The following is a 72,089-nucleotide window of genomic DNA, read 5'->3' as shown; positions in this document are numbered from 1 at the left end:
GTCTGGCACCTGAGGTGTGTTTCTGGCCCGTTTATTTGCTTGTAGTCGTGTTTGAAGTGAAGCTCTCGCCGCGGTCTCCGTCCCTTTTGTCTAAGCGTCCACTTCCTGTGCTGAAAATGGAAAACTGGGCGACTGGATTTTAACCGCCACGACTTCCTACACAGGTGTACGAAACCTGCCCGTGACCCTCATTTTCTTCTGCTTTGAAAACACATAAAATGTCGGGCGTTTCAACGTCGCCAGAAACAGCTTTTGGAAAAAGGTCAAAAAAAAAAAAAAAGGTATAAGAACTGCAGAGGAAAGTTTTTCCGTTGTAAATTTGAGGGGGGGGGGGGGGGGGGGGGGGTACTGAGGGGGCTGAGGTACGGCTCAGGCCAGAGCGTTTGACGACTATGAGAGCGGTGGAGAAAGTCTTCAGCTGTGTTTGGCTCAGGAACCTCAGAGACAACCGTTAAAAGATGAAAGACAATTCAGGACTCTGAACCTATGAAAGGGATTTGTTGCTGTCTGTAGCTTCAGTGTTGGGCACAATGCTAAATATTTCTGCTGATAGCTATCTCTACTAGCGAATAAATCCCAAAAAACATGAAATAAAGAACAGGACTTTACATATTTTCTTCAGCTTCTCTGTGCAGTTTTTCTTCTTCTGTGTAATGCTGCAGAATGGCTTTAAACATGTGTGAAACAGAGATGAGAGCACTACACTCTTCAAAAACAGGGGAGTTGTGTGGAACTTGTGTGATGTGTTTTAATGACACTTTCATAATGCAACATTTTTCAAGTGAATCAGGATTTTCATTAAGTAAAAAATGTAGGTCGGGACCTTATTTAATACATTGTGAATTGATTTGATTGTGAAAAATGGTAAGTAGCCAAAAGTAGCCAATGGTAATGCTGCTTTTTCAAATATAACTATTGGAATAAAATGTAAATGCTGCATCTACAACAGTAGTCTAAGGGTGTGTTCACACTTGTAGTACGGTTTGTTTGGTCCGGACCAAAAAAAAAAAAAAAAAAAACATTTAGTCCTGATCCGCTTACTGTCCACATTGCATTTTTAACACCAAACCTAAAGGCACAGGGACACGTTCACACCCTGATTAGTCGGCTTTTATTGCGTATATTTCAAGACTGGACTTCTCGAACATCCAAAACAAGGCTGTGTTCTGGGCTAAATCCGCTCGTTGTATCTACAGATGATGGTATTTTGACCGGCTGAGAACTTGTGAAGAGCTTATAGAAGAGTCCGAACAGCAGCAAATCTCCGTCACACACACAAATGAAGATCTGCTGCAGGTTCTGATTCCTGTACTGTAACTGAGATGGGCAACATCACGACTATGAGGAGGTGGTGAACGTGATTTCACCAAGTACCTGTTCCTGGATCAACATCTTTGTTGATCCTGGAACAACTTTCCAATCAACCAAGCAGATTTGAGGGACAAGTTTACAGTTTAGGTCAAGTTTAGGCTTAAAACCAGGGTGAGGTGCTTCAACATCAGTGTTATTCACCTATCATTTCCCTCTTGATTTTAGGGAAAAGTTTGGGTAGGGTTAGGTTTAGGGGTAGGGATAGGGTTAGGACTACATTTTGGGGCAGGAATGTTATTCCAGGATCAACAAAATATGTTGATCCAGGAACATGTCTTACTTGGCAAAATCACGGTGACCATGAGGAGGTAGAACAGGTGTGCTTGAGCATTCTGTTCTTTTTAGGGTCGCATCTTGTGACATCACATCCTGTTTTTGGTTCGTTTACATGTCTTTGGTCCGTGTTGCGTTCATATTTCGGTCAAACCGCACCAGAGTTCGTTAGCAGACCAAAACCCATCTTTTTAGCGTCTCAGTCTGCTTGTTTTGGTTCAGACGGCAGCGTTCACACTTATTCAAATGAGCCGCACTAATAGAGCAGTTTCTTTTAATCAAACCAAACCTGCCAAGTGTGAACACATACCCTAAAAGTAGCCTAGAATGTTCCTGGCATTATTTTGTATGATTCATCTGTGCCATGTAAAATCAAATCATAAAATAAATAAAATAAAACAAAATAAAATAATTTAAAAATAGATTTTTTTTTAAATGCTTCTCAACAAGACTCTCAATGTATGCCAATGGTAATGCTGCTTTTTCAAAATAAACTATTGGAGAATTAGTTCAGTACAGGAAAAAAAAAACATTAAGATACTGCATCACCTACACCTCCTGGTCTTATTTTGCATGATTCATTCATGCATGTCAAATAAAAATAAAATAAAATAAAAACTTTATATAAAAAAAAAAAAACAATATTATTTAAATAAATGAATAAAATCAATAAAAATAAACCAATATTTCATTAAAAAAGTAAATCCCAGGTATGATGGATAAAAACCACATCCTGCCATGACTCTGAAATGTGTCACATTGCTGAAGTAAAACGGGTTGTGAATGCAGTTTATTTTGGCTAGAGAACATTCAGATTGGAAAGGCAGCATCACTGCACTAACAGACACTGTGATTGCTGGTGTGTGTGTGTGTGTGTGTGTAGTGATAATGCGGTAGATGGATGCGTTTGGGGTTACAGGGCGAGAGACAAGATGAGAATCAGGGTGGAGGGACTCATTTAACAGAGGCACAGGGCAAAGTCTGGAGAGGCTATTACCACACACACACACACACACAGGACGGCAGACATCTGCACCTGCGGCTCTGACCCGTCTCTGAGCGTCTGCTTCTGTCATTATGGGTCCTGTGAGGTCAGGGAGTGTCTCGCTGCCAGCGTGCCAACCGTCAAATAATCACAGCCTGTGTCCATGTGCTCCGTTTCACTCGTCATGTGATATAATTATTCATAGAAAAACAACCGCAGCAGTATAAACAAGAAAAACCTGCAATATCTGAAGGGACCACAAGAATCCAGAAAATCCTGTGCAATGCCACACGCAACCACAGCTAGAGAAACACAAATATTCAACACTTACGGACACAAAATACACCCCATACTGAGCGCCACACTAACAAATCACACTTCTCAAGAAACCCATCATAACATTACATCTTTGGTTCTTTTTAAATGCATTGCAGAACAATGACAGATTTTGACAGCTAGAATGTGTTCCTCAGGCCAGCTGGGCACATGTCGAACCACTGGCACTGAACACGACTTTCACTCGAACTAACCGCCTAGTTTCAGCATGAGGTCACGACCCTGCACGGGTCAGCAGAGGAATTTATAGAACTATTACATTATCTTTATCTTCAATTTGAATCTCATTTCACAATTACATTAATTTTAGGGTTGCTATATGGTTGCTAAGGTATTCAGAGTTTTTTTCTTCTTTTTTTGTGCATGTTGCTAGGTGGTTACTTACTGGCCCGGGTCAAAGGAGTCCACCCTCAAGTCTCTGATATTCTGGTCTTGTAACTGGTGTAGTTCATTTATGTTGGTAGCACAAACAGTGCAGGGCAAAAAAACACAAAACAAAACAACCAATAAAATAGAGTAAAGTAAAGTAAAGACAAAACAAGCCAAAGATGGTTTGCTGGTCTATTTAAAGTAAAGTAAAGTAAAGTAAAGTAAAGTAAAGTAAAGTAAAGTAAAGTAAAGTAAAGTAAAGTAAAGTAAAGTAAAGTAATAAAAGACAAAACAAACCAAAGATGGTTGGCTGATCTATTTAAAGTAAAGTTAAGTAAAGTAAAGTAAAGTAAAGTAAAGTAAAGTAAAGTAAAGTAAAGTAAAGTAAAGTAAAGTAAAGTCAAAACAAGCCAAAGATGGTTTGCTGGTCTATTTAAAGTAAAGTAAAGTAAAGTAAAGTAAAGTAAAGTAAAGTAAAGTAAAGTCAAAACAAGCCAAAGCTGGTTTGCTGGTCTATTTAAAGTAAAGTAAAGTAAAGTAAAGTAAAGTAAAGTAAAGTAAAGTAAAGTAAAGTCAAAACAAGCCAAAGATGGTTTGCTGGTCTATTTAAAGTAAAGTAAAGTAAAGTAAAGTAAAGTAAAGTAAAGTAAAGTAATAAAAGACAAAACAAACCAAAGATGGTTGGCTGATCTATTTAAAGTAAAGTAAAGTCAAGTCAAGTAAAGTAAAGTAAAGTAAAGTAAAGTAAAGTAAAGTCAAAACAAGCCAAAGATGGTTTGCTGGTCTATTTAAAGTAAAGTAAAGTAAAGTAAAGTAAAGTAAAGTAAAGTAAAGTAAAGTAAAGTAATAAAAGACAAAACAAACCAAAGATGGTTGGCTGATCTATTTAAAGTAAAGTAAAGTAAAGTAAAGTAAAGTAAAGTAAAGTAAAGTAAAGTAAAGTCAAAACAAGCCAAAGATGGTTTGCTGGTCTATTTAAAGTAAAGTAAAGTAAAGTAAAGTAAAGTAAAGTAAAGTAAAGTAAAGTAAAGTCAAAACAAGCCAAAGCTGGTTTGCTGGTCTATTTAAAGTAAAGTAAAGTAAAGTAAAGTAAAGTAAAGTCAAAACAAGCCAAAGATGGTTTGCTGGTCTATTTAAAGTAAAGTAAAGTAAAGTAAAGTAAAGTAAAGTAAAGTAAAGTAAAGTAATAAAAGACAAAACAAACCAAAGATGGTTGGCTGATCTATTTAAAGTAAAGTAAAGTCAAGTAAAGTAAAGTAAAGTAAAGTAAAGTCAAAACAAGCCAAAGATGGTTTGCTGGTCTATTTAAAGTAAAGTAAAGTAAAGTAAAGTAAAGTAAAGTAAAGTAAAGTAAAGTAAAGTAATAAAAGACAAAACAAACCAAAGATGGTTGGCTGATCTATTTAAAGTAAAGTAAAGTAAAGTAAAGTAAAGTAAAGTAAAGTCAAAACAAGCCAAAGATGGTTTGCTGGTCTATTTAAAGTAAAGTAAGTAAAGTAAAGTAAAATAAAGTAAAGTCAAAACAAGCCATAGATGGTTTGCTGGTTTATTTAAAGTAAAGTAAAGTAAAGTAAAGTAAAGTAAAGTAAAGTAAAGTAAAGTAAAGTAATAAAAGACTAAACAAACCAAAGATGGTTGGCTGATCTATTTAAAGTAAAGTAAAGTAAAAAAAAAAAAAAAAAAAAACTCTTAGAAAACACTCTTAGAAAAAAAGGTACAACAGTTGTCTCTGGGGCAGAACCCTTTCAAAAGGTACACCTTTGTGCCAAAAGAGTGCCTAAGTACCTCAAAGGTATACCAAAGGTGTATATATTAGTACCTAAATCAGCTAAATGGCACATATTAGAACATTTTTAAAGGCACACTATGCAGTTTCCGTTTTTCTCAAACAGCGCCCCCTAGAGTCGCTGTGGAGTTCTTGTATTTAACGTTACTGTCGTAAACACCACTCACGCAGAGCCGTCTCTGCACTCTTCCGACCGCGCTTTCTTTGTTTTCTTCGTGGACTCTGCCATGATCCACGTCTGAAATGCGTGCTAGAGTCTTCCATAGAGGCTGCTTCATATGTTGTTAATGTGTGTGACGTCGCGCCGTAAAGCAAGTCGTGATTCTCGCGAGATTTGTCGGGGCGCCACCTCTCAAACCTGCATTGCTGGTTTTGCCAGCGGCGTTATACTACGTGAACTAACTCGAGGCCCAGAGAGAAGGAAATGAATAGTGGAATAAAGTCGTTATTTTTGTTTGTTTTTGCGCACAAAAAGTATTCTCGTCGCTTTATAAACTTACGATTGAGCCACTGTAGTCACATGGACTACTTTGATGATGTCTGTATTAGGTTTCTGGACATGGACAAATATTGCATAGTATGCCTTTAAAGGGTAGCTTCCCATGCAGTGACAGCATTTGTACCTTTTTTTCTGAGAGTGCACGATGGTTTGCTGGTCTATAAAAAAAAAAATAAGAAATAGATAAAACCAAAAATCAAACAAAAGATGGTCTAGGATTATCTGCTGGTCTGGATCTTCCAGCCTGACCATCTGAAAAGTGGCCAAAACCCTTTTAAATCCAGCCAACATAGCCTTTATTTTTCTTTCTTTCTTTTTATTTTTTTTAGCAGGATAAGTTTAATATTTCAGGTTAGGAGATTCAAATCTCTCTTTTCAACAAACAAAATGAGTTCTACGTCAAACCTGAAGGTTGGTGTTGGTAATAATCTAATGGCTGCTCTAAATCATTAGCGGAGGCTGAGCGTTTGGTTTATTGGGCACCAGCGCGGGGCCGGTTCTCCCAGGAGCCTCGTTCTCAGTGTGACGTCTCCGTCTAGGGGCCGTGGAGCAGGGCTGAGAGAGAAATGAAGAAAACAGAGGTGCGTTTGCAATGCCTGTCAACCAAACAACTGTCACACTGTGTTTATGTCATTTAACTCTCAAATGACTCAATAATGTTAAAGTTATGCATCATGGAAGTATCAACCTTTTCTCAGATGTTGCTTTTTCTAAGGTCAAATAAAAAATAAAAGAGTCATACAGTAAGAGTATAAAGCTATAAAATGATTGAGGAGAGCATCTCGGATATTATTAATGGGTATCTTGGTAAATCTGTGCACACTTTGAGGCATTGTAAAGACTACTGTCTTTTCCTCAGGAGAAACATCTGAGAAGCAGCAGACTTAAGCAAGTTTACATTTGCTCTCTAATTAATCTCATTGCAGGGAAACAAGTGATTTTTTCCCCTGTGGATTAACTGTGAATCAGTGTTTAACATCTTAACAAGAATCTACAAACTCACATTTGCATATGAATAGCATGTTACCATATGCTACACGTGAAGCCCAGTGCGCTGCTCATACACGCCGGGTAACACAGAAGGAAACTTCCCAAGTGATTTGCACTGTCACAGTAAATCATCTCTAATGAATGAAAGGTTGAAGAACGGCGTATATCTCCACGAGAGGAGTGCCGTAGATCCCAGAGCCCCAGAAAGCTGAGGAATTCATATGTTCTCCTCCAGAGATAGCAGACAGCCTTCCCGAGCAGAACGGATAAATCACACACTCTTCCAGAGCTGCTTGCGCTTTCTGTTCACCTCCAGAGAAAAACACCCACAAGATGCGGACAAGAGTGGAAAGAATGAGGGAAATGCTGTACATTCTCTAAATAGACTAATACTGTCCCATGCATATTTAAATAGGAGCAATTTTACTGCATTTTTAATGCTAAAGGCAAGCATCACTTTTATACCGTTTTGTTTGATAAGTGGTTGGTTAGTAAAAAAAAAAAATCTGCATAGCAACACCCTGGCAACCACCCTTGCATCATAGCTACCATATCACAGACACCTGAGACAACTTGAACATCTCAAGATTGATTGGAATCACTCAGAACACCTTAAGAGCAACCACATAGCAACACCCTGGCAATCACTCTAGCATCATGGCACCCATATCATGGAGACTTGACACCACTGGAACACCTCACAATTTATTGGAATCACTCAAAACACCTTAGCAACCACATAGCAACACCCTGGCAACTACTCTAGCATCATAGTAACCACATCATGGAGACTTGGCACCACTCACAATTTCTTGGAATCACTCAGAACACCTTAGCAACTGCATAGCAACACCCTGGCAACCACCCTTGCATTATAGCTACCATATCACAGACACATGGGACAACTAGAAGATATCAAGATTTCTTGGAATCACTCAAAACACCTTAGCAACCACATAGCAACACCCTGGCAACTACTCTAGCATCATAGTAACCACATCATGGAGACTTGGCACCACTCACAATTTCTTGGAATCACTCAGAACACCTTAGCAACTGCATAGCAACACCCTGGCAACCACCCTTGCATTATAGCTACCATATCACAGACACATGGGACACCTAGAAGATATCAAGATTTCTTGGAATCACTCAAAACACCTTAGCAACCACATAGCAACACCCTGGCAACTATTCTAGCATCATAGTAACCATATCATGGAGACTTGACACCACTGGAACACCTCACAATTTCTTGGAATCACTCAGAACACCTTAGCAACTGCATAGCAACACCTTGGCAACCACCCTAGCATCATAGCAACCATATCACAGACACCTGGGACAACTGGAACATCTCAAGATTAAATTGCAATCATTCAGAACACCTTTAGCAGCTGCATAGCAACACCCTGGCAACCACTCTAGAATCATAGCAACCATATTATAGAGACTTGGTAACACTGGAACACCTCAAGATTTCTTGGAATCACTTAGCAACTGCATAGCAACACCATGGTGACCACACTAGCATCATAACAACACGTTTTTCAAGGGCAAACCACTCACATTTTCTTTATAAATATGTAAAAATCTAGCTACTGCACTATGCATCAGCGCTATATAGAGCTCTTGACACAATTAAGCTTTGTCTAGACGTCTTTAAAACCATTGAATTCCTGCAGATTAGAAGGTCCAATTAATCTAGCAGAGTTGGCAGAGGTACAGGAGACCGAGACAGGCCGCTAAAACTGCGGTCGGGCTCTTTAGAGGAGAAAAAAACATGCATTAAAACTACATTGGAAAAGGAGGGAAATGTCAACAAATACAATACGGAAAAAAAAGCCACCATCTCGGCTGTTTATTTGTGTCATCACTCAAGAGTGACTGTGGTAGGTACGGCGCAGGATGATATTGCTGTAACGTTATATGCAGGATTATTTTGAAATGACACAGTGGTTTTCACACCAGTGGGACGTGTGCGAGAAGACTATGACACACACATCAGGGGTGGGCTGATGGCAGAAGAGTCAGACGCAGATATTGTCCCGCATCACTGCGGCAGAAACCCCAGGAGGCGAGAGCTGGGCAGTGTGTCATGGAAACCAAACAAAACCATGGTAAACCTGAGAATATAAGAGCAGTGACGAGATAAAAAAAGATAAGCAAATAAAATGAGCACAGCAAACTCTTTCACCATTTTCTCACTCTCATGTTGTCCCAAACTCACATGACTTTCTGCTCTGGGACACACAAGGAGATATTTTAAAGAATCTTCATGCTGCTCTTTTCTCTAGAAAAATAAAATAAAATAAAATGAATTAGTCCAATATAAGTAGTCCAATTGACTTGTGTGGAACATTTCAAGTCTGCAAAAAAAAAAAAAAAAGTATTTTCAATATGCAGAAGTATGAAATAAATAAATAAGCATACAAATAAATACATAGTTAGTTAGTCTAATAAAAATAGTCTAACTTATTCATGCAGTACCAGTTTCAATATGCAGAAGTGTGAATAAAATCAAATAATAAAATAAAAATATATTCCAATTGACTCATGCAGTATATTTTCCAAGTCTTCTTGAAACCATGACATGCCAGTTTCAATATGCATAAGTGTAAATAAAATAGAATATATTGTAAATGGTCCAATAATAATTGTCTGATCGATCCATGTCATATATTCCAAGTCTTCTAGAAAACATGACATGCCCCCCTCCCCTCCCCCTAAATCAGTCATATTTATGACATTTGCTTCTTAAAATAAAGCTTTTGTCTTGGTAACTAGGACAGAGATGATAGAATAATCTTGTGCTTTGGAAATTGAACCTGAAAGTGCTAAAGACACTCAAGAATCCAGTTTGAGGAGCAGTTTTCTCTCTGAGACCGTTCACATGTGTGTGTTACAGCACATTTACGCCCTCTTGTGAACTGCCATCAACACACACACACTTCCTTCAGCAATGCCCCAGTGAGGAACCAGATAAGATCTCCATGACTTACAGTGAGCTAAATGTCACCGTTAACTACATGGACATCTACAACTACAAGTGCTGACAGCAAACCTTTCTGAATAAAATAAGTGAGGGAAAAAACAGCTGGAAAACACAAGTTTAACGGCACACCGCTCCTTAGCAAGAAACGAACTGAGGAAATTATTCCTCATTATAGTTTACATTTTACAATATATTACATAGAAAACTGTTTTAAATGTAGCCCTGGTGAGCATGAGAGACTTCTTTCAAAAACATTATAAATCATAACTATTTTGAACGGTAGTGTAAGTGAAGGTTACCTCAGCAAACCCCACTTACAAACAGCAGTTTTGAAATTATAGCCTACATAAATGAGATGTTTGGTAAACAAAAGCATTTTGGACTCGTCTGGGGAAATCTAAGTGTCAAAGTATGCAAGTAAAAAAACAGAGGTGCCAACAGGCCAATAAATTTCCCAGAAATGCCTTTGAAAAAAGCCGTAAAAAGATTTCATGGATGTCAGTGACCCTTTGATATGATTCAATCCCACTATTTAAGCCAAGATACAGGCCCGTGTTGTGCGAGCGGGTCAGGCTGTTAGAACGCTTAACTGTTTTTTTTTTCTTCTTCTGTCTTTTACTTTTACGACTTTCCAGTGCTGGGAGCTTGGAAAGCCGGAGCAGAACTGTTTACAAATCAGTAATTAGCGCGGGAGGCATGAGGTGTGGGTCCTGGGGGCCCGTGAGGGGTGTGGACCCGCACGTCAGAACCCGCACCTCAGAACCCACCACCAGTTCCCATAAATCCCTGCTGCTTTCATGTGTGTGGTTCAAAGCCGGTCCGCCTGGAAAGTTTGACACAGGATACGTAGGGAGAGCCAGAACCAATCAGCGCGTCCATCCCCGCGGCATGGGTGCGGGACGCTCCTCTAGAACCCATCCGGGACGCCAACAACACAGCGGTCCAAACCAACAGATCCTCTCCACCATCTCAGCTCATCTCTGTCCTCTGCAGACGCACATAAATCTCAGGACACTGTCTTATGTCACTGGTGTTGGCAGCAGTCTGTCTCTGAGATCCACCAGCCATAAAACTGAAGAAACACTGAGGACAATTCTACAGATAGGATGACGTGAGGCCAAGCGTTTCGGTGATTTTACCATGCTTAAGAGGTGCTGTCACTTTAGCGCACACCCTCAAGCACATTATTGCTTGATTTGCCAACAACATGATATATAAAATGTGCAATAAATGTTTAAAATGATCATTTACAATTAAATAATAATAATAACAACAATTACAGCATCCCGATGGATGGATTCGGATTCAGATTCAGATTGTTTTATTTAGTGCCATGTCATCATTCAAAGCTATTTTCATGGCAAAAATTAAATTACAAAAATACAAATATCATATAAATACAATAAAAACCAAACGAACAAAAACAGCAAGTCATATTATACAACATATGATTAAAAATCCAAAACCTTTTCAGTCATAATCTTACTAAATAAGTCCGTAAGCGAGGTTAACTTCATAAAAGAGCATTCTACTTGTGTTAAGTCCAGGACAATCTAATAAAATATGTTCAACAGAGAGGGGAATCTTACAAAACATGCATAAAATTGGGTCTTCACCTATAAAGCTACACTGTGTACACAAGTTGATTCTTACCAAAAAACACTTTGTTCTTTCAAAAATATATGTGCTCATTAATGTGTAATTACTTGTACCAACTAATCAAGTATTCTCGTAAGCGAAGAATCTGCCATTTAGAAAACATACGAGCGAGTCGGTCGAAAGGCGGCAGCCATGTTGCGCCTCCATCTTGAAAATACATTCGCCAAAGAGGGACATACCTGGAAATTCAAGCTTCGCCTTTCGCATTTTTACACTCAGTGGCACCGTGACGAATGCGAGGGGGAGATTACTCGCGACTGCCGGAAGATTTGAAGTAATACGGCCACCGTAGGAGTTAAAACGCCCTCGGAATGGGAGGAGCTAGAAAGTAATATTCACTTGGTAGTCATAAACAATTTCACCGCTAGATGGGAGAAAATCCTACACAGTGTAGCTTTAAGCGAGGTAACTTCATAAAAGGGCATTAAAGTCCAGGACAATCTACATAAAACATGTTTAACAGAGAGAGGAATCTTACAAAACATGCATAGAGTTGGGTCTTCATCTTTAAGCAAACAAGCATGGGTCAAACTTGTGTGACTCATACGACATCTGGTGTAGTTTCCGGATGAGTTTCCCGATGGATGGATGGATGGGTGGATGGATGGATGGATAGATAGATAGATAGATGGGTGGATGGATGGATGGATGGATGGAAGTTTAGATCTACTACAGCTGACAACAAATAGCTGAAACACCCAAATCTGGCACCAGAGTGTATTATGTTAAAACAGAGAGAATATGGAAAATCCCTCAGGCTCTTCACTCATTCACACACAGCTCAAACTGTTATTATTACTGTAGTAATACTTTAAAATGTCAAACGTAAACCAGATAAACATGCTCATAGACTGGGTGGTGAGGGAGGGATTCTAATGAATATGGTTCAGTCGAAACAAACAACCAATCAGCCGCTCGCGCCACACATCAACAATCGAGCGATTTCTAACGTAACTCACTTCCTGTTCTCTCTCTGAGGACGGCCTCTATAAACCAGCATCAGACGACCCGTACGGCATCCGTGAGGCTGCTCGAGTAGACCAGGAACTCTGTAGCCTTTCACTGATTGTTTTTGTTAGCATGTCTTTGAATTAAAAACCACAGTCAAGTGGCATTAAACATGAGCCCATCCAAAACAGTGCCGTCTCCATGAGGACACAAGAGGGATGAGTGTCATCCATGGGGAATTTGGCTGGTTAAATGCTGAAACCTCAGGCGTTTGGGAAAACTCAGTGGGTTAGTTTAGTCTGAGCGCACTGCGATGAGTCAAGCCTTCCCGACAGGTACGGAATGACCTGGAGATCCTGAACGCCGGGAGTCTGATCTGGCAGACGGGAACGGGATGGGTTATTCTGGGACATTATCAGCTACACGGAGCGTTCAGGTGACGAGGGCGCACAGATTTATGACAGCTCGGCCTCGTTGCATCAATTAATTAAGAAAGCGAAGACGCAGGAAATGAGGATAGCTGCCAGGAAATTAAAAACTGGAGACGACAGAAAGTAAAGAAGAATATCATGCACGTTTTGGCTGCACTACAGAAAGAGTCTGTGGGTTTATTTATGGTGCAAATGCAATCGCTGTGAAAATAAACACAGCTTAAAAATACACTCTTAAAAATAAAGGGGGTTTTCCACAGTTACGCCATGTAAGAACCATTTCGGTTCCCCAAAGAACCTTTCAGTGATCTCTTCTTAAAAGAACTATTAGAGTGAAGAACATTTTTCAACTATAAAGAACCTTTTGTGGAATGGAATGTTTCCATTGATGTTAAAGGTTCTTTATGGAACCATCAATGCAAATAAAGAACCTTTATTTTAAGGAGTGCGTGTTTCGGTGCCAAAACCTAGTGAGCTGCCTTGCTGTCTACATAGAGAGCCTTATTTCTATAGAAGTAAACACTCTAACTGAAATGGAATCCTAATTAGTGTTAGTCACTTATTTAGTTTTCCACTCCAGTTAGAATGTTGCCTGGAACACCATAGGAAACAACCTGTGTGTCACACAAATACAGTAGCACAACACGAAGTGCGCATGAAACGATTTCAAGAGTTCTTGAATTAATATTCAGTAATTAAACCAGTTTAACTCAGAGGTGGAAAGTCCAGGTTCAGAAAGTAAAAGTCCTCCTCAGTATTTTGTTCCAATCACCTGGATTTGCTAATTAGCACAGTTTTTCAGCCAGGAGATACTAGCTAATTAGAACTAATTCGTGAAATCAGCTGGCTAAGTTCATGGGTGGACTAAACATATGGCAGGACTTTTACTTTCTGACCCCTGGACTTTCCACCTCTGGTTTAACTGCATTGGCACCATCAGACTGAACTGAGCTGAATAATGACTATAGTTTTCTATAGAGCTGCTTTATCACTGAATTGAACTCTTATCATAATTGATGAACTTTGCAACATCGACACAGTTATTGAACTGAATTAAAGCAACATTAAACTTAAAGTACCCTGTGGTGAAAATCAAGTTTTTAATGTTGTTTATATGTCTATGTGGTGTTTTTAATATGCTTTAAGACAAACCATGTGTAAATTCATAAGTCAATACCATTGAAGAGAAATTTCCGAACCAAAGACAGTCTCTGTTTCTGACATCACAAACTACCTTGTAACCAAACAGATCAACGTTTGATCGTCAATGAATGGATCTCTGAGCTGGTGTGAGTGAATGGAGGCGGGGCTCATTTGCATATTCATAGAACCCTAAATGAGGCAAGGGTGTCGAGTTACATTAAAGCTATTTTAAGGCATGAAGATTTTTTTTTCAAGGAAAAAATGCTTAAATATGTCATTTGGGTGATCAAAGATGAGTTTTAAGGGATACAATTATTGACTACAGGGGGACTTTAAGCTGAAAAATGACACTTTCAATTTTAACAAATAATGACACCCTCTGTTTTCCATTGGTAGGACAAACGCTGTATAATTTGCAAGAGTAAAGCATGTTCTTTTCTTGCTTTCAGAGACACTGAATAGAAGACTCCGAATGAGCTTTGGTTTGTCTCACACCCCGTATAACCTCAAAAAGATATAATTCACCGCATGAGCGCGAGGGCCACTTATCAGAAGTGAAGGCCTAATAAAACCGACAAAATGTCACGTTCTCACCCCCACACCGAATCGCAGCACTCCCAGCCATGGAAAAACTAAGTGAGAACAATTCGAACTATGAGCCAGTCTGGCCCTGATCTGAGCCGACACCTCCCACAGAGCTCCCTGGATCCTTCAGGATGAGGGATCCTAACTCCCCTGAAGCCGTGAAATAGACTCACTTTGTCTAGTCAAACAAAAGGGGCAAAAGAAAAGCTAAATGTATCAGTCTGGACATAATCCCAACTGACTTGAAACTGAAACGTTTCCAGGTTCAGATCTTTCCCTCACACCCAGACGTGCCGCCGGACTCTGGCGTGATAAAAGAAGGGCCGCTCTGGCTGAAGATCTCAGAAACCTTCAGCTAAGGTCTCTGATTTACTGTGCTGATGCTCATATGTTTTTCCCATGACACACACTTACTCACGGAGGAGGAGAAGTTTCCCACAAACACCTTCACGGATTGGGATTGCTGGATCGAGCAGTCCAAAACATTACAGGAATCAAGCGGGAATCAGGCGTCTGAACCAGACATTCGTCAACTGTTCAGCAATACCTGAGAATAAAAATGGGTCAAAGGGTCAGCGACAAATAAGCATTTCCGAGAAATCATCAAAACATTTTAAAAAAATGGCCATGGTTTGGAAAAAAAAAACACACCTTTGAATCATTTTCAGGAATTGGTTTGATTCAGTCATGGAAATATCAAGTGGTGTAATCAAGTTAAAAAGTCATCTATTTTCTTTGCATCATGAAGAAGCCAGTTACACATCTTGATCATTATTTTCAATACAGCTTCAAAAGCAAAACTTTGTACAGTTATATTTTGACAAAGATGAAGTTGTTTTGATATTTGACAACCTAAATTATTGTTTCCATTTCGTAAAATATTAAAGTATGTGATATGGTTAATTGTACACTATGGCCCTCTAGTGTTTAAAAAACAAAACCTCATTAATTATGCGGAAGGACATTGTTTTTGTTGTGCTTCGACTCTGTGTGACTGTGCGGATGAATATGAGCCTTCACAATAGATCATGCTTTAACTCTGTTAGAGAGCTACGTATGGGAATTTATTTGTTCAATAAAATACCTTAATCACCCGTTGAGCAATAAAAACGCCATCTTTGCATGGCTTTTACAACATTTCAAATCCCTCAGTCCTCACCATCTCCAAAAAGCCAAGTCTCTTTTTGCCAGCAGACTCTACTCTGTTCGGTGTTTGTTTAAAATGGGCGATTCCCCGAAGTGTGGAGATTTAGCTGCTCCATATCAACCTTTCTCACTCGTTATGACGACAAACCTGTGCCACTCCCCCACACACACAGACACATGAGCTGGAGCATCTTTTCCCTATTCACGGATATGACGAGACGGGAGTGGCTCAATTTCCCGCGAAAACCGTCCCCACAGGTTTGAAAATAGAAACACTTATAATAGATGGACCAAAGTGAATCAGGGTAAGACACAAACACGTTTTGGAAGAAGGATTGATGATGTATTGACTAAAAATTGTTTTGTTTTTGTTTTGTGTCATGATTTGTCACATGACAACAAAATGTCTTCCTGCATGTTTTTTTAAACAGGTATTATATCACTATTAAACACACCCACAATAATTTCAGTCAGAATACTGTACATTGAAAGAAGGAAAAAGCACAATTAATAAATATATATATATTTTTTAATTCAATTAAACAGGGTTATTCACTGATTATTGCAAATAATTTAGAGCATTTTAAGGCACTATTTTCCAGTTGCTTTAAGGCTTAATATCAAATCCAAATAATTTATAAATGTCACAGAACTTGAAGCAACTTCAACACATCTAACCTACATTTTTTAAGAATAATAGAAACCAAACCACTTTTCAAGCTTTCAATTATGTTATTATCACAGGTGCTATAAAATTTTAGGATCCTCAAAATATATAAAAATTCATTTGAATTATGTTTCAGCCATGTAGAAGAGGTGTATTCATGTCATTACACGTGTGAAATTCATTTTTAATTCAGAAAATTTGCATGTCATTGACAAGAATAAAACTCCAATTCCCGCACAGACGATCTGGGGAAGACGATCCTGACATAATTTTATGGATTTAGTTTTAGGATTAATTTTTAATATTAATACAATTTTATGAATTAAGCAGCTTTTGATCCCAATTGATCCTTTCTTTCAATTGAACCTAAGAGTGATGCTGCCCTCTTCAGGTGGAAATATAAAAATGCAAATACTCCAGAGGAAAAAGCATTTATTATATTCTGTAAATATAAATCTCACAAAGTTTTCGAGTTCATTAAATGCTCTGTGACAGAAATCACTTGTTCTTCTTCTTCATTTTAGCAGCAGGCATTAGTTCAGAGGCGTCTTCTCTCTCCGACGCTCTCTTTCTGCTGGTTTTATCGCTCAAATACCCGCTGGAGTCGCTCGCCGGGACCTCAGGGGTCGAGATCTCATCCGACTCCTGTCGCTTGTCTTTTTTCTTCTTCTTTTTCTCTTTGTGATGTCCGTTTGAATTGGAGTGCACCTCCATTGTGTCCGCAGTGGTTTCGCTGTTCTCCGACGTTTGCTGCAGGCTGCTGTCGTTCACAGACTCCTTCTCACGCTTGTCTTTCTTCTTTTTCTTCTTGGGTTTTGGACTGACGGTCGTATCTTCCGTGGGTTCTGGTTCTGTAGAGGATTCTACGGTTGATTCCTTTTGTTCGGTTTGGGCCACGAGCTCTTGTATTCTAAAAGTCAACAACAAATTGTTAGTAAATGAAACGAGCTGAATTCATCTATTAGCATAAAGTCTGGTCAAAATGTCACATATTTTCAAGAAAAAACTGGACATTAGAAACAGACATATCATCTGACTGACATTTTATGTAGTCATACACTGATTTTTTTATTTTTATTTTTTGGTTTCCTTTGTGTCCTGTGTTCCTAAACTACAAAAGTTAAAGGGATACTTCACCTCTGGGAAGATGAATGTGTATTTAAAATAGGTCATTTAAGTAGAAGAAATTTTTTAATTTGGAGCTTTCTAGACTGAGAAAAGCCAGAAAATGTATTTTTGGCTTATGTGGATGAAAGACAACAACTCCCAGAATGCACTTGCTTCGCTGTCTTAGGAGGCCACGCCTACCGGTAAGAGTGCGCAGTTTAAAACAACAAAGCTAGCCTACGTGATGAGTTTGCGAGGGATTTAGAGATAGCCCAAAATGTCCGGGATTCGGCTTTTGCGTTCTACAGTCGCCATTCATCATGTTTACTGTGGCGAGCAGGACGAGGCTGACGGCCGCGGGAGAACAGCGCGAGGCCGGTGGCGTGATTACTGAGACGCGCTGGGTCTCCCATCTCTCACGGAGGAGCGGGAATTTTTCTTAGCAATGGTAAAACGCACATCAACCGATCACTTGTTTAGCGTTCATGTAAACACTACATTCAAATTCACCAATCGGAATGAATTCAGTTAGATTGAAACAAAAGGTGTGCATGTAAACAAGGAATAGCGACCGCAGAAAGCAAAAGCTGAATCCTGTAAGTTACATTTTGAACGATCTCGCCCGCCGGACAAGTCCGGGAAAAGGAGGATGGTTACTTACTCAGCTTTCTCCTACTATTCAGCTTTCTCCACAGAACAAGAGCCTGCTAGCTTAGCTTCCAAAGAAAGACGGCTGACACTGTGTACATTCTGTGAGTGAGATCCCTCCCTCTATGGGCGGGCTGAAAACATGCGGAACAACGCCATCTACTGGCTGTAGTCTTTAGCCTCTGGCCAGAAAATCCTCCGATGACGCAAAATGCCGATTTTTGCGTCATCGGAGGATTTTTTCCAGACAAAAAATACATAAATCTCTTGTCTCAGGGGGATATGAGGGTGGAAAGCATGGTAATTCGAAAATACTACAGGTTTTCTACTAATACAAAGCTTAATGCTAAATCCTGAAGTAACCCTTTAAACAGCTATGTTGACAATACCAATTTCTCAATTTTAATTAAAGGGATAGTTAACCCAAAAATGAAAATTCTGTCATCATTTACTCACCCTCAAGTTATGGGTAACCAAACAGTTGATTGACCCCACTGACTTCCATTGCATGAAAAAAACAAACAAACTATGTAGTCAATGGGGTCCAAAAACTGTTTGATTACCAACATTCTTCAAAATATCTTGTGTTCAGCAGAAGAAACTCATACAGGTTTGGAACAACTTATGGGCGAGTAAATTATGACAGAATTTTCATTTTTGGGTGAACTATCCCATTAAAAGATAATTCCGGTTTTTAACACCTTGAGTCTATTTTGTAGTTTGTTTTGGATGAACTAGAGTGGTGGACACAGAAATTGACGATGGGTCCTGTCTCGACTTTTTGACTCGTATAGAATCGCCGTATAGTGGCTGGCTACGGGCATGCACGAACATATCCTTAAAACAACCCTTAACGTTCGTTTTCAAAACTGTGCAACTCACCGAGTGGTTAGTGGTGTTCGTTGATGATTAAAAACAAGTAGTGTAGCGAAATACATTTTCTGTCGTGTTTTATTTGTCATTTTGTAAAATCCCATTGATTTCTGTTGGAGGACTCATTGCTCGTTGATATTACTGCGCTACCGGAAACGGAAAAGGGGGGATGTTTACATTTGGTTGTAGTCTTTTTGCTCAGTTCTCCATCTCTCAGAAGGCTAGCGTGAGCAGAGCAACTGTGCTCTATCAGAGCCCGTCTACGGAGAGCCTGCCCACTCCCTATTAAGCCCTATTGTACCGAATTTTGGTTGTAGTTCCTCAAGAGTTCCACTGGGGGCGATCGCCATGAGTGCAAAATGAATGGGAGTCTATGGGGCTAGACGGCTAAATGTGTCTCTTTCACCCGATTGCCGTTGAGAAATCTCAGATTCGATAGTAGGTTTTGCAAGTTCAACATGGGTTATAGGTCGAAAGTTGAATGAACGATTACTTATGTCCTTTCGATTTCTTACAGGTTGAGTTGTTGTTGCCCATAACGCGCTAGCACTCTGCTAATGAACGCTGATTGGTCAGTGAAGGACTGATTACGACCAGAGATACCGCTTGATGGCATCGTGGCATCCGAAGCGGGACCAGAAACAAACAAAACAAAAACTCGTCTAGCACGTGAATTTACCTGTGTCAGCTGTGTTGTCGATGCCTCGAGAGAAAAGAAAGTGCAGAGCGTGAAAGCACCAAAGTGACTGAAGGATTGCCGTAAAGCAGTATCTCTGTTCGTACTCTGCTTCAGACTCAAATATCGAGCGGAAGTTTATACGCGGTTGTGAGGTATCTGAAAAAATAGTTCCACTATAGCAAACAACACGGATTGAAATCATACATTGCGCCATTTTTGTTTTTAATCATCAACGAACACCACTAACCACTCGGTGAGTTGCACAGTTTTGAAAACGAACGTTAAGGATTGTTTTAAGGACATGTTCGTGCATGCCGGTAGCCAGCCACTCTGAAGCGGTCAAAGGCGATTCTATACGACTCAAAAAGTCGAGACAGGACCCATCGTCAACATTTCTGTGTCCACCACTCTAGTTCATCCAAAACAAACTACAAAATAGACTCAAGGTGTTAAATACCGGAATTATCCTTTAAGCTAATTTTTTTATGAACCGAGATCTTTTAGTCGATGATGTCTCCCATCCAATAAATCGCAATAAGCTTTGTGCTTTTATACTTTAGATATCAAACAAAGTCTCAGCTTCCAAATTCTGTAAATCTTACCATGAAAATCACTCAATAAATGCTGTTTTGGCGCTAGGGGTGTGCGATATACATCGTCTACGATAATATCGTAATTGTCGTTTTAATGATATGCGATCTTACATTGAGTTTATCCCTCACTTTACAAAAACACACCCAGAGAGCACAAGCATACTCTACATGTAGTCTACTAGGTTATACTAGGCATTTATAGTGCATGCTTTCACTGCGTGATTTAGTCTATTAAAATGCATTTATAATGCCCTAAATATTCAAGATAAGGGGCAAAAACACCCCAGTATATCCTTTGTATTTATATCATTTAATATAGTTAATATCACACGAAGAGTGACATTTTTCACGCTTCAGCGTTTAAGTTTTTCGATAGCTACTACATTAAAAACGACTAGCCTAACTGATAAAGTTCACACATTATTTAAAACAAGTGAACAGTCAGTAATAAAATAAGAACAAATACACAAATTATAAGCAGAGATGAATACTAAATAAAGTTTACAAAGTCTAACAGTATATTCAGGTACAGAAATTAATAATTAAGCCTAAATGTAAAATAACACTATTTGTCACTGTATAAATTAAATATAGTTTTAATCTTTGTTAAAGCTGTATTTTATTGTTTTATTTATATCAATGACACAGAAAACAGTATATATATATATATATAATATTAAGTGTGTGCTGTCACTTTAAGACCGACTGCACAACTGACAAATATCCGTTTCTTTCTCAGCGGTTCACATATGACATAAACGAGAGAATACTTGTCGAGATGGTCATTTAGGCCGGTATTTTGACAATTTTGTGTTTGTGTGTCCGTTCAAGGGCAAGGAAACGCGAAAGAGGAATCAATTCTGCATTCGAGCGCTGTCTGAAACGCGCCTCTCTCTCTCTCTCTCTTTGCACTTCGAGTATGTGTGGCTGAGTCAGTTTTCGGCTCTTCTTCCACGATTAAAATTGTTTGAATTGATTGATTGTTCGTATCTTTTCATGTTTAAATTCAGTTAAAATATCAATATTCAATATTTTATGTTTAAAACATCAGAACATTATTTATGCATTTGTAACTGCAGGTGAAATGCAGTCAAAAATGTTGGCAGTTTGGCTGTAACACACTAATGTTAACTAAATATTGTATAATTATCGTCATTGATAAAATCCCAGAAAATATCGAGATATAATTTGTCAACATCGCTGCTCTTTAATGCTGCGTGACAGATCACTGTGGCGTCTCAGTTCAAGTGGCACGTGAATCGATCATCTCTTCTTCTTTACTACTAGCAAAGACTTTAGATACAAAGAAAGTGCACTCATATTACTATGAATGGGAGAAAGTGCAACGTGCAATATGGCAGAATTAGTCCCGCCTTCTGAATAAGTGCCTATCGGTAAAGTCATTGCATCACCGCAGCCGCCTTAAACGGCCTTGATCGGCGTACCTGGTTTTGTCCAGCCGTCCTCTGATCAGAAGAACACCAGCAGCTTCAGCGTCCAGCTTGAAGACCTCGAACTCCAGGCTCTGTCCAACACTCAGGCCAGAGTCCCTCCACTGCTCTGGGCTCAGCAGATTGGGCTTCACCACTGACGCGTTAAAGCAGCCGTGGACCAGACAGCCCACGTGACCCACTCCCATTTTATTAATCACACCCTGAGGGACATCAAACACACACCATTAAACATCTTCAGCCAGAGCAAATACAAGAACGCATTCACATACATGCCCAGAACACCATCTCTAGCTCATGAAGATCTTGGGAAACATACCACGAGCGTCGACCCGATCTGCGGTTTGAAGATCACGAACGACGCCTCGATGTTGAAGTGAATGAATCCTTGATCGTCATAAATGTCTCCATGCTGTCCTACGATTTTAATGTTGTCATACGCCATAGGAACCCCGTTCAAACTGCAAAGCCAGAGAACAAACGCCTGGTAAATTCCTTAGTCTGATCCTGTATTAATAAATGTTGTTCATATAGACATTTTGGAGAGTTTTTACCATGATTTCAGACTGAGGAGTGCTACTAAAACTAAGCTAAATAAATAAAAATATTAAAAATAAATTTGATTAAAATAATAAATACAAATAATAATACATCTTACAGTACAGTACTACAGGGAGTAGAACAAATATATGTATAGCTAACTTGCTATTGCTAGCCGCTCGGAAATTGCCTACCCTCCCTTTAATTGACAACTTTACAACAAAACAAAACCGTACCATGTTTGTTATTATATCTATCAAAGTGTCAATACTTGGTATTGGAGTAGCATATGAATGTGATACACTTCCATCAAGCAGCAGCAATGACACACTTACAAAAGAGTACTAGAGTATTTTTAAAGGTATCTCGACAATACCATGGTTTTACTGACAGTGAACGCACTACAATCTTAAAGCACAACAATGATAATGTATAAATAGTGCTGTCACTGTATCAAAATACCGCGGCATTACCACCATTTTCTATGATATTTTCTTTCAAGCCTTTAGTTTTACCTGCCGGAGTACTTGAGCAGTTCTGCGTTGAGTTCCTCCTGAATGCCGAGCCTCTTCTTTCGCAGGTAAACGGGCGGCAGCGCGATGTGTCTGCGGTGCGTGTCGAGCACCAGGCACGAGTAATGCGCGTCCAGCAGCTTCACCGCGCCCGCGAACGACGGAATGAGGCACGGAACCACCGCAGAATTTCCCCCGGGTCTGGCCGTGACATCTCCGCTAGATATCTGCGCTATTGTTGACACATGCGAGGGGTTTGTGACGGGTTTCGTGGCGCCGTCCTCCTGAGTCCAGTTCGCCATGCTGAATACATGTGGAGGAGCACGTGGTGCGTTTGCTCGTGTGTTTACTGTTTAGCGGCGAATTGCTCGGAGTGATGTGTGACCACCAGCGGAGAGGAGGAGAACTACACACACAAATAAAGTAATAAATAAATAAATAAATAAATAAACAAACTTTTTTTTGTCGCTAATAGTAGCCTTACTGTTTAAAAGTTAAAATAAAAGATAATTTGAATTAAATATAAAATACAAATAATTAATTGAAAAAAGAACAATGTAAAAATGGATTCAAATGAAAAATTAATGAAGAATATTCCAGCACTTATGAAAATTGTTGTAGGGTTAGTCTGCAATAAAACACACACACACGCACGCACGCACACACACACACACACACACACACACACACACACACACACACACACACACACACACACACATACATATATATACATACATATATTATATAAACAAACTTTTATGTAATTATATATATATATATATATATATATATATATATATATATATATATATATATATATATATATATGTACAGTAGTCAACATTTGAAGTGGATCAAAAAAAGTTAATCAAAGTTGTCCTAAGACAAGAACGGGTATTGTTCAAAATTCATATATAACTTTGATGAAAGGTTTTGATCCACTTCAAATGTTGACTACTGTATATTAAAGATTTCTTTAAAACAACAGAGATTGTGGTGTGTAAATTAAAAGTGTTTTTGTGTGTTAATGGTTTAATCATCAGTCATTGTACCACCAATTACATTTGACCTCTTTATTTCATTTTCATATGAAGCCCCTATATAAAAATACTGTAAATTAATAAATATCTTTACAGGCATTTTACAGTGTACATTTGATACGGTCAGGATAAAAGCATTCGGTTTACCATACAATATCAGGATTACAATTTCAGATTCGACATTCCCTTTATCTAGATACAGGAAGAGAGAAAGAGATACAGAAAGAGAGAGAAGATCGTTTGCATGCTTGTTTCGTACTCAAATATCTGTTTTCTGTACGCTCAAGGTCTCCTGAGGTCATCAGGTAACTGGACACTGATTGGCTGTCTGTCTGCTCAATACTGTTATCCGACGCTGCGTCGACAGTCTCTGCTTCTCCTGTCAGCTCGACTCAGCCAATCAGAGTGAAGAGCTGTCAGCCTGACTCAGCCAATCAGAGTGAAGAACTGTCAGCCTGACTCAGCCAATCAGAGTGAAGAACTGTGCAGTCAAGAGTGTGTGGGCAGCGAGCCGTCATGGAGAAGCGCTCCGCCCGTTGTAGGAGATTTGAGAGATGGCATTGCTGGTGTTATCCAAAACCTCCTGCGAACAGACAAACACACGGCCGAGTGTCAGTGCGAGATGCGCACTCAAACTGACGACTGACATTTTTATCTACTGTATGTTTTTACCAGTCCTGTGTGCCTGTGGAACAAACGGTGCAGGATAAGAAACACTTATAGTGTTTGTTCAGATAACTAACCCTAAATACGAGCAATAGTAATTTAATGCAAGTGTGACATATACGTACAGAGAATCATAAGACACTTGACACATACTAAAGTTCCATAAAGAACTACTATAAAATAAATAAATTATAAATTATGTACTTGCGCTTTAAGGCAAACTGCTGTTTTTTTCATGCACTGGGTCAATTTTGAGATTTTGCTTCCATAATATGTCTTCTTTCTATATAGACTATATAGCTGAAAGAAAACTCCCATACTCCCATACTCTGTAGCGGCCATGTTATGTCCTTTTGCAGTCTTGTTTTTGTTTTTAGGCTGTATGAGAATGGGTTTTCATGCTTGAATCTTCAAAAACACCTTATTTTCCCCATATTCTCCATTGTTGCAGCTCCTCTCTTCCCAGTCTGTCAGTAACGCTCTGTTTAGTTCCTGTCTCTATGAAGCCCCTCCTTCTGAAAAGCACAATGTGCTCTGATTGGTCGGCTGGAGAAGTGTGTAGTGATTGGTCAACCACTGGTCAACGCCCCGCCCCTTTATTTTGCTTACACCTTGGACGGGAATTATTTAAATGAGGAATATTGTGACGTGTTCGTTCCTGAAAGAAAACTCAAGACTACAATGGAGGCGTTTCAGGGAGTTCAGAAACACTGACACTGATATAGAGAATAACTCCCGCTGGAGGAACTTTGCAGACTTTTTCATGCTCAAACAGCAACATTACACAGAAAGATGAACATGTAAAAAGCATAATAGGTCCTCTTTAAAGTTTATTAATACACTGTAAAAAGTGAACAGTTGGATCAACTTAAAAAAATTACTTCAATTGGTAACACCTAAAGAAATTAAGTTTTCTCAACTTAAATGATCACGTTTTATCGTGAAAAAACGTGATAATTTAAGTTGAGAAAACTTAATTTTTTTAAGTTGATCCAACTGTTCACTTTTTACAGTGTATCTTCTTGAGGTTTTTACAGACCTTTTTGTACCTGACTTTATCCAATGTTGAGATTTCTGTTCTGGAAATGTATGCAAATTAGTGCTTATTTAATTAGATTAAATATGTGTTGTCTGCATCTTTAAACATAACATTTCAGAAACCTTGTAATACAAATGTACTCTGATTAATCAACCTGGGTACGTATGGTGATGTCTATTAATTCAATGTTACCCTTTTCACCTGATCTGAAGCATCTTGACCCATCAAGGCCCTTTTAGTCTCCAAAAAGTCATATAGGAACTCAAAACCACGATAAAAAAGTAGTATTTTACTGACGTTTTTAATTTCTTTGGAATCATAAGACCAGGAACATTTAGAAAGCGATTTGAATTGAATGTTGCCTGTGAGCCGGTCCACACAGACTGCACAAACATACCAGCTCCTGTCGTACCTTCTCTGCCATTTCGTGCGAGTGATGCAGTGAATGTTCTCTCTCCAGAAACATGCGCTGCTGTTCGCTGCTGGCCAGTCTGCAGGTCAACCACGTGGACAGCGTGCAGCTGCTGATGCCCAGACACGCTAGAGACATGACAGCCAGATGAAGAGAGCGCATGGTGTCCGGACGCTTGACCAGTGCGCGGACAAACTGGAAGTTCAGGATTCCACCAATTAACCCACAAATGCAGCAGGAGGAAAATAGGATCATCTGAGAGAGAAACAGAAACATGCATAATGTTAGCCGTTTGTGTCTATTGCATGCGTACGTCATTAAAATAACGCATATCGCATCTATACATTATTCAAATAATAACATATTGCATGCTCACAATATTAAAATAATAATTCACAATATTAGAGTAATGCATACAATATATAAAAAAATATATATATTTCATGCATACATCATTAAAACGCATATTGCATGCTCACAATATTTAAATAATAACACATATTGCATGCATACATCATTAAAATAATAATGGATATTGCATTCATACAATAGTAAAATAATAACACATAGCATATTCACAATTTTAAAATAATAATGCATATTGCATGCTCACAATGTAAGAATAACACATGCACACATAATTAAAATAACGCATATTGCATGCATTCAATAGTAAAATAATAACACATATTGCATGCATACAAATTTAAATAATAACACATATTTCATGCTCACAATGTTAAAATAATAAGGCAGATTGCATGCTCACAATATTAGAATAATAATGCATATTGCATGCATAAAATATTCAAATAAAAACGCATATTTCAGACATAAAATATTCAAATGATAACGCATATTGCATGCTCACAATATTAAAATAAATACACATATTGCATGCATACATCATTATGAATATTGCATGATTACAATAGTAAAATAATAACACATAGCATACTCACAATTTTAAAATAATAATGCATATTGCAAGCTCACAATATAATATCACATATTGCATGCACACATAATTAAAATAATATTGCATATTACATGCATAAAATAATAATGCATATGGCATACATACATTATACATAGGCTATATATATTTTTTTTTACAAAGCGTTTCTCCTTGACACAAATTAAAATATCAATTTAATTTAATATTCCATTTAATTACTTTTGTAGTACTTAATTTAAGTATACTTTTAAGTACTTTTGTGGTGTTTGCCCATGCAAAAGTAACAACCATAATGCTAGGTTCCCGGGGTGTTGCTATGCAGTGGCTAAGGTGTTGTTCAGAGTGATTTCCAAGCTCATAAAGGTCAAAGTACATTAACCTGAAGAGTATAGCACAGCAGAAATACTGTAAACGGAGGGTGAAGACGAAACCCTTGTGTACAGGGAGAATGGATTGTGCTGCTCTGTGTTTTTGGAATCGCTCAGACCACGTTCAGACAGAGACATTATCTGCCAGCTCAACACTTCAGGACAGATTTGACCTCAAATTACACAAGAAACTTCTGACTACAGCACATGAACACGTTGGATAACACACTCCCTTTTAGTGTGCTAGAAATCTCTTATAGCTTGGTATTGTATACTCCTATCATAAATTGCTTACGATAAAAGGCTTTCCAAATGATGGTTTTGTTGCGAGACAACATGATTAAACTGCGCATACTTGAACTATTTGTTATATGCAGTGCACTGAGTATGTCTAAAAAAAAGCTATTTATCAGCATTTCCATTCATTTTAAAGGTTGCTCAGCTCATTCATGCCACCCTGGACGTTTGCAACCTGCATACTACTGCTATCTCTGCTCATAAGACAATGGAGCTGAAAGAATACACAACTATTTTTAAATTGCCATCAGTGAAAAAGCGTGTATGTTTAATGCATCTATCAGCAGGCGACATTTTTTTTTAATGAAAAATGCACTGTAACTATACTTCTAACTTTCACTGATTTAAACATGCAATGTTTTGAGGTCATGTGACAGCATAGCATCCTACTATTTGAAACATTTCTATCACGCATACAATTTCAAATAAGCATTTGATTTCAAAATCAGCCATTCTGTCATTTCCCTAAATTGTTGCATTATTGATTCTGCTAAAACTGCGAACCGTCTCTAATATTATTTTACTGTAACAAAAATAGCACGCAAAACATACTCATCAGCAGCATACTACTATACTAGTCTTCCATTCATACTGAAGCGCAGCCTATATCACATTACACACTGAAGAGAAACAGCCAAAACACTTTGTTTCTCGCAGTATGTTCTGTTTAAGTGTTTAAACCCTGCTGACTAAAAGTCTATATGATTTAGAGACACAATGCTTAAGTGTTCTTGAGTAGCTCCTGACGTTACTGTCAGGAATTCAGAATCATTACAGGCAGACGGGGAGGGTTTGCGTTTGGCCGTACAGTAACGTTACAGTCAGGGGCATAAAGACCCAGAGAAACTAAATCAATCAGGAGAGGAGAGAGATAAAATGAGAAAGAAGCGTGTTTGAGGACAAACCTGAAAGCGTGTACACAAGACATCAGAGGAAAACAAGTAATGCTATGAAAAGAGACGTGTGGAGAGTTGGATCAGAGATACATGGAAGCTCTCAGACTGAGGTTTCTCTTCAGTATTGATTTGTGATTAACACTCTCCTCTGGGGCGGCTCACTCCACTCCAAGGTGGCTAACTGAATCTCGTCTCTCCAGTGAAGTATCCTGGGATATTCACACACACACACACACACACACACACACACACACACACACACACACACACACACACACACACACACACACACACACACACACACACACACACACACACACACACTCATTGAGAGTGTGAGCTGGAGCTGGTCTCTGATGTGCATGTTTATATTGACGTCCACAACAAACTATTTCTATTCTAGATTTAGTTAGCATTTCTAAATTAAGAACACACCAATAATAGGAATGTGTGTGGTGAGACACGGTCTGTGTTGCGCTGTTTGGGATATTATAAGGCCAACCTTTCATGTTTGTGAATGTAAAGGTCTGCAAAGTTTCCAAGATCATGACAAATAAAGAAAAAAGAACCGATTCTTTGATTTGAGTTGTCTCACGTCTTAGCAAATTTGCATAATGGCCGTCTGTAGTTTTCATTGGCTGCTGGCGAACAACGTCTGCTTTGCTCCGCCCTCAAACACAGTAGTTGTATCTGAGACTGGAAAACGCTGTTTTCTGCTGCCAAAGCAAATCCACTTTGCTGCACTTCCAAAGGATGAGATTGATAAAAAGGAAAAACCGACGCCATTGTTCGTGTCACTGTGTATAAAGTACTGAGGAAGAGCTGAAACTCAGATATAGTAATGAGCGTTTGGTTTCTGACATGCACCGTAAGCGGTCGACCAATCACAGCAGACTGGGCCATCTGACCAATCAGAGCAGAGCAGGCTCTCGGAAAGGCGGGGCTTAGAGAGACCGAATCCCTGATTGAACGGTTTCAGACACTGTGAGAAAAGAGCTGATGCTTTATTATGAGAAAATAATGTGTTTTTTGCTTGGATGCATGTAAACCTACTTTAAGAGACCTCAAAACTAAATTAGGAACCTTTAAAAAATCAATTTAATACAGCAGAAATTGTGTTCTACTTAAAATGGTTCCAATTAGAACCCAAAACCATTTAAAGTTTAATTTAGAACCTTTTATTCTCTACAGCAACAATATATACTGGTGCTTTAAATAACCCAGAAACTGATCTGAAGAACCTATAATAAAACTCAATCAACAGTGCAATAAAGCAGTGTTTAACACTGAAGTATAAAAAAAAGTGTATGTGTTCTTGTATATGCTGGAAAGAAATGGTGTAGGATTTACTTTGAAACTATTTTCACTAAGGAATTTCACAAATAATTACTAAGAAATGGCAAGCAACACAGTGAATTTACCATGAAAAGTATAAAGACTGAAATAGTATTTTGCATGGAAAATATATTCCAATAATCTTTGAAAAGCACGATCTGGGAGACTATAAAATGTGAACTGGCTTGTTTACAGTGTGTGTTCAACAGTAGTGTACAGTACAGTTGGATGTGTGCAGGAGAATACTAAAGTGCGTACTCACAATCAGTCCAGTCCTCTTCCGTGCACACAGCATGCCACACAGTCCGCAGATCAGAAACTATGAGAGACGAAACAGGACCGGTCATATTTGATCAACTTGAATGAACCAAATGAAAGTCCAAAATAACATGAATGGAATTGTGACCAAATGTTATTACTGGATTCAGATGACAGTAGAGTCAGTGCATATAAGAACTGAACTGGACACAAATGAAGTTACACGAGTTAATGATGGAAAGATCTCACAACCTCACAAAACAGTCTTATCTGACATTTCTAGAGCAAATAGAAACAGTATTTATCTGTGAGTAAACAACTACCTAAGACAACTTTATGATGAATCATTAAGTTATGACATTAGAAATTGTGCCATTCTACTTTATAGGTCAGATTACCGTACTGTACAATATAGATATCAGTTACATCACTCTAGTCTACACCATGATGTTGCCTATAAATGGTATTTTCATGGTACATTAAGGTTCTTACAAAAATACCATGGTACTATGGATGCCCAAAACATGTTACCTTTTGACTGACAACAAATCATTTTTAATCAGATACTGCACAAGCATTCAGTGGCTGAGAGTTTTGCCAGAACAGCTCATTCATTGAAGCTGAATAGAACTAAAAAAAGTGAGACGTACACACACTCCGCTCCATACCGGAGAAGCGTCGCCCTGCTGGGTCTTGTGCTCGGCTTTCGCCCGGATGATGCCCACCACGCCCAGGGCGATGCTGGACACCCCGAGCCCTATCTCCAGCGTCGACAGAACCAACAAACTCCAGATGATCTTCCGGCTGCTGCACATCTTCGCTCGGGCATCCTTCCTGGCCGGTGCGCAAAACGCTTCACTCCATGTCTTCACAGATAAACACACATTAAATCCAGAAAAGTCTGCAGATGACATCAACTTAAGTGATTTCTCCCAAACAGATCAGTGCGCAAAGGCGCTCTCCATGGTGCGTAACCGCCACCAGTTTAACTTTACCCTCCTCCTCACTCTGTTTACCATGCTTCTGGTCCTGCCCCATGTGATTTCCCTCAGTTTAGACAGAGTAAATGCTCCGCCCTCAATCACCCCCGAAATTATTTCACACTGCTGCAGTGGAGCGCTTCTAAAATAGTTTTATAATCGCTATTTAATTGAATGTGTAACGTAATTCGTTAGAAGAATAATTGTTAATGACGTTCTAAATCGATTCTGGCGGGAGAAGTTGCGAAGAGCGCAACACTGTCAAACAGCGAAGCAGGTGTCCTGACGTGCGCGCGCACAAACACACGCTTATGCGCAATGGTGCGTAAAAGCGCTGATTGTGGTCAATGTGCATTTTATTGCATAAAACACCCGAGTTGAACACATAACGACACATGTCAGCACAGCATATTAAGACATTCAATCACATTTCATTAGAAAGGTTTTGAGTGGAGCGAATCCATATAGTCCTCTTGGAGAGCTTTATATAGGAGACTAAAACAATAAGCATGCTGTTTATGGGCACTTTTGAAGCCTTTTGATGCTCTGTGATTATATTTGTGGAAGTTCCCACACATTACCAACGCGCAATTGATGCCTAAAACATTTTAAGGGACTTTAAAGAGGAAAAAAAGAAAGAAGCAAAATGGACATTGAAATTGTTCTTATTGGCCAGGCAGGCAGTGATATGGATTCCTATAAAGCAGATTTATGCTCATTGTGCAAAGCATTATAGAGTTATCTGCTGAGCGTTACTGTGTATTACCACAAGCATTTTGTTATCTCAGGTCACAACAAATGTTTGATCATTTTTGCATTATCCCTTACTCACTGGTTGGCCAGAAAGGAAAATTGCAGTCTTGAAACAAAATAATTAAATTTATCCAACTAAATGGCCTCTAAATAATTCATAACCAGGTTTCATATAAAGAATTGAACAAAACACTGCAAACAGTTGCTCTGTGAATGTCAGTAACAGACTGTAGCACTTCATCCGCTCATTAAAATAACATCATAACAACACAGATGTAGAAGCCTGTCCTCGTCTACTGCAGTGTGTTCAGTGTTTCTGCAACAAGACAGTTCATCCCAAACCTAACAGCAACTTTCTGTTCGCGTTACCGTAACAACAGCAGCTCTAAAACAAACAGTGCAGGTATTGAACAGTTTCACTGCAGTCATATTTCAGGTAGCCTATTTATTTATTTATTTATTTATTTTTTATATATGTTCTTCACCAGTAAGTATTTCAACAAAGCAAACCAAGTCAGCAGAAAAAACCCTAAAAAACAATTAAACCAACAATGGAAAGGTTTGCCCATCTGATTTCCAATAAACAATCAATCTGAATTTTTTTTTTTAAACATCCATCAATTTTGGAAAATAGTGGTTAATTGGGGGTTTTCTTTACTAACAGAATAATCAATGTTCTTGAATTTATAAATACATTTGAAGATGAAAGAACTTCTGCCAATTGTGAACATTATGTACAAAATTCTGACAAAAATAAAATATAAAGGCAAAAATAAGTTAATTTGTCTTTTATATTAATGCAGGTGCACACGCGCACAGACACACACACACACACACACACACACACACACACACACACACACACACACACATATAAATACACTGTAAAAATGATATGACCAATAAGTTGACAACATACATTTTTACATTGCTTTAACTCATCAAATTGAGTTAAGCAATTTTCAACTTTTTATAAAAGTTATACAAGATTCAACACATTTTTAAGTCAGTTTAATGTAATTTATAAACATCCAAGTTTATTGTACTTGGATGTTTTGTAAATGTATAAGGCAGAAACTTTTTTTTTACAGTGATATCAAAATTGTTCACATTTGTTCACAATATATATGCTGCATATATATACATATAACAAGCAAAACATGTTGTTTATGCCGTCAGGATTTCTGGATTCCTTTATAATTTGTCTGCTAATCTGCTTGGGAACATCAGCTGTCTGTAATCTCACCACTGCACCAGACACCCCCGTCTGCTGAGTCATCAAACTAGCGCTTCTCCACCTTCACCCAGTGTGTCCTCCCTCTCTCCCTCATCTGCAGGGTTTGTGGGAATGTGAAAGAGCTGAAATGATTGTCAGTTTCCAGACCCAGTTGTGACCGGTGGTCTAGAAATAGCAGGGTGGAAAGGGTGGAGATATTTTTAGCACCTGCGACCATGTGTAAAGAATATAAGGAAAGCAGGGTGTATTGTTTGCTCCTCAGGTTCTGCTGTAATATCACATTTCTGAAAGATTGTTTGTGCTGCATATTCCTGTGAGGTGCCAACAGTTTATCACTTGTTAGCCCCAAAATACACAAAATGTGTACAAAGTAAACTTTACAGTCAACTAATTATTATATAATTGATATGCCACCTGACTTAAAGGCTGGACTGAACGTTTCTCACTGACAGCATTGTGGTGGTGTCTACATGCAGTCTCATAAACATGATCATTCCAGCATGATTGATCTTCGAAAAGAACAGACAATTCCCCTAAAATGCTGAAGATCAGAATATTTTATGAGAGCGAGTAATTTCCCCTCCCGTGGCGGTCCTGTCCTGTCGTTTGTCCTCCTGTGTCTCAGTATTAACTTCCATTAGCATCACTGCAGTATAGGACAGAAGAGCTGCTTATACACACGCTCTCACATCCTCCGTCTATTTATAACCACCGCAGTCTGTTTGTGTCTGTTCATCCTCCTCCTTTCTCTTCCTCTTTCTCCATATAAATCACCATGTTCCTGTCCACTTGTAATCTCGGCTCCGTTCCACAACGGTGAGCTGCCTTGCTGTTTACTGCCTACATAGACGGCTACTAGGGATGCTTGACATTTTCAACCCATACCAGACATTTGGACACTCATGCTGGAACAGACAATGGCCCCAAATTAGAAGCATAGCCTTGTCCAAAGTCTTGGTATGCTGAAGCATTAATATTTCCCTTCACTAGAAGTAAGGGGTCAAGCCCAACCCCTGAAAAACAATCCCACACCATAATCCCCCCTCCACCAAACTTTACACTTGGCACAGTTTTGGTAACGTTCTCCTGGCATCCGCCAAACCAAGACTCGTTCATCAGACTGCCAAACAGAAAAGCGTGATTCGTCACTCCACAAAACAGGTTTCCACCGCTCCAGTGTCCAGTGGCAGTGTGTTTTACTCCATCTGATGCTTACCATTACGTGAAGCTCCCGCCGCAAAGTTTTTGTGCTGATATTAATGGCAGTGGAAGTTTGAAATCAGCAGAGCGTTGGCGACTTCTACACAGCATGCGCTCGGTTATCCCGCTCTGGGACTTTTCCTGGTTTTCTACTGCTGTTCTACATGCTTCCACTTTTCAATAACACCACTTAAAGTTGACTGTGACAAGGATGAAATTTCACAAACTGATTTATTGCAAAGGTGGCATCCTATCACAAGTGTTCGTAAATGCAGACGGCACGGCTAGGTGCTGGATTTTTGACACCTGTGGTTGGAATGAAACATTAATAGGTGTGTCCTGGATGTATAATATTCATGCCTGATGCTTGTAAGGGTACGTTTACATGACAACGATATGCTTAAAACTGAGTTTTTCCTTTGAGTTCTCCGCGTACAGACGACACCATTGTCAAAACGATCCACATTCACACGGATCTGTGAAAACGACTAAAAACGCTGTATTTTGCTGCCAGGCCAGTAGATGGCGATGAAACACTATAGACTGAACACGTAATACGTCATCGTCTTCAAAGATTCACATTTTTGTTGTTTACACGGAGACCGTTTCAAAACCCTGCACTTTGAGGGGTTGTTTACACTACGCCGGTTTCAAATAAAACTTTTTATGCGTTTTGGCCGTTCGTTACATGACAACAGCGTTTTTGGGTGCCTGAAAACGCAAACTTTTGAAAACTTGTTTCAAAGTGCAAGTTTTTGAAAAAGGTCTCCATATAAACAACAAAAAATGAATCTCTGAAGACGATGACGTCATGCACATGCGTATTACGTGTTCGATCTAGTGTTTCATCGCCATCTACAGGCCTGGCAGCAGAATACAGCGTTTTTAGTCGTTTTCGTGGATACGCGTGAATGTGGATCGTTTTGACAATGGTGTCGTCTGAAAAACGTCTCCATAAGCATATCGTTGTCATGTAAACATACCCTGAAATGCGTTTTCAAAAGTTTAAGTTTTCAGGCATTGTTGTGTAAATGAACGGTCAAAACGCATAAAAAGTTGTACGTTTTTAGTTGAAAACGGTGTCATGTAAACAGCCCCTCAATTGATCATCAATCATTTGTTTACAGGTGTCACATTGATTTTATGTTTTATCATCTAGTAGTGCAATGACATCCAGTATATATTTTAATGTGGTTTAAGTGTCGAAATGCTTTTGTGGCGCCCCCGTCACATTATTCGACTTTAACCCTATGATGTTTTGACTTTTTGCATCATTATACAAGAGCTCATTTTCCCTGCGATAACTATGTCAGTTTTGTCACACTGTAAATGTGCCCATGTCACGGATCGCCCTGGAGCCTTGTTTAATGGTCCACAAGGGAGTGCTTGAATCTGAAGGGGTCCTGCCAACATGCTGGTTTATTGGCACATAGCGAGAACATCACCGCCTGTGAGCGCGTGGGACCCGGTTATAATGATACGGCCGCTGCTAACAACCAGGCTCAGTTAAGTTTAGAGTTTCAGTGTTGTTGTGTGTCCCTCTTGTAATCCATAATTGTCAGTGCCTTGTTATTATGTGACGCTATTTGCTAAGTCAGTGACAAACCCCATACTTGAGTTAAAGTACAGATACCTTTATTACTCCAGTAATGTCTGCTTCCCTTCTTTCTGCTGCTAGAAAGAAATGAGACAATTGCCTTTAAATGTTAAACATCGACTTATGAGTATAATCTGAGCCAAACTTGACTTCATGCACTCCGAAAATTTGGACACAATGCACAGATTAAACCAGATAATGCGAATGTTTGGAAAAATCATTCTGAACATATTTGTATCGTGCAACAATGATGCAAACAAGCTTGGGAGAGCAGTGTTTTATAATGAACATATTGAGTGCAGCTATTAATCTTTGTGTTAGCTGTGCATGGTTAGTTCAGGTTTGGCTCAACTTTCTTGTCAGCATTAGCAAAATAAGCTAAAGCTTCTTACATTTCCAGATTCTGACAGAAAATCCCTGTTGGCCATTGACAGCTCCCACATTTAATGCATGGTGACATGTAACTCTTCAGCACACAGCCATCATGAAAAAGTAGAAAAGTGTGAAAAGCATGACAAGTATTATGTAGTATGTGTATATATTATATTGCATAATATATTATACAAATGAATCAGTTTGCATATAGGCGTAATGTAATGGCAATGAAAAATTGTGCATATTATATATATATGTGTGTGTGTGTGTGTCTGTGTAAATTCACCAAAACATGTTTTTTGCATGTATCTCAACATGGAAATTCACAACTTTCACTTTTTGAGGAACTTTTTGTTGTAAAAAATCCTCATGGTTGCAATGAAGTTCTGCACTGGTCAGGAAACAAGGACTCGGGGGTCGTTCTTACATCCCTGAAGAAGATAAAGAGAAAAGAGCCAGTGGCGACTCTGCTTGAGAGGGCAGTGTTTTATCTGCGGGAAGATCGGTGCATTGTTTGCTAATTGTTTGAAAGCACCATTTTTCTTCACACTAGCCGGCATTAGGCACTTCAGAATGCTGATGTTGTAGGTTTCACGCAGGAAATTAATGCACACGGGCAAAATACTGCAAAAGATGTTGCACACAGTAGTGAAAGTGTGAAAACACACATGCACACTGACAGAATCAAGTAGAGTTTGCCTGTTCAAATAACTACATCATTCTTTCATTAGATTGATTTCTGAAGGATCATGTGACACTGAAGACTGGAGTAATGATGCTGAAAATAAATATATGTTTTAGAAACATAGACGCGTTTATCCAAGTTCTAGAAATGTTATTGCTGAAGGTTTTCTGAACATTCAAACCGTCCAGTTTTTTAAAATGTAAAAAAAAAAAAGAAAAAAAAAAAAAAAGTTTTCTTGCACTGTATAAAATTATATGATCAATAATGTGTTTCATCATTACTTTAACTCATCTCAACTTTTTTAGTTGTTTTATACAAGATTCAACTCATTTTTAAGTCAGTTTAATATAATTTAAGTTGAAATGACTTACAGCCAAGTTGATTGTACTTAAAAATTTAAGGCAGAAATAGTTTCTTCCCAATGTGTGTCTCATTCACGTTAGTTTGGACTCGTTATGTTTTGTATTCTGCCTTCATCACTCATCTGTTGTCATAGACACTAATAACATTCAGCTGTGCACTCATCAGTCACCATCATTAACACCTGTATATATGTTCAGTTCAGTTTCAGTTCAGTGCCCGGTCTCGTCTGTGTTAAGTGTGTGTTGCTCTCTGTTTGCCTTTCTGTTGGATCTTTGGAGAATAAACCTTGGAACTGAATCGTATACGTCTTCCTCATCTGTCTGCCGGCAACCACCCGTGACAACGTGGTTTTACGAGCATTAAGGAAACATTTTGCAAACATTATGACTCGAGAATGTTACTTTTGAATGTCTGAGAGCAGTAATATTTAAAAAACGTTAGATGAACGTCCAGCTTCAAATGTTTCAGGGAAATACATTTCAGGAATGATGTATAAAAAATGTGCTTGTGCTAACATTTATTAAACACCAGACAACTTTGAGTGTACTAACTGTATTAACGTTACTGCAAGTTTGTTCATAACTTTGAGAGAACCTTGCCTGAACGTTCTTGTTCCTGTTAGTTGGGGCCTTGGTGAGCATAAGATAATTCTTTTAAAAACATTAAAAAAAATCTTAAATATTCCAACATTTTGACTGCTAGTGAATAAATAAAGTAGGAAGGATCACTTTTGGGAATGTTTCGGAGAACCTTATGGCGTCTCCATCTGAAACAATTGATCGGCTTCTTCCTGAACCGCACACAAAATCCCAAAGGTTTGACTTCAGCGAGTCAGATGGACTGAAGGGGAGGATGAGGATGAGGAGAAGTGTCGTGTTGCAGAAGCCTCAGTGTTTGATGACTTGGAGAAAGTCACTTAACCTGAGAAGAGCCGCGCAGCTGCAAAGACACAGAGATCAATGAGTCAGGTCCTCTGTGGAAATCAATCAAACTCCAGCTCGAATAAAACACACTCCGACTGCTTTAACGCCAGCGCTGTCTCACATGTTTCTCCTGAAAGTCCTTTGGAGGCACAAATGTGTCAATAGTTGTCATACAGTACGAGTATAGAGCTATGAAATGAACGTGGAGAAGCTCAGATCGTTTGATTAGAAAGATTTCGACTGCAGACTTTATATCTCGGCAAATCTGAGCACAACTTCTGAAACCCCAGATGAGACACATTTGAGATTACTGGAATCTGTTTCTCACACTGTAAAAATTAGTATTGTTTATTGAAGCTATAAATAAAACAAGATTATTGGCTGATTTGGGCCCCCGGTTTGAATCAACACCACCGTTCGCCCCTCTAGCGACGGCCCTGAATGTATTCATAATGTACATTATATTGTCTTTTCATAAATAATTGTAACCAAAGTTAAAATGCATTATAATATTTGCAGATTCCTTGTAACATCTGAAATCGATTGTTTGTCACGTGTTTTAATGAAATAATAATTTCTAAATGTATGTGATTACAACGCATTATAAGATGTATCACAAGGCATAATTAATGCATTAAAAACACTTATAGGGGCCGCTCACATATCGCGCATAAAAACGCGTCGAAAACGCTAGGCGCGCCGCGTTCTCCTTTTTCCAAAGCGCTCGGGTGGTTGCGCTCCGGAGGCGTCTGTCGTTGCTAAGCTTGGTTCTTGTCACGTGACCTGCGGTGCGCTTGCGGCATTCTGAAAAGTTGAGATGTTTTTATCTCGATGCGGCGCGGACGCGCTTGGAAAAAACGAGCGCGTCGCACCGCGACCGCGTCGCTTCCATTATGAGCGCGCATACCGCGCGGCTACATTTGAAATAACGACCTTGCGCGCGCAAAAGACGCGATATGTGAGCGGCCCCTTATAATGCATTATGTATAAAGGCTTTAAATAAAGCGTTACTGGAAATACTATTTCAGTCTTCCTACTTAAAATTTACACATTTAATTTCACAGTTGTGAATTATTTGTGCTATTTAATTGCAATTTCTGAGTGAACAATGTTTCAAAGTAAGTCCTAAACCTTTTATTTCAGTGCAGAGAACAATTATTACATTGGTGTTTTTTCTGCACTGCATGTGTGAGACCTGGTGAAATGATTCTGTCTGACCTCAGTTTTTACATCCGTTGGCAGTGAAATAGCAGTCTAAGAAAGAGACCTGACAGCCTGTCAACGGACGTCCAAACGTGTCCGATCCTCTCAGCGGGACGGGGCTCCATATTCTGACAGCCCAGTGAGTGTGAGTCCATGTGAAGGACTGAATTAGGAGAGAGCTTTCCTGATTTACACAACAGGGCCCAAAGTTCTTCATGAACGGTGGAACTTCTCTCAGATGCTCAACAACATGCTTTATATGGTGAATAATAAACATATTAGGTTCACAACTCAAGCATGCAAAATATTTTCACATTCACATAATACTTGAGTGAGATAATGTTAAAAACTAAAGTTTAAGCGAAACATGTTCTTCTATGTTCATAAGAGAACATTATGAGAACTTTGCCTAACGTTCTTAGTTCTTCCTGTAAGGTTAATAGAACGTTCGTTCAAAGTTATCTGGTCTTTAATAGCGTTATCAAACATTAGCATGATACATATCAACGTTTTCCCCGAAACATTTTAGTTGGATATAGTCTAATGTTTTTTAAACGTTACTACTTTCTGCTTCTTTCAGATGGTTTAGAGAACATTCAAAGTAATTTTCCCATAATACTTGCATAATGATAAAACATTCCCTTAAAGGGATACTCCACTTTTTTTGGAAATAGGCTCATTTTACAACTCCCCCAGAGTTAAACTGTTGAGTTTTAACGTCCATTCAGCCGATCTCCGGGTCTGGCGGTACCACATTTAGCATAGCTTAGCATAGATCATTGTATCGGACAGGACCATCAGCATCTCTCTCAAAAAAATGACCAAAGAGTTTCGATATTTTTCCTATGTAAAACTTGACTCTTCTGTAGTTACATCGTGTACTAAGACTGACGGAAAATGTAAAGTTGCGATTTTCTAGGCTGATATGGCTAGGAACTATACTCTCATTCCTGCGTAATAATCAAGAAACTTTGCTGCCGTACCATGAGTCCAGCAGGCGTAATGATATGACGCAGCGCCTGAAAATAGGTCTAATAGGTTAGACAAACTTAGTCCCGGTCATGTTGGAAGTTACTGAGCTGGGGACTATTTTCAGGCGCTGCGTCATATCATTACGCCTTCTATACCCATGGTACGGCAGCAAAGTTTCTTGATTATTACGCAGGAATGAGAGTATAGTAGAAAATCGCAACTTTTCATTTTCCGTTGGTCTTAGTACACGATGTAACTACAGAAGAGTCAAGTTTTAAATAGGAAAAATATCGAAACTCTTTGTTGTTTTTTTTGAGAGAGATGCTAATGGTCCTGTCCGATTCAATGATCTATGCTAAGCTATGCTAAAAGTGGTACCGCCAGACCCGGAGTTCGGCTGAATGGATTCGAAAACGGTAAAACTCAACTGTTTAACTCTGGGGGAGTTGTAAAATGAGCCTATTTCCAAAAAAAGTGGAGTATCCCTTTAAGAAAAAAAAAATATATACTTTTTGTATATTTTAAGAAATAACATTTTCATAACTTAATAGCAACGTTAGCAAAACTTAGAACATATTTTTGTTAGGCGGGACAAAGGAACGGCAGCTTATTTTCCTTATACATTCACATGCATTTTATAGTAAAATCTTGAGCATCAAAGACTGGAGTAATGATCCTGAAAATTCAGCTTTGATCACAGGAATACACAGGAATTACATTTTACAATATATTCATAAGTAAACAGTTATTTTAAATTTGACTGTTCTTACTATATTTCTGATCAAACAAATGCATCCTTGGTGAGCATTAGAGACTTAAATTTTTTTTTTTTTAAACATAACCCCAAATCTGTAAAATATGATAAAAATAACACGGCCAAACATTTTGCTGTTCAGGATTTACTTGCCCATGCACAGATTAACCGTACACTTTAGAATGACCTTGTTTTTCTTTCTGATATTGTCCATCTTATATAACTGTGGGAAGCATTAAACACAACCTGACATGGTGAAAACATGATCCGTGTCACGTAGCGAGCAGAAGTGCTGAGGCAAACGTGCTGCTCGCTCAAGACTTGCTCTCTGAAGGACAACACGATGCCATGCCTGTGCCGTTGGGCTGTTAGCATGAGACTCTCTGTCTCCAGAAGAGCAAGTCCTGACCATGACATCCTCGGCCCCGCTTCCTTTCAAAGCTGCCTTGGGAAAGTCAATGGGAAAAACACTAACAGGAACGTTCTGCCAAGGTTCTCTCAAAGTTATGAACAAACGGTCTTCCAGTAACGTTAATAGAAAGTTTCATTCAAAGTTATCTGGTCTTTAATAATGTTCTGAAAACACAAACATTTTATTTATACATTGTTCATGGAACATGAAACATTTTAGTTGGAATTTCATTGGAATATTACTTGCTTTAGAATGTTCAGAAAACATTCAAAAGTATCATTCCCATAATGATCAGTTGGAATGTTCTCTTAACGAGATATTCAGTGAGACAGATGCATTATGGGAACACACTGTATGCTTTATTTAGGTCAGCTTTATTTAGTGTGGGATCTCTATTCTGACATACGTTTAAAAATAAAATAGGCATACAATATTATCCAGAACATCACAGTTTGATAAGAGCATGTTTAAAATGGCCTTCCTCTGTGAGAGAGTATGAAAGCTGGTCTAAGAGGAAACTATTAATCTTTCATGAATTATTGAAGTACTAGCTTTGTCTCTGATGTTTCTCCTTAAGGAGTTATCATTTAAAAATACACAAAATAATCAATAATTGACCTACAGGAAATGTATTGTGAAAATTAATGTGGACAATATTAGAGTTTAGAATATGATCTGATAATTTTGATAAACCTGTAAATATACTGCCAATAAAATAACTGCATGCATACATAAGCATATATATATATATATATTTAAAGGAATGCAAAAGTGCAGAAAATAAATACATAAATGCGTAAGTGCAAAAATAAATGTGAAAGTGCAAAAATAAATGCATAAATAAGCAATAAATGCATAATTGCAAGAAATTAGTGCAAAATAAATGCATAACAATAAGTGTAAAAAATAAATGCATAAGTGCAAAAAAAAATTAGCAAAAATAAATGCATATGTGCAAAAAGTAGTGCAAAAATGAATGCATACGTGCAAAAAATGTGCAAAATAAATGCATAAACAAACTTAAATGCATACATGCAAAAAATTCGTGCAAAAATGAATGCATAAATAAATATTTCAATCCATCCATCCATGAAGAGTATATCCAGCTCAAAATGAACAAGAACAAAACTCTATTATTACTCCAATTAAGTAACATGCAATGTTTGGCTTCTAGATCTAGAAGCTGCAGCCCAGAGGTTTAGGAGGAGTTTGAATCAATAGCATCTGTTCTGATAGCTTCCTTATTGATTTGTGCAAAATGTTGGTGGCCTTTCGGAGAAAATGATGTCCTAATTTGCTCAGAGGGAGCCGGGAGAGATGGAGGTTGTGACTTGAGCTGTCGGATGTGGTTGTTGTTGCGTCTGCGAGGCCCTTAGTGGATGTTTGATTCACTGCGGCCCTTTACGAAACTGTGACTGTTACCCAGATCCAAGATAAGATTTAGACTTGATTAGGTCTCTGGTGCCATAAAAAGATTTTAGGTCATGGATGAGAGATGACAGTATGTTGTTCTCACAAACATTTCAGATTAAACAATGAGACGTGAAATTGGATTTCACTGTAGTGTAGAAAATGTTCAATCAATTTGTGTTGTAATGTCACATAAAATAAAATAAAATACTTTTTTAAACATAATAATATAGTTTATACTATGAAAACTTCAAAAGTGTCTCTCCTGAGACTATAAAAACTGATATGAACAAAGAAATTCAGCTTGAAAGCTCAAAGAGACAATTCTTTTTCAAAAGTAGTTGTTACAATTCCCGTCTCGTTATCCCTGTTTTGTGTATAAGGACTCTTATTTTGAAGTGCATTTCCTGTTCCTATTGTTTTACTGTTTCACTTCCTGTGTTTAGTTCTTGTTTGCCTTGTTTCCATAGCTGCCTTGTTTGTTACCATAGTTACCCTTGTTAGTCTCCATAGTGATTGATTATGCTCGCCTCATAATGGCTGCTTGCAGCTTTATTTGTATTTTAATATTACTTTCAATAAACTGCATTTGGATCAATCTTGTCTCTGAGTCTCCAAGGTTACAGAAGTTGCCTTTTTAATCATTCAAATATTTAATAATGGCTTCATTATGCACATTATGCACAGAAAACCTGACTGAGGCATCAGTAGAAAAAGTGGCATGCCACCCATTTAAAAAGGGTTTCAATAACCAAACCCAAAGTATGAGCAACAGTGACTTTTGAGAATGGTTAAAAACATCCACTTACGAATGAAACGCATCTCAGATATTCCCTCGGCCGTTACGGGACTGCTGACATACCAACTCTAAACGTTACAGTCGCTGCTGCCAGATTTATGCTGGCATCACACTTTTCACACAGTTTGGATCCACATTCAAATCCCAGACTAAGCAAAGCGCAGCTCTCACGCTGTGCGGCGCTCACACTGTGTCCGTGAAGGTGGAGTGGCACAGCTCAGCGGGAGCGCTCTGTTTGCAGGGCCCGATAATGAACTGTAATTGCGAGGCTCAAGCTGGTCCGTTCGGCTTGTTCACCCGCTGGGCGTCTCTACGGGACTCCTTTAGCCCCACTGAGACTCACTAATAGCCCCTAAAGCTGCCTGCAACACTTCAAATGATCCCTTTATAGCGGTGATTAATTAGGAGACAGGTAGTTAAATATGTGGATTGAAGGTGATGCTCCAGAGATTAACGACTAATGACTCCAGCATTTCCTTACGCTGCCCTCAGGTCAGAATATAATACTAACATACTGCCTACTAGTACTATTTTTTCTAAACAGTATTGATAAACATTTCAAACAGCAGTACACATGGTTGTCACATGCATGGTAAAATCAGCAAGTGGCGTACAGGTCATTTTTAAAATCAAAAGCAGGGTAGGTGATTTGTTCCAGAAATTGTTTTTGTTATGCTGGTTTAAAGTCTCTTCACATCCTGATAGCAGTATATATATATATATGTATATATCATCTGTGGAAGGCGTAGGACCATAAAATGTACATCCAATCATTGCATTCAGTCCAATGTCCTACCTCCCTGTCAACATATGTATTTCCATACCCCCGCGAATCCCTCATGCTATGTTCGACAGAAGTCAGTCACAGAGCAGCGCAACAGAAAAAGCAGCTGCCTTTTACAGTTCCTCCTGAACAAAACTTAAAACTACTGTAATTTGGAAGAGATGGAAACCCGTGATGTTATTCTCGGAGCGGTTTGTGACTTGAATTTATGCGTTTCAACGCCGAAATGAATCTGCAGCAGTCAAGTGGTACAGGTCAGTGATCTTTAAGTTGTTTATTGTTCATTATTATTGTAATGTTATGTGCTTTAAAACATGAGGGAGTGTAACACTGTCTCTCGTGATGCTTTTGTTCGCTCCCTGCTGTACGTGTTCATGTGTTTTGAAGGAGGCGTGGCTTCGGAGGCGCTCTGAAGGGAGGGTGGGATCTCATGCTTTCAAAGCTAACTCGCTATTGCTAGCCGCTCCGAAAATTGCCTACCTTTAAGTATTTTTTCCAGTATTGTTAACTACGGGAACGTTTACTTGGCAATGATGTACTAAAAACAGAAAAGTTTTTACTTTGCGTTTTTGAAAAGTTTTGCGCACAGACAACAACGTTGTCAAAATAATCCCCGTTCACACGGACCCGCGAAAACAACTAAAACCGCTGTATAATTCATGCCAGGCCAGTAGATGGCGATGTCACTTTGTAAAGAAACACACGTTTTTGACATGACGTAACCGTTTTCACAAAATAATTTTTTGTAGTTTACACAGAGACGATAATGGTATCGTTTTCAAAATCTTGTACTTTGAAACCTTTTTTCAAAAGTTTACATTTTCAGGCCCCCAAAACGCCACTGTTGTGTAAATGAACCGCAAAAACGCATAAAAAGTTTTCCGCTTTTAAAATGGTGTCGTGTAAACGTCACATATCGAGTACGCTTTACAAGAAAATACAATTTGCGTCTTTGGGTTGAAATGTTAGAGTTGTGCACAGATAAATTATGTATATAAAAAAGAAAATCTACATTTATGATAATATATTATATGAAAAGTTAATATTCACTGCCCGGCCAAAAATAAATAAATAAATATCTTGACCAAATATTGATGCATCAATTTTTGGTCAAGATCTTGTGTTGTCAATGCAAGAGTCCAGCACTCTGTAAAGTCTCCTCCAGCACATCCCAAAGACTTTCAATGAATTTAAGATCTGGAAATGATTCTTCAAGCTCCTCCCAACCATTCTTTCACAATCTGATTAATCTTCCATCCTGGAATATGGCCATGATGTGTTTCCTACATGGTTGTTTAAGAAATGAAAAGCTACACACTCCATCAGTTAGTGTTAGAAGAACTGTTGCCAAACATATAACATGCTAGAAACATAATACCCACTGCAATAATGATCCAATCATAAACTCTTAACTATTTGACTATTTAAATTGTTTTTTTGTTTTTGTTTGCCCGGGCAGTGTATATTATATCTATAAAAAAATAATCAAATATTTGTCTAGCTCTCTCTCCATTTCAGTGGGCCTGATTGTGATGTTATGCGAACAGGCGCTGCAGTCATAAACTTCAGGCTCTGACATTAACACGCTGCAAAGCAACCAAACACACAAATTATTGTACAATCGATATTGGTCTCTGGAGAGAGGTCTTCGCTGTGAAAGCCTGCACAACACGCTTTAACTCACTTTTATTGCTATTTGTTTATCAATAGGACATTAGACACGATTAACCCTCCTGCTGCGAGATTAGACTCGCTCTTCAGATCCTGCTTACTTTAGCACTGCTTCTGAATATGGGATTATAAATAGCACTGACATTTTAATAATCTATTAAATAGGAATGCATCGCCTGAAAGAGGTAAAAGCGGGTGTTTTATTGAATTTGGGATGATGGATTGAAGTCTCAAGAGGCCCAGAGAAAAATATTATTGCTCTGGAGACTTTCACACTCGTATGAGATCTGCTCTCTATTTAATCTCAGTGCTTGCTAGGAGAAATGATTGACACAATATCATTTGTTAAAGGGATACTCCACTTTTTTCGGAAATATGCTCATTTTACAACTCCCCCAGAGTTAAACAGTTGAGTTTTACCGTTTTAGAATCCATTCAGCCGAACTCCGGGTCTGACGGTACCACTTTTAGCATAGCTTAGCATAGATCATTGATTCAGACGAGTCCAGTAGCATTTCTTTCAAAATGACCAAAGAGTTTCAATATTTTTCCTATTTAAAACTTGACTCTTCTGTAGTTAAACCGTGTACTAAGATCGACGGAAAATGAAAAGTTGCGATTTTCTAAGCCTATATGGCTAGGAACTACTCTCATTCCAGCGTAATAATCAAGGAACTGTGCGGCCGTACCATGGGTGCAGCAGGCGTAGTGATATGACGCAGCGCCTGAAAATAGGTCTAATAGGTTAGACAAACTTAGTCCCGGTCACGTTGGAAGAAGTTACCGAGCTGGGGACTATTTTCAGGCGCTGCGTCATATCACTACGCCTGCTGCACTCATGGTACAGCCGCACAGTTCCTTGATTATTACGCTGGAATGAGAGTAGTTCCTAGCCATATAGGCTTAGAAAATCGCAACTTTTCATTTTCCGTCGATCTTAGTACACGGTTTAACTACAGAAGAGTCAAGTTTTAAATAGGAAAAATATTGAAACTCTTTGGTCATTTTGAAAGAAATGCTACTGGACTCGTCTGAATCAATGATCTATGCTAAGCTATGCTAAAAGTGGTACCGTCAGACCCGGAGTTCGGCTGAATGGATTCTAAAACGGTAAAACTCAACTGTTTAACTCTGGGGGAGTTGTAAAATAAGCATATTTCCGAAAAAAGTGGAGTATCCCTTTAACAAATGATATTGTGTCAATCATTTCTCCTAGCAAGCACTGAGATTAAATAGAGAGCAGATCTCATACGAGTGTGAAAGTCTCCAGAGCAATAATCTATCTATCTATCTATCTATCTATCTATCTGTCTGTCTGTCTATCTATCTATGCATCTATCTATCTATCTATCTATCTATCTGTCTGTCTGTTGTATTTGATAACAATAATCAATGCACTGTGAACTAACATGAACAAACAATGAACTATATTTTTACTAACATTAACAAAGATTAATAAATGCTTTAAAAATAAATTGCTCATTATTAGTTTATTTACTAACTTTAACACGAGATCTTATTGTAAAGTGTTAACGAGATCTCATTTGTATTTTTTCGTTCTGTTCTGGCTGCTCAGCGGAAATATTTTCTGCACCATGATGACTGAAAGCATCCAATTTGGTTTGGATTTTAAGGCATTTACCCAGAGGCATGTCTTTCCCGAAGGCAATCTATTGTGTTCCTCAACTAACTGTAACCCTCAGAGATTCCACATCCATTACTGACATTTGTGTGTTTGGTATGGTTTAATGATTTCAGCAAGAGGTGGATGTTTAATGAATGAACTCGTCGTTAATAATTGAAGGGCCTGGAATTGGCATCCAAACTCTTCTAGAGGGAAACGGCATGTGTTTCACTTTCACTGACCTCAGGCAAACGTGCTTTGTGTGTGTGTGTGTGTGTGTGTGTGTGTGTGTGTGTGTGTTTGCTGGCATACTCGATAGGATCAAACAATTCAGTCATCTCATCATGTCTGTTACTCTGTGCTGAGCCTTCATTTGTATTCTCTGCAATGCAGCAGCAACTATCTCTCCATCCATCCATCTATCCATCTATCCATCTATCTATCTATCTATCTATCTATCTATCTATCTTTTTATCTATCTCTATATCCATCCATCCGTCCATCCATCCATCCATCCATCTAGTCAATGGAAAGTCCCCACTGTGATAGAAAAACAAACGCGTGCGTGTGTGTGTGTGTGTGTGGTTGTCTTGTCTTATCTCAGGTGACATCTGCTGTGTCAGTGTCCATTCTCCCAAGTAAACAAGACCCTCATTAACTATTTATTCTCCCACACAAGAGAAGAGTGACCCACGCGTCTCCGGAGACCACAGGAACTGCCCACTAAGGTGGTTTGGGTGAGATCGTGATGAACAGAACTCTGTGGCTTAACCGAGGAGTGTCTGAGGTAGTGGTTTATATTTCACAGAAGTGTAAGCGAGAAGTTTGTGGCCTATTTAACTGCGCAGAAACTCTGATGACACAAGTGGAACAAAATAGAGGCCAGTTAAAGAAAAGACATACTGAAGTGTGTCTGAGTGCATTTAGGCTAAAGACCACCACATTTTTTTTTTTTTTTGGTAATAAATAATATCCAAATTTGAAATACATAATAACCTTTTAAATATTACCTAAAAAGACCTTTTCACTTGAGACAGTAGATAATCACCTATCAACCACTAAGATCACTCTAGCATCAACACAATGTGTTTTGCATCTCTCTCTCTCTCTCTCTCTCTCTCTCCAGGCTCAATGAATTGTGAGCCACTGTATACAGTAGCAAACAGACAGATGCAATTAAATATCATTAGCCTCATAGCATAATTGTCTAAGTCATTTTTTGGCCAAATTGTGATATCTGCCTAACTTTACTGTCCTACCACTGCTGCAAAACTTGTCTTGTTTTCCAAAAACATTGAAATATGACTTAGGCAATTATGCTATGAGGCTAACGATATAGAAATATTTTTATATATTATCCAGTAGTATCTACTACATGCATGATGTTTCAATGTGGCAGGCTACAATTACTGGTGAGTTGTCACAAGTGCTATACCTCAATAACTATAAAGCTGTGCAGTAGATGGTAGTTCAAACTCTAATATTGTTGTGATGTTGCGGCAAAACAAGTGAACACAGTAAAACTACACTGTCTGCTGTAGTAGTCAAGACTTGGTTTCTCTATACTATACCTTGCAAATATTCACTGGAGTAAAAAGAGTGACAACTATACCACGACACGCCTCATTTAAACTAACTAACTAAAGAGCATCAAATGTTTTCGCGGCTTAGCCACATGATGGCGCTCATAAAACTCTTAATCGATTATGCATCCCCCCCCCCCCCCCCCCCCCCCAGAAATAATATCCAGCTGTTGCTAAATTAAATATATATCTTTATATTTTGCCTATTTATTTTTATACAGTTCCTTATAAAATATGTATTGTTCCTGGAATAAATAAATCAATAAACTATATAGTAGTAGCCTATCATATTGAGAACCGTGTGATGTAGGGAAAATTTGCTGGAATTTCTATTTAGTTGTTTTACGCACAGACATCTGACAGACATTTGAGTTATTAGCGGTAAAGTTCATGAAATGTCAGGACTGTCCTGTCACTCACCTCACTGTTGAGTGATGCTGTGATTCCCCTTGCTTTTGACTCGTCATTGTGAAAGACATCTAGTGGTCATTCAGCGCTCTTCACGCTCCAGCGCTCACTCCTGAAACATTCATAGGTGTCCAGGAAATGTGGGAGCATTACAGGTGTAGGACAGGGATAATCTTCTACGTGCCTTTCTTTTTCTCTTTCAGAGGAAAGTCCCTCACACTCCTTCATGCGCATGCTAACACAGAAAACCCCTCAGTAAAACACAAACAACTAAACGTGTAATTCTTCCTCAGAACTTCGGTGAGATCAATGCTGAAGGAAAACATGTGCTGCCCATTCCCAGACAGAAGGTGACTGAATGTTTCATTTACCGAAGTTATCATCATAATCCACTTTATTTTGCAACGCGGAAGTAGCTGTTTTCTGTGATGTGCGAGACTTCCGATTCATCAGCATCTACAGTTGAAGCAATAGCTCACTGTAAGAATAACAACAATGAGCAGTAAACTGGAAAACTATTTCCGCTTCAAACCAGTGTGTATATAATTACGACTATTAAAATAATGACAAATACCAGTTTGCAATATCAAGCAGTATAATAAGGAAACCACAAAAAAAAGTTTGGTCATAATGACACAAAGTCGAAATTATGACATACCACGTCATAATTGCATAGAACGATAAAGTTAAAATAATTTCCCCTTTATCTCAAAAATATGACTTAGTAACTTATTATTTTGACTTTTCATCTCCCTTATGTGGTGGAAATGGGCTTTGTACAGCTAAAACTGGAAGCCTCGCACATTCACATTCACTAATTTAATTTATGAATAAGATGGATAAATAAAATAAAATATAGTTCATGTTTAAGAAATTAAACTATTCCCATGGTACTTTTCTAGATAGATTGAGGCCTGTGACTTATATATCCATATACAGCAGCAGATTATGTTGCTCATTTAAATCCTTTTGGACTCTGGAAGAGTTTGATGCTTTTACCTTGGGTGTGTTCCTCAAAGAAATCAATATTTATATCTGAATTGTGACCACAGGCACTGTAATCCTATTCCAACAGAATGTCTTCCGCCTCACTGTGGTGACTGTAAATTCCCAGTTTTGACTCAAAGTCTCTGGTTTCCTCCTATGAGAAAGGTACACATTACTGCAATCCCAGATCGGCCCACCCACCTCAGTTCTGTTTTCAGAGGTCAGTAAGGGAAACTTTAGAAAATTCAAGACTGACATATACATCTGATAATACAGTAGTACGTACTGTAATATATGATGTGCACATGTACAAAAATGTACCTTTAGGGGTACAACAGCTTGTCACCGGGGCATTGCCCTTAAAGGGATATTTTTGTACCTTATTTACCAATAAAAGTTCATAGTAGTACCTTAAGGCTACATATTACTCTAAGGTAAAATGCACCTTTTAGGGGTAGATAAAGTATAAAGATATATGTATAAAGTATAAAGATATATAAGATAAAGGCACTGCCCTAGTGACAAGCTGGCCTAAGGGTAATTTTTTGCACATTTTTCCGACAGTGTACTGTTTATGATTCAAAATAGCCTTCACTTTTTCATTTTCTTTTAAACAAAAGCTCACACTCAAAGACTTGGCATTAACTCAGTAACTATTTAAAGGCGCAGTGCGTAATTTCTACACTATACGTGGCAAGAGCTGGAATAGCAAATTTACCTTGATTTCTGAAGAAAATGTTCAGTAAGATTTTTTTTTTTTGTATAAATGTTTTTGAGTCTCTTCTGCTCACCAAGGCATCAAAATACAGTGAAATACAATAAAAACAGTAATATTATGAAATATTATTACAGTTTAAAATAGCTGGTTTCTATTTGAATATATTGTAAAATAAAGTAATTTATTCCTGTGATCAAAGCTGAATTTTCAGCATCATTACTCAAGTCTTCAGTGTCACATGATCCTTCAGAAATCATTCTAATATGATGATTTGCTGCTCAAGAAACATTTCAGATTATTATCAATGTTGAAAACAGTTGATACTGCTTCATATTTTTGTGGAAACCATGATTTTTTTTTTCAGAATACAAAGTTCAAAAGAACAGCATTTTATTTGAAATAGAAATCTTAAATGTCTTCACTGTCACTTTTGATCAAAAGTATTAATGTCTTTCAAAAAAATTATTTAAGATGACTCAAGCCAATAACAGCAGCAGCAGCAGCAGCAGCAATAACAGCAGCAGCAGCAATAACAACAGCAGTAGCAATGACAGCAGCAGCAAAAACAGCAGCAGAAGCAATAACAGCAGCAGCAATGACAGCAGCAGAAGCAATAACAGCTACAGCAATAACAACAGCAGTAGCAATGACAGCAGCAGCTACAGCAATAACAGCAGCAGCAATAACAACAGCAGTAGCAATGACAGCAGCAGCAATAACAGCTACAGCAATAACAGCAGCAGCAATAACAGTAGCATCAATGACAGCAGCAGCAGCAGCAGCAGCAGCAGCAATAACAGCTACAGCAGTAACAGCAGCAGCAGTAGCAATAACAGCAGCAGCAGTAATAACAGCAGAAGCAGTAATAACAGCAGCAGCAATAACAGCAGCAATAGCAATAACAGTATCCGTAATAACAGCAGCAGCAGCAATAACAGCAGCAGTAGCAATAACAGTAGCAGTAGCAATAACAGCAGCAGCAATAACAGTAGCAGTAGCAATAACAGCAGCAGCAGCAGCAATAACAGTAGCAGCAATAATAACAGCAGTAGCAATAACAGCAGCAGCAGCAATAACAACAGCAGCAGCAGCAGTAGTAATAACAGCAGCAGCAGCAGCAGCAGTAATAACAGCAGCAGCAATAACAGTAGCAGCAGCAATAACAGTAGCAGCAATAATAACAGCAGCAGCAGCAGCAGCAGCAATAATAACAACAGCAGCAGCAGCAATAGTAATAACAGCAGCAGCAGCAGCAGCAGTAGCAGTAATAACAGCAGCAGTAGCAGTAATAACAGCAGCAGCAGTAATACCAGCAGCAGCAGAAGCAATAACAGCAGCAGCAATAACAGGATCAGTAGCAATAAAAGCAGCAGCAATAACAGCAGCAGCAGCAGTAATAATAACAGCAGCTGTAATAACAGCAGCAGCAGCAGCAGCAGTAGTAATAGCAGCAGCAGCAATAACAGCAGCAGTAGCAATAACAGCAGCAGCAATAACAGCAGCAGTAGCAATAACAGCAGCAGCAGTAGTAATAATAACAGCAGCAGCAGCAGCAATAACAGCAGCAGTAGCAATAACAGCACCAGTAGTAATAACAGCAGCAGTAGTAATAACAGCAGCAGCAGCAGCAATAACAGCAGCAGTAACAATAACAATAACAGCAGCAGTAGTAATAACAGCAGAAGCAGTAGCAGTAATAACAGCAGCAGCAATAATAGCAGCAGTAGCAATAACAGCAGCAGCAATAACATCAGAAGCAATAACAGCAGCAGAAATAACAGCATCAGTAGCAATAACAGCAGCAGCAATAACAGCAGCAATATCAATAACAGTATCAGTAAAAACAGCAGCAGCAGCAATAACAGCAGCAGTAGCAATAACAGTAGCAGTAGCAATAACAGCAGCAGCAATAACAGCAGCAGCAGCAGCAATAACAGTAGCAGCAATAATAACAGCAGTAGCAATAACAGCAGCAGCAGCAGAAGCAATAACAGCAGCAGCAATAATACCAGCAGTAGCAATAACAGCAGCAGTAGCAATAACAGCAGCAGCAGCAATAACAGCAGCAGTAGCAATAACAGCAGCAGCAGCAGCAGCAGCAGTAATAACAGCAGCAGTAGCAATAACAGCAGCAGTAGCAGCAGCAGCAGCAGTAATAACAGCAGCAGTAGCAATAACAGCAGCAGTAGCAATAACAGCAGCAGTAGCAGCAGCAGCAGTAATAACAGCAGCAGTAGCAATAACAGCAGCAGCAGCAATAACAGCAGCAGCAGTAATAACAGCAGCAGTAGCAATAACAGCAGCAGTAGCAGTAATAACAGCAGCAGTAGCAATAACAGCAGCAGCAGCAGCAGCAGCAGCAGTAATAACAGCAGCAGTAGCAATAACAGCAGCAGTAGCAGTAATAACAGCAGCAGCAATAACAGCAGCAGTAGCAATAACAGCAGCAGTAGTAATAACAGCAGCAGTAGCAGTAATAACAGCAGCAGCAGCAGCAGCAATAACAGCAGCAGTAGCAATAACAGCAGCAGCAGCAGTAATAACAGCAGCAGTAGCAATAACAGCAGCAGTAGTAATAACAGCAGCAGTAGCAGTAATAACAGCAGCAGCAGAAGCAATAACAGCAGCAGGAGCAATAACAGCAGCAGCAGCAATAACAGCAGCAGGAGCAGCAGCAGTAATAACAGCAGCAGCAGCAATAACAGCAGCAGGAGCAGCAGCAGTAATAACAGCAGTAGCAGCAGTAATAACAGCAGTAGCAGCAATAACAGCAGCAGCAGCAATAACAGCAGCAGCAGTAATAACAGCAGTAGCAGCAGTAATAACAGCAGTAGCAGCAGTAATAACAGCAGCAGCAATAACAGCAGCAGGAGCAGCAGCAGTAATAACAGCAGCAGCAGCAATAACAGCAGCAGGAGCAGCAGCAGTAATAACAGCAGCAGCAGCAATAACAGCAGCAGGAGCAGCAGCAGTAATAACAGCAGTAGCAGTAATAACAGCAGTAGCAGCAATAACAGCAGCAGCAGCAATAACAGCAGCAGCAGTAATAACAGCAGTAGCAGCAGTAATAACAGCAGTAGCAGCAGTAATAACAGCAGTAGCAGCAGAAGCAATAACAGCAGCAGTAGCAGCATAGCAGATCTATTCCTCCAAGACCAAAACATATCAACATTGTCATATCCATTACTATATCACACTTTCAGAGAGTTGTCATGACAGAATTATGTTGTGCGACACACATTATCAAAACGGTCAGTTCATCAAACAGGCTAATGTAACCCAGCTATCAGGAAACATTCTCAAAACTTTCTGGCAAGGTTTTCTAAAAGTTGAATGTTTCCTTCCAGTAACGTTAATAGAACGTTCATTCAAAGTTATCTGGTCTTTAATAACGTTCTAAAAAACATTATTTATACATTGTTCATGGAACTGTTTTCAAAAACATTTTAGTTCATCAAATGGTTTTTTTATTTTTTATTTTATTGTTTCAGAATGTTCAAAGAACATTCAAAGCTACATTCACATAATGTTTGGATAAAATGGAATGCTTCCTTTACGTTAGTATAACCAATAAAAAACTGAATGTGAAAGTTAGCAAAATGTTCTTGTAATATATTTTTGTTAGCTGGGAAAGAACATTAAAAAATGTACACAGTCTGACCACACAGGCCTCATACTGTACAATCTGACAATCAACAATCAAAAATGACAGAAAAAAAAAAAAGTCTATCTCAGCATGTGTTTTAAACTGTCTGCTGCCTGCTGTTTGCATTCTGGTAAGAAACCATCAAGGAAATAAACGTAAATGTCACTGTTTTTTCACTATGGATCAGCACTATTTGCCTCAGACTTTGTTTAATTAGTTTAGGGGAATTCTGTCAATGAAAGCCTACGTGTCTGACTCAGTTCACTTGTTGTTCTTCCGTCGTGTGGTCAGTCTGAAGCTCTGAGGACTCACAACCTGTTCTGAGGCGTCACATCTCTCTGTGGTTCACAAGATTATACACCATACAAGGTTACATCAGCACAAATCCCTCAACCTCTGGAAGATGAATGCAAACCTAAAGCTTAACCCACTAATTTTACGTCATAATGTGGCAACCGTATTCCACAATTATAATGAAATGACAGCGATTCCACATAGCCCAGAGTGGTTGACCACTCACAGCCCACGCTGGTGATGTGACGGTATGCGCTTGAAAGAACATAAACGTAAAAGCGAGTGGGAGCGGAAGGAGATTGTTTGTTTTTTTTGGCCTGTTGGTGAAGTCCAGCATGTGGTTAACTCTGACTGCTAGCTATAGGCTATAAGCATGCTATATCCCTCAACACAAAACACTTGTGCAATGGACACAGTGGGGATTTTGTGTGATGTTAGATAGATTAGCATGATAAAGACACAGAGAATATGAAAAACAACCTAAAGATGTATTTATACACTGTAAAAAAAATTTATATATATATATATATGATCAGTAAGTCATGGCAACTTGTTTTTACATTTAAATAATCAAAATAATTTTCAATGAGATTATATGAGATTAAACTCGATTTTTCGAAGACAAGTAAAAGTAATACAAGTAAATGACTTGTACAGGCAAGTTGATTGGTGAAATGTTTAGATAGATAGATAGATAAAATCTCCAGATGCATTAATGAGAATACACATGAAAAACATGCTTAATTGTCATGAAAATAATGATACAATGCAAAAAAAAAAAAATCCTAGTGGTACTCAAAACAGGCTTAGTTTGCTCTGTGCAAAATAAAATTGGCTTATGGGGTGAAGTGCGAGATTCACTCATCTGTGATACATCTGTGACCATGTGACGATGCATTAATCAATCAGTAATGAAGAATCAGTGCGTGGGTGTTTCCATTTTCAGATCTATAAATATGTCGGGGTTTAGTTGGTTTCACAGTGTGATAAACAGAACAATCTAGAGGGGAAATTCAGTACATGTTCCCCTTTCAAAAGGTTTGTGGAAAGGTTTGCGAATGGCATTTAACATTTAAGGCCACATACAGCTCAAAATGTCACAAAGACTCCTCTAGTTTGTGCAAAGTATTTCAGATCTACTGGTTGAATGGCTAATTCTTTGTGATGTGCGCAATGGTTTTCAATTCCGATCCTGGAATTACGAAACAAACATGTATAATGTATATCTATAAAGTGCATTTATATAAATATTAAGTTATTATTAATTTTAGTAATAGAAATTGCCATATAATGAACATGCAAAATTGAGTAATGTTCCTATGTTTGATATGCAAATAAAAGTAATTTGGTTATATTGATAAAATACACATCTGATATAAACAAATTACATTTATTTTCATATTTAACATCGCAACTGACATTTGTCCCACTTATCACTCAGTTTATGAAAATGTATGTAATTTTGTTTAAATCAGATGTTTTATATAAAAAGCCCATCCAAATTATGTTTATTTTCATATTAAACATCGCAACCTACATTTATCACTCAGTTTAGCCATTTTAAATATGACAATTAATATTGATGCTGAGATGCTGATTAGACAGTATGATTATTGCACAGGTGTGCCTTAGGCTGGCCACAATAAAAGGCCACTCTAAAATGTGCAGTTTTACTGTATTAGGGGGGTCCGAAAAAAACAAAAGGTTGTTGATTGTGGCCTGTGGAATGTTGGTCCACTCCTCTTCAATGGCTGTGCGAAGTTGCTGGATATTGGCAGGAACTGGAACACGCTGTCGTATACGCCGATCCAGAGCATCCCAAACATGCTCAATGGGTGACATGTCTGGTGAGTATGCTGGCCATGCAAGAACTGGGACGTTTTCAGCTTCCAGGAATTGTGTACAGATCCTTGCAACATGGGGCTGTGCATTACACGTGGTCTGCGGTTTTGAGGCCGGTTGGATACACTGCCAAATTCTCTGAAATGCCTTTGGAGATGGCTTATGGTAGAGAAATGAACATTTAATTCATGGGCAACAGCTCTGGTGGACATTCCTGCAGTCAGCATGAGTGAATGTGTTTGGGATGCTCTGGATCGGCGTATACGACAGCGTGTTCCAGGTCCTGCCAATATCCAGCAACTTCACACAGCCATTGAAGAGGAGTGGACCAACATTCCACAGGCCACAATCAGAGGTCCCACCCGGACACCCCCCCCCCCCCCCCCCCCCATTACAGTAAAACTGCACATTTTAGAGTGGCCTTTTATTGTGGCCAGCCTAAGGCACACCTGTGCAATAATCATACTGTCTAATCAGCATCTTGATATGCCACACCTGTGAGGTGGATGGATTATCTCGGCAAAGGAGAAGTGCTCACTAACACAGATTTAGACAGATTTGTGAACAATATTTGAGAGAAATAGGCCTTTTGTGTACATAGAAAAAGTCTTAGATCTTTGAGTTCAGCTCATGAAAAATGGGGGCAAAAACAACCCCTTACTGTAACTCAATCAGCATGCAATCACATCATTCTCTATAAGGCACAGCTGATTGGTTGCTGCTGTATCAGTAGCCAATGAGCTCGCTGCTCAACCTTCAAGTACTTGGTCAGCATTTGTCTTAGCAGTGCAGCTTCAGAAACCCTCAACCTTGCCCAGCTCCACCTGTATAGATCTGCTATGGGTAATTCATGTACGCTTTATTGTACAGCTGCAGCTTGTCTTACTTGCGTGTCATGAATGTATTGGCAGTAGCAAGTACGGGACCTTTTTTGAAAGTCTGAAAACAGTCTCATCTTAGTAAGATAAGTCAACATTGAACCACTTTAACGTTTTTTTAATCTTTACGTTTGTATTATTAGATATTCGAGCTAGTTGAAACCCAATACTTGCATTAAAAGTGTAATCGTGCATTTTCTCTATAAAAGAAAATCCAGTCATTGGCGTACAATCTTGGGATAGGCTAGGCTGCGAAGGATCCACTCGTTCTATTTTTCTTGGCCCGTGAAAGAAAGGACACATTTCAAGGAGCCTTCGAATTGGGACAGCTTTGACCCATTCGGCCTTCGAATGCAGCTTTCAAAGGATGCAGCAAATGAATTGGGACGCAGCTTAAAAACTACAGAACGCCACTCAGAACATAGTGGCTTTTGCACTATTTGCTTAAAGACAGAAAAAGCTCTCAAACTGTGCAAAATTATGAGAAGCCTGTATCGTCTGCTGGTTCTTTTTAAGCAAGTGTTTATGCGTTAACCTGTAGCGTTTTCCTTTTGACCTGCTCTGTGCAGAACGAACCCTGATTGATGACTGCAGGAGCCAGTTAGGAACCCGTGGATTAGAGCCGTCACTGCCGTGACCTCTGATGGGTCCGCCATGTGAGGTATGGCAGGTGACCTTTGACCTTTGACCTTTGAACATTTTAACTTCGTTCCAAAGCTCAGCAAGCCACTTTGCTGTCTGAGTTTTGGACCATAGCATGTTGATAATACTAATAAAAATAAGCACAAAAATGCATAACCCACATAAAATATGAGGTAAAATAGTCTATATTTAGCGATAGTTTTCTGTATTAAATGAAGAAGTACATTTGTAATTGACAGTAATTTAGAATTGCTTTAGAATTCTGAATTTAAATTCTAAATGCTTTTGCATTCTAAAACCCTCTAGCATTCTAGAATTTGTTCAAATCAAAGTATCTGTTATGATGCTTTAAAATGCTGTCTAGGTAGGCAGCTCGCTAGGTTTCGGAACAGAGCACGTGCAAGGTGATTTATGGAAATCATCATGCCAAAGAGCGTTTTACAGCATGCACAGCAAGTGAAATATTGAAGTTGTCACTGGCCTTTTAAGGGTTTAACCAAAACATGTCATGGCAGAGAAAATAACCATGATGCTATCCAGAGGCCTGTTTGTTTGGGAGTTTGACAAAAAGCCCCGTTGGGTCAGCAGGCAGCCGGAGCGGAGAGACCCATGGTCAAAGCAGGGGAATGTGATATATTGTGGCAGGAAGATTAAACCAGACCAGCATGGCCTCAAGCCCAACCGACCAGCAAAACAAACAAAGGCCAGGGAAGAACATGCCATGGGGGAGGATGAGAAACACGGCGAAATCTTACAATCACATCCAATAAGCCTGCCGTTCTTAGTACTGTCCACATTTTAGAATATTGAAAGTCGTCGAAAGTAGTATTGGAGTTACGGTCAATCATTTAAGTGTAGCTTTTATATCGAAAAGTAGTCATTAAAAGGAGTCGGTCACCCAAAAATGTATATTCCGGCATAATTTATTTGCTTGCATGGTGATTTAAACCCAAAAGGTTTTTTTTTTTTTTTTTTTTTTCAGTGGAAGAGCAGATTAATTGATGCCAATGTCACAATGCTGCATTTTTTAACAAAAAAGTAAAAATTGTTTAAAAAAAACGTTTATTCAGCAAGGATACATTAAATTGATCAAAAGTGACATTGATCAAAATAAAGACATTTATAATGTTAACTTTCTATTCATCAAAAATCCTGAAAAAATCTAATTATCATATTGGAATGATTTCTGAAGGATCATGTGACACTGAAGACTGTGGAGTAATGATGCTGAAAATTCAGCTTTGATCACAGAAATAAATTACTGTTTACTATATATTCACATAGAAAACTGTTATTTTAAACAGTAAAACATTATTAATGATTTTACTGTATTTTTGATTAAATGAATGCAGAAAAGACTTCTTACAAAAACATTAGAAATGTTTGAACGGTAGTGTATATTTTCTTAAATATATATTTTTATATTTATTCAACACATTGAAATATATATATATATAATATATATATTTAATTGTGCTGTTAAAGTGTTTTTTGTCCTATTGTATTGAGCTTGACCACCGGCTGTTCCACACAAAAAAAAAGAAAAAAAAAAAGGAATAAATAAATAAATACCAGCATATTTTGGAACAACATGTGGGCGACATGTGGGATTTTTTTTTTAGGTGATATAGCAACAGGATTACGAAAAACATGACTGTTACCGTATATCTCCCCATGTGTTTGGGAAAAGTTTAACACAAAACCTAATTAAAGTTTATGAAGTGTCACCTTTTCCTAGTAAAAGTCATAAACACACCTCCAACTCTTTTCTTAGCATCAGTCTCATGACCTACATTACAGATCACACAGTGATTTACCATCCTTTCGCTTTCTCTCTGTGACAGTCACTCCATCCCTCCACTGGGACGCGTCCTACATGCTGGACCCGCTCCCGTAATCTGCTACCACTGAGCTGTTATCTGGAGAATAGGAGACACCATTGTCCTCCTCCTCCACCCTTGGTGAAACACTCATTTTGGCCTGGAGAGATGGGCTGTTGTTGTCCCAATTTTTCACAGTGTGTTATGCATAACTGAACCACACAGTCGTGGTTGTGCTCAGTAAATGTCTGAAAATGAAGTCTGATCCGAATTCATGAATATGTTTTAACTACAGTCTTACTGACACATCTAGTTTGAAGTGTATTCGTTGCTCGTAATACAATGCGATGTGCTTCTGGAGAGACATCAGCAAAAAGCCTTTTTCTTAAAGGAATAGTACACTCATGAAAATTTCAGTAATCGTTTTTACCTGTATGTCATTCCAAAAACCATATGATTTGTTTTGTTTTTATTCATGCTGAAAGTGAATGAGGAGAAAAAAAAAAGTCAAACTCAAATAGCGACAAAATGCACTACTCCTTTAAAAACCATATGATAGTTTGCATGATGAACAGACCCAAATTTAAGTACACAAATGTTCAAAAGTTTGGAGTCAGACATATTCATGACACTTTTATTCAACAAGGATGCATTAACTGGACACAGAAAAGACATTTATACATTTTTAACTTTCTGTTCTGTTTTCAACATTGATAATAATCATAAATGATTCATGAGCAGCAAATCATCAGAGGATCATGTGACACTGAAGACTGGAGTCATTTGATCACAGGAATAAATTACATCTTAAAATATATCCAAAGAGAAAACGGTTATTATGAATCACAATAATATTTCACAATATTACTGCTTAAACTAAACTTTTTGATCAAATAAATGCAGCTTTTGTGAGCAGGAGAGACTCTAGAAAATCTTACTTTTGAAAGAATAATGGCAAATCAAACTTAATTTGACATCAGTAACCAAGCATCACTGATGTCAAACTTTAATGTCTATTTTTGTCATTACTGAAGCATGAAAACTCCAGTTGCAATTCGCTTTCACCATGTAAGAGCAGTGTGTCATAAGGGTTTGAAATAGCATGAGGGAGAATAATAAATGACAGAATGTTAAATTCTATGTGAACGATCCCTTTCCTTTCTTTGTGCCATGTCCTCAGCAAATTCCTCACTGACAAGGCATTAAATACAAGCCCCAGCTTTACTGCCCCTGCCAGGGTTTTCTCAACAACCTCTCATTCGTATACAGAAGAAAAGTCCAAGTGGAGGGAGCATTAAAATTCCTGCTCCTCCTCTGGTACAGTAGCCTGATCTCAGATCAGTGTACCGTTACCATAGCGCTGTGCCTGAGTCAGTGAGGTGGGCGTTCATCTCCACTATCGAAATCACGGCAATGAACAACGATGAATGCAGTTTCTTGCGTCGCCGAACACCTTTAAGGAATGACGCGCGGACGATGACCTTTGCCCGTCGACATAAGAAGACTCCGCAGATGCAGATGCCAGACGCGGAGCGAGCGTCACCTGCGCGGCTGATGCGTGTCCGATGCGTAAAAGCGCACAATGAACACAAGCTGCGCGCTCTGCGGTTCCGCCGCGCTTAATCTGGAAATGTGAAAGGCTGTGGATTAGGAGGTTGTCGGGTGATGCGAATCGCCCTCCTTTGTTCACGCAGATGAGGGGCTGACGTGTTCCCGGGGGATTTTCAGTCGCGGTTCAAACCTTGAGACGCTGGCGAGTCGGTCACACACACACACACACACACACACGCTAACTCAATGCTGCTATGACTTCCTGCATGCGTCCGTACTGTGATCTGATTGCTCTTCGCATGCTGCTGCTCGTCTCGGTGCTGATACTGCTCGTGAGGTCCGATTCGGGTGAGTTTGCCTGTCGATCGTAACCCTTTCTCTGGACGTGCAGTGTGTTTCATTGTCTTTGCCCTGTCATGGTTTAGTCAGATGCATCTTTAGATCATGAACTCAATGAATGGGAATGTCAGTGTTTACACATAGGGCAAGTTGTCACGCGGTTCTCATCTCAGTAACGTGAGTCAAAACTGTGTATGTTCGTTTTAAAGTGTCTTTACTTAAAAAATGTATTTCTTACTGAAATTGTCCATTTTAGGTCGTTTGTTTGGTAGCAAGAGGTGAAACACACTATTCAGGCATGAGTCAAGTGTATAGGGCACTGGAGGTAGATTGTAACAGAAAGACTGTCCAATAATGTCAAGTTTATTCATCAGTTTCTCTGATATTGTTGTTGCTTCTCCCATTTATGCTGTTTCACATTTACTGTTGCACTATATAGTCTATAATACATTTTAAATGTTTATATTTTTTTGCGTTAGATAGTATTTCATATTTTAAGCACAGGTATTATACTCATAAACCAGCTAACAGTGAATGTTCTCTAAAAGTTATGAACAAACATTCTTCCAGTAACGTTAATATAACGTTCATTCAGAGCTGTCTGGTCTTTAATAATGTTCTCAAAATGTTAGCACTAAAACATTATCCATACGTCGTTCATGGAATGTTTTGGTAACACTTTATTTTAAGGTGACGTAGTTACATGTAATTACTATAGTAATAACAGTAAATTATGCATAATTACAAGTAACTAACCCATAACCAAACCCTAACTGTAAGTATATGTAGTATTTAAAGTATAATGTAGTTAATTAATATTACTCAGTACTTATTTGAGTAACTACAATGTAACTATGTCACCTTAAAATAAAGTGTGACCGATGTTTTTTTCCTAAAATGTTTCAGTTGGACATCCGTCTAACACTTTTTGAACGTTACCACTTGTTTTAGAACGTTCAGATTACATTCAAATGAAACGTTCCCATAACGTTTGCAGAATGTAATGTTCCGTAAAATTCACGCAACCAAGAAAAAACATTTTTTGAAACGTTCAGAGAACAATAACGTTCTCTGAATGTTCTTATCTATCTAGCAGAATGTTCTTCGAGCATATTTTTGTTCCAACTGCAACACCTTGTCTGATGCTGTATTAGGAACCGCTAGAAAAGAAAGGTTGTACACAGAATGGTTGTGCACATGAATATCTTCCCATTGATGTGCTGTGCTGTGTTCTCTGCTAACAGTGTGCTGTAGTGTTCTGGCAGGGTGTGTGTTTGACACAAAGGCCCGCTGAAGATCTGAACTCTTGCTCATTCATGTGTAAATGTCTCTGTGTTCAGCAGATAACCGGTGCCTGTCTGCCCTCGCCTCCACATGTGAAGACTGCCTGAGACGCGGCCCTGAATGCGCATGGTGCTCTCAGGAGGTAGAGTGTGTGTGTGTGTGTGTGTGTGTGTGTGTGTGTGTGTGAGAGAGCTGCTTTTGTTGTATCTCGGCACACTGCTCGAGTTTTAAGTGTGTGAAGCGCTTGTCTGTTAGTCTGTTAGCAATAACACACCAGAGCCCTAATACCCAGAATGCTTCGAGAGCTTAGGTGATCGTGGGAACCCATAAAATAGAAATGCAGAAACCGCTGATATGGGCATGAATGTATTGATATGGCAATGATTGGTTACAAGGTAGTTTGTGACGTCAGAAACACCAGCGATTTCAAAGCGTGTTTTTGAGACTGTCTTTGGTTCACTGCAGTCAGGGACGGATTGACAATCTGTGCGTTCTGGAAAAGTCCAGAACGGCCGTCCAACCAAGGGCCGTCGGCAGAAAAAAAAAAAAAGTCTAATAAAGCAATATGAACAGCCAACAGCAGGGGCACTAATACAATCACTTATGCTACGTGTAAAAAACAACAACTGAGGAAGAAGAGTCGGCCTATTGCCACTGACAGAAAGTAAGTTTTATAAGGCTGCACTTTTAAATTTGCTTACATTATATTTGAATAGCTGTGGTCTCCAGCGTGGTGCCTGTGAGTTGCCCGCTAAACACATTTTTATAAATAGCCCCAACTTGTCGTCGGGGTTCCAGACTTTGAATAAATGGTATAATTTTGCGACCTTTTCAACTAAACGTTTCAATTTGAATTTTTGCCAAAATTACCCAACTCTCTTTGATTATACGCTGTCATTCGCGTTTCGTATGAGAAACATCAAATGGCACACGCTTAAAAAGCGGAACAAAACTTGTTTGATCTGAGCAGCGCATTATTAGCTCGGCCTAAAAAACAGCGATCGCGGACAAAACAGCTGTGCGGACTGATCTCGATCACGCGAACATTATTACAGAGCTGCGCGATCCACTGAGAAGCATTTCAATTCAGCGCAGAATTCTCTCTCTATTATAAACCCACAGATGACTATGTGATTTAAGCTTGTAAAAAGCCAGATGAAACAGCGCTGATATTCTCAACATATTGACACAAAAAAAAAAAAAAAAAAAAACAAACAGGGGAAACATTGTTCCAAGAACAAACCATTTCACACCACAACTTATGAATTAACTTTAGTAAAACAAACTTTTTTGGCAGAAATGTGCCTGTATTCATATTAAAAATGCTGTTATATTAATATAGTCATGTATAAATGTATTAAATGTAATGCAGTAATGTTTTTGTTTAGAAGTTATGGCAGTTTATTTTATTTTTATTTTTTTTCATTTATATTTATACTAAATGTTTGGGCTACTGTTTTTGATAACACGTACAATAGGTTTATAGAAAATCAACAAAAAAATCTATAAATTTTCATAATTTTTCATAATTTTCTTTTTTTTTTAAACGCTTTTGAGTCTGAACCAGAATATCAAGATATTTTATTATTTCCCATATGATGGTGAAAAGTAAAAAAGCTTCACCATGTTATGTATAATAAATATTGGAGTATAACAAATAAAAATTCCTTCTAGATTATTTTATCCCTTGAGTTATAGCCCTCGCACACAAAAAGGTTGTAGACCCCTGGTATATAGTGTTTTATAATTACAAGTTTGTGTAATTTGGGGTTACTGTAGCCAGTAACATTTCATTATTTGTATTTTATGGCATTGTACATTTTTTGTTTTTATTTGAAGGCTGAGGCTTCATTAATAAACACAACCCCAATTATCATCATTGGTTTTGAGATGTTACTTGCTGTGAATACCTTGTCTGATACAGTATTGTGGCATAGTATCAGGACATCCTGGCTATAGTGCAGTGTGCACGTCGCACACGGCTAGAGGCGAATGGCCGGATGATGGGCCTATTTGGGAGAAAGTCCAGGGCTGTTTTTTAGCCCCAGTCCGTCCCTGACTGCAGTTGTAAAATACTCAGCAATGCTGTCGACTTATGAAGTTACCCACGGTTTGTCTTAAAGCATATTAAAAACACCACATAGACATATAAACAATATTAAAAGCTGGATTTTCCGTCACCACAGGGGGACTTTAAGCTATGAATGAACAAATGCTGAGAAATTACAACTGTTAGTTTAACACAGTGTTGTTAATGTAAACTAAGGCTATTAAAAATAACATCTTCACTAATTGAAAATAAGCTGAAATATGATATTTTTCAAATATAGATATTAGGCGAAAAACTTAAGATTTTAATATTTGAAAGGTTGCTTTGGCAAGTTAGTTTAATTTGAAGTTGTAAAATTACTAAAACCAAAATAAATTAAAGCTATACATACAATTATCAAAACTTAAATATAAATAAATAAATAAAAATAAAGTACTAAAAACTGAAATAAATATAAATGAAATGAAAGCTAAATAGATCTGACAAAATCTAATAAAACTGACAAAAGCACATAAAACAATTACTAAAATGTAAAATGAAAATGAAAAATAATATTATTAATTAATTAAATTATATTAATTAAAATATAAATAAATACTATAATAGTTTAAGAATACTACTAAAAGAACACTGTTTTTGTTTTATATATATATATTAAACATATATGGCAAAATTAACAAATTAATGAATAAAATAAATCAAAATAAATCAAATTATATTTGAAAATATATTTTGAAAAAATAGTAATAATAATAAAAAATGTATAAATAAATAAAATAGTGCTGTCAAATCTGTTAACTGCATCTAACATAAAAGTTTGTAAATATATAATGTGTGTGTGTGTGTATATACTGTATAGATATACATTCACACTCACACACACACACATATTAGGCACTAAAATAAACGTAAACATTTATAATCAGAGGAAAACAAATTAAAACTTATCAACAGAACCATTCAAAAAAAAAAAATTATTATATTGTTTCACGAATCTCACATCTTTTAATAAACAGAAAGATTTGAGAAGTCTAGCTCAATCAAAGGAAATGTGAGAGTTTTGTCCATTAAAGTATGGTTGTGTTAGTTAAGTCAGTTTATAGGGCTTTAACCGACATGTTTATTGTCTCGGGACAAACACTTAATTGAAATGCTTTCTTTGTGGTTACGAAATGAAGTTGATTAAGCGGCTGCGGCGCTCGGCACCGGTCAGAATAATCCCTGACCCACGTCTCAACAACAGCCTCTGAGCCAAAGAGCTTTCGCACGCTCCGTGTGCTTTCAGTAACGCCACCCTACACAACAGTTGCCCTGTTCCTCCAAGCTCAGGCGTCTGCAGTGACCCTTGACCTTTCTGATGGCTTGTTTACCCTGACAGAGGTTTCTGGACGGGGCGCATGTAAGCCAGCGATGCGGATCTGTGTCCGACCTGCGAGTCAGGGGTTGTGAAGAGGAGTTTATCGAGAACCCGAACGTGAAAGTGGAGGTGAACGCCACTATCAGCAGCTCACAGGTGTCACCGAGAGAGATTTCCATACACCTACGACCAGGTAACCACTAAACTGATACACAAATGCCCTAGAAAACACAATTTCCACAATACTGGAAAAAAAACTGATATTGCGATATTATATATTGCAATATGAAAAAAATACAGGGAGTTTCACCAGATGACTGGAATAGCTTTGGAAAGAATGAATCATTCTAGAAATATTGCAGTGATTTTGTTGGGGAGAACAACTGCATAGAAAATATTTTCTTAATTAAATTTTAAAAAAGAGTTGAAAAATGACTCTGAATACCCCAAAATGAAAATCATCCCTTTTTGGGGGTGAACTGTCCCTTTAAAGTGTTAAATCCTTTCAGGGCTGAACAATGTTGGAAATACTTGAAGAATGGTTTGGTTTAAATCTTTACAAGAATTCAAATCAAACCATAACGTGAACATGAACAGAATAAAATAATAATAATTGAGTTTTCATTGGCCACGTTTACCACACTGACCAATTCTATAAATTATGACTATAAAACAGCATTCAAAAATAAAATAAAAATGACTTTAATAATTGTGCTTATTATTAAATATATTAAAATAGGAAATATGTTGTAATACTATTATACTGTAAAATGAAAAAATTGAGTAATACAAATAAATGTTCATTTACTGTAAAATTACAATACTAATACTTCAAAGTCTTGAGGTCTTCATTTTCAAACGGTATACCAATAAGCTTTTATTTTGACGGGTTGCCGGCAAATAAATGAATGCGCCGCCGGTTTCAGAGTGAAGGAACTGCATGTTCATTTACACGCGTGCAGCTCACAGTAAATGAACCAATCCGTTCGGAGAACTACACATGTAAACCTACACATTTAATCGCACATTTAATTAAACTACACATTTAATCGCAGCTTGTGCACTGAGCCATATCAGTTTTAATTCCATAAATCATGTAGCCCTACTAAGAACACCCTAGCAAACCTAAAACAGCTTAGAAACCATATAACAACGGGCTAACATAAATGCAGAAACCCACAGCAAAACACCCTCATGAAATGTACAATAGTGATGATGATGATGATGATGTCATTTCCTGTCTTAGGCAGCGAGGCCAGCTTTGTGATTGAGGTGCATCAGTTGGAACGGTACCCTGTGGATCTGTACTATCTAGTGGACGTGTCGGCGTCCATGCAGGAACACCTGGACCGCTTGAAGACCGAGGGTCTGGCTCTGTCTCTCCAGATGAAGGAGCACTCCAGCGACTTCAGAGTGGGCTTCGGCTCTTTCGTGGATAAACCGGTGTCTCCGTACATCGACGTGCACCCCTCCAAACTCCTGAACCCTTGCAGGTGAACAACCACCAGGAAACAAGAGTCACGAGTCTCATAAGAATTTTTTTTTTTTAATAATTACATTTATTTAAACATATTTAAAAACATTTTAATTCATTAAAATCCATTTCTACTAGTCAGCAATGAGATCTACACTTACTGTAGGTCAATGTTCTACTCGCGTGCGTCTATTTTTTATTTTTGAAAGGGATTTTAGGATAAACATGTGAGTTGAGTCCTTGAGGTCTTTTTGTAAATATTATTGCTCTGTATCGCTCGCCGTTTAGCAGTTTATAAAAAAGATTACTTTGTAAATATTGTAAATCTTGTGAAACCTTTTTGTTGCCTTTTTATGAAGGACCTTGATAATGACTTCGTGAAATGGCACCGGCGAACAGAAAGATCCGAAATATTCAGACAATATATCTGATTTCCTTTCAGTTTCAGATGAGGATTTACTTCGGAGTATTTACTTTTTGTTCCAGTATTTACTTTAGAAAATAAATAAAAACAGACACAAATGTGTCAAGTTCAAATGTTTGAGCTCAGTTGATCTCAGTGTTATTTTAGTATTAGTATTATAGTATTTATTCATATTTTGAATGGCTTTCATGTAATATTTTCATTTTTTTTTATTTTAATGTAAAATAGTTGTAATCATTTTTTGTTTTAGTAATTTGTGCTTTTGTCATTTTTATTAGTTTTTGTTTTTTAGAAAAATATTTTTAATTCATTTGTAGGATTTATATGTATTTTAGTTATTATTATTATTATTATTATTATTTACTTTTATTTATTATATTATTTTTTATTTATTTTAGTGTTTTAATAGTGTTGTGATTTTGTCAGTTTTATTAAGTTTTGTTTTTTAAATATTTCTATTTAGCTTTAATTTATATTTATTTTAGCTGTTTATTTTAGTACTTATTTATGTTTTATTTTTTTGTAATTTTATGTGCTTTATTTTTCTATATAGCTTTAATGTATTTTTATACTTATTTTATTTCAGTTAGTTCACAAGGCAACATTTCTAATTTTAATTTACGTTTTTTTAAGTTTACGTTTTTCCGTCCAATATTTATATTTTATTTCAGCTTTATATCAATGACTGAAAATGATTTGTAGTTATCAAGTACCACACTGATTGAGCTCTCCTGTAACTCTAGAGGAGATACACGGCAGGGTTGCTGAGTAAAAGCAGGAGACGAAGTCTCAGTTTCAACTCTGTGAAACAATATATTGAGATATTAATGAGATCTGATCTGTGATTTGTCTTTCCTATGGGAAGCTCCAGAGGTCTCTTAGCTGATCCCAGGAGTCTAAATCCAGCCGGGGTGTCCCGGACTGCATTCCGTAGTGATCTCATTCTGACTAGTGTGGGAATATGGTGTGGATGACATGTAATCTCTCTCTTCCTCTCTGGTCGTAGGGATTATGAGGTCCACTGCAGGCCCGCTCACGGATTCATCCACATCCTCCCCGTCACGGAGAACATGACAGAGTTCACACGGGTCATTCAGGAGCAGAGGATCTCTGGGAACATGGACACACCCGAGGGCGGCTTTGATGCCATGCTGCAGGCCACGGTTTGCCAGGTATAACCCCACCTGAGGGTGATACACCAGCACAGTGCTAAGTTGTGTCCCAAATGGCGCTATATATACTATGCACTTATACTATGAATTTTATACGTCTTTCGTCATTAAACATCAGAGTCTTATAGCCCCTCCCCCTCCGCAACGGTCCGGCTGGAAACAAAGATGGCGTGAAGCCAAACCCCCTCATGGAAGAAGAAAGCCGTCGTGTTTACCACTGTGACAATGAGCGTTTACCAGGATCAACTAAACGCTACTTTAAGTGTTAGATGGTTGCGAGCTATTGCCAGTTGCATCGGTCTATGAGGGTTTGCAGCATTTTGCCAAAGTGGGTGTTTTCTGTGGTTGCTAGGGTGTTCTGGATGGTTGCTAAGTCAAAAGTCCACCCTCAAATCTATTGTGACCAAGTGTGCCGCACGAGTCCTGAAACGTGAGGCCGAAGCATCTGGATCGCCCCCTGCTGGCTGGCTCAGTATAGGTCATAAACCCCGCCCTCTCCATGTAATCGAATGGGACGTGAGCCAAACTAAAAAAATCCAATTATTTTTTAAATATTTTTTTTCAAAAGATGGTTTCTGTAATTTTTAGTAGTTTTCATCACGCAGATGTATGTTCAAGTGCCCGTTTTCCCTATAAGTTTGGTTTTAGTTAGTTATTTGATGCTATAGAAACGGGGCGTAACGCCATGATTGACAGCTGTGCTAGCGAATGAGTGTGGGTGGGACCTTGAGACCGTGGCTCCGCCTCCTCAGGATCACGACTCGGGCTCTGAACTACGGAATCGGCAACGTCTGTTTCTAGGATATTTTGGCTTTATTTTTCTACAGTGGAAGTGGATACGTGCTGTCCATCTTTTTTACAGTCTATGATTGTGACTGATATTATTAATTTATTTATTTTTTAGTGTTTATTGATTTGTATTAATGGTTATTGCTTGGTGGTTCCTTACTGGCTCAAGTCAAAAGAGCCCACCCTCAAATCTATTATGAAGTTTGTATGTATATATTTATGTATGTATTTATGCATTTCTGTATGTATATATTTATCATTTTGTTATTTGTTATCTTTTATTATTCCTTATTTATTATTATGATTGTTAAATTTTTTTGTTAAAAGATTATTATTTATTTATTTATTTATTTAGTAATTTTTTGTATTTTAAGTTTTTTTTTTATATAATATATTAGCATTTTTTGTTGTTGTTGTTGTTGTTAATGGTGAATATTTGGTGTTTCCTTACTGGCTCAAGTCAAAAGACTCCTCAAGTCTAATAGGAGTGATATTATGATATTATAGTTTGTTTATTTATTTTAATGTTTATTTTATAATTTTTTTGTAATTCTTTTAAGTTTTAAATAGGTGGTTCCTTACCTTAGTCCACCCTCAAGTCTATTATATTATATTATATTATATTATATTATATTATATTATATTACATTATATATTTATTATATAACTTTATTTATTTATTTATTTATTTTAACTATTAATTTATTTTATTTGAGTATTTTTTTTTTTAATTATTATTATTATCATTATTATTATTATTATTAGCATGTTTTATTATCCTCCAAGTGAAGTTCTAAATCATCAAAGTAGCAGCACTCTTTCCTCAAGACATGATGATTTGAGAAATGATTAATGTAGCGCAGGGCGATTGACATGTTTGACACAGTTTGTTGAAGTCATTGCATGCTTTAGCAGAGACACCACTAATGATTTAACCAGTCCGCTCTCTTCCCTTCCGTGTTTGTGCATACATGATTTTTTTTTAAAGCCTTGAAAACCTCGCATGACTGTTCCTGTGTCATCAGAAACATATTTTCTCCTGCGGTTGCTACGGAGACTGCATGTCTCAGGTCATTACGCCTGGCTTTGCCTGGGAATGGGAACAATGCCTGAAGAGTCTACGGAAATACGCCGGACCCACAGCGAGAGAAAACAGCGCATTCATGAAGCGCGGAGCCGAAGAGCTGAATCAGCCACATCTCTATCTCATCGGCCTGTTTGCAGAGGATGA

General features: G+C 38.2%; 3 protein-coding genes across 12 annotated transcripts in view; 1 reads left to right on the top strand and 2 right to left on the bottom strand.

The window, feature by feature from the left end:
• Positions 1–16,598: 16,598 nt before the first annotated feature.
• Positions 16,599–22,981, bottom strand: polr1f (RNA polymerase I subunit F). Its single transcript, XM_084422669.1, has 4 exons — positions 22,590–22,981; positions 21,854–21,995; positions 21,529–21,737; positions 16,599–17,093 (listed from the first exon to the last, which is right to left on the bottom strand). The coding sequence occupies exons 1-4, from the start codon at positions 22,886–22,888 to the stop codon at positions 16,682–16,684; spliced, it is 1,062 nt and encodes a 353-aa protein (XP_084278795.1). The 5' UTR covers positions 22,889–22,981; the 3' UTR covers positions 16,599–16,681.
• Positions 22,982–23,649: 668 nt separating this feature from the next.
• On the bottom strand, positions 23,650–50,039 carry tmem196 (transmembrane protein 196). 7 transcript variants are annotated; one of them, XM_084422675.1, is made up of 5 exons: positions 49,604–50,039; positions 30,509–30,724; positions 29,863–29,919; positions 25,747–26,001; positions 23,650–24,212 (listed from the first exon to the last, which is right to left on the bottom strand). In XM_084422675.1, exons 2-5 carry the CDS (start codon positions 30,671–30,673, stop codon positions 24,144–24,146), a joined length of 546 nt encoding a protein of 181 aa, XP_084278801.1. In that variant the 5' UTR covers positions 30,674–30,724; positions 49,604–50,039; the 3' UTR covers positions 23,650–24,143. The 7 variants fall into 7 exon arrangements, with proteins under 7 accessions (XP_084278801.1, XP_084278799.1, XP_084278800.1 ...); XM_084422673.1 differs by lacking the exon at positions 49,604–50,039 and adding an exon at positions 30,875–30,973; XM_084422674.1 differs by lacking the exon at positions 49,604–50,039 and adding an exon at positions 30,875–30,960 and having other exon boundaries at positions 30,527–30,724.
• An 11,774-nt stretch (positions 50,040–61,813) lies between these two features.
• itgb8 (integrin, beta 8) overlaps positions 61,814–72,089 on the top strand; it is a 29,422-nt gene continuing 19,146 nt past the window's right edge. For 2 of the 4 annotated variants that reach the window (XM_084424763.1, XM_084424765.1), the window contains exons 1-5: positions 61,814–62,317; positions 63,649–63,734; positions 67,021–67,192; positions 68,246–68,492; positions 69,904–70,069. In XM_084424763.1, the coding sequence (XP_084280889.1) occupies positions 62,224–62,317; positions 63,649–63,734; positions 67,021–67,192; positions 68,246–68,492; positions 69,904–70,069 (765 nt within the window). In that variant the 5' untranslated portion in view covers positions 61,814–62,223. Of the gene's footprint in view, positions 62,318–63,648; positions 63,735–67,020; positions 67,193–68,245; positions 68,493–69,903; positions 70,070–71,839 lie in introns of those variants that run through there. The other 2 variants (XM_084424764.1, XM_084424766.1) reach the window with 2 other exon arrangements.

Source organism: Rutilus rutilus (assembly GCF_951802725.1).
Source record: "Rutilus rutilus genome assembly, chromosome: 11".
NCBI classification, from domain to species: Eukaryota; Metazoa; Chordata; class Actinopteri; order Cypriniformes; family Leuciscidae; genus Rutilus; species Rutilus rutilus.
The sequence above is the reverse complement of the archived record's forward strand: the minus strand, read 5'-3'. Positions and strand labels throughout refer to the sequence as shown.

Coding starts and splice junctions, on each gene's coding strand:
- polr1f (XM_084422669.1), bottom strand. CDS start 22,888: ATGGCGAACTGGACTCAGGAGGACGGCGCCACGAAACCCGTCACAAAC. Junction 21,996..22,589: donor CTGCTCAAGTACTCCGGCAG/GTAAAACTAAAG, acceptor CTGGCTTTGCAG/TTTGAACGGGGTTCCTATGG. Junction 21,738..21,853: donor AGATCGGGTCGACGCTCGTG/GTATGTTTCCCA, acceptor GATGTCCCTCAG/GGTGTGATTAATAAAATGGG.
- tmem196 (XM_084422670.1), bottom strand. CDS start 30,772: ATGTCATCTGCAGACTTTTCTGGATTTAATGTGTGTTTATCTGTGAAG. Junction 29,920..30,508: donor CGGTATGGAGCGGAGTGTGT/GTACGTCTCACT, acceptor CGTCTCTCATAG/TTTCTGATCTGCGGACTGTG. Junction 26,002..29,862: donor GGAAGAGGACTGGACTGATT/GTGAGTACGCAC, acceptor TTTCTCTCTCAG/ATGATCCTATTTTCCTCCTG.